This window comes from Barbus barbus (genome assembly GCF_936440315.1).
Source record: "Barbus barbus genome assembly, chromosome: 9".
Lineage (NCBI taxonomy): Eukaryota > Metazoa > Chordata > Actinopteri > Cypriniformes > Cyprinidae > Barbus > Barbus barbus.
The window spans coordinates 26499100-26571188 of NC_136737.1; the positions used below are offsets into that span (position 1 = coordinate 26499100).

The 72089-nt window shown below is 37.5% G+C and overlaps 2 protein-coding genes across 2 annotated transcripts; one reads left to right on the top strand and one right to left on the bottom strand.

Annotated features, from left to right (window-relative positions):
- Nucleotides 1-3859: 3859 nt before the first annotated feature.
- LOC306875287 (neuromedin-U receptor 1-like) lies at nucleotides 3860-5863 on the bottom strand (the record flags this gene model as incomplete). Its single annotated transcript, XM_079425758.1, has 2 exons — nucleotides 3860-4212; nucleotides 4966-5863. The coding sequence occupies 2 exons, from the start codon at nucleotides 5861-5863 to the stop codon at nucleotides 3860-3862; spliced, it is 1251 nt and encodes a 416-aa protein (XP_079281884.1).
- A 29123-nt stretch (nucleotides 5864-34986) lies between these two features.
- On the top strand, nucleotides 34987-40168 carry LOC306874744 (hydroxylysine kinase-like). The gene is made up of 5 exons (XM_079424977.1): nucleotides 34987-35058; nucleotides 35712-36017; nucleotides 36195-36337; nucleotides 37533-37713; nucleotides 37793-40168. Exons 2-5 carry the CDS (start codon nucleotides 35714-35716, stop codon nucleotides 38230-38232), a joined length of 1068 nt encoding a protein of 355 aa, XP_079281103.1. The 5' UTR covers nucleotides 34987-35058; nucleotides 35712-35713; the 3' UTR covers nucleotides 38233-40168.
- Nucleotides 40169-72089: the final 31921 nt, after the last annotated feature.

The window sequence follows — 72089 nt, forward strand, 5'->3', positions numbered from 1 at the left end:
CTCAGATACTGTAACGTGTTTCATCAGGAAGTGTGTAGAGGATGTAGTACCGACAAAAACAATCCGCATCTACCCCAACCAAAAACCGTGGATTAACAGCGATGTTCGAGCAGCCTTGTCAGCGCGGACATCTGCCTTTAAATCCGGAAACTCTGATGATCACAAACAAGCCAGTTACGATCTCAGGAAATCAATCAAAGCTGCCAAACGACAATATAAAAACAAAGTTGAAGAACAATTCAAAACCAACAACGCAAGAAGCATGTGGCAGGGTATCAATAACATCACAGATTTCAGAGGGAATAAACCAGCTACTGTGAACATTGCCGCCTCTGTACCGGACGAACTTAATCACTTTTATGCTCGTTTCGAGGCTCACAACACCGCCCACACAGAGCGCGCTCCCGCGGCTGTAGCGGAAGAGGCGAGCGCACTTTCCTTTTCTGTCGCAGATGTAACCCGATCCTTCCAACGGGTGAACATCCGCAAGGCTGTGGGTCCCGATGGCATCCCAGGCCGTGTGCTCCGAGCATGCGCATTCCAACTGGCCGGGGTTTTCACAGACATTTTTAACCTTTCCCTCTCTCTGTCTGTGGTTCCCTCATGCTTCAAAAAATCCACCATTGTGCCCATACCAAAGAAAAATAAAATCACATGCTTGAATGACTGGAGGCCCATTGCTCTGACACCCATCTTCAGCAAGTGCTTTGAGAAACTCATCAGAGACTACATCTGCTCTGTGCTGCCTGACTCACTGGATCCCCTACAATTTGCATATCGCAGAAACCGTTCCACAGACGATGCTATTGCCTTCACCCTGCACACTGCTCTCTCCAACCTGGAAAATAAGATCACCTATGTGAGAATGCTGTTTGTGGACTACAGCTCAGCATTCAATACCATAGTGCCTGCCACACTGGTTGAGAAGCTCCAGACTCTGGGACTAAACGGATCTCTGTGCAGCTGGATCCTGGACTTCCTGACAGGCAGATGTCAGGTGGTCAGAATGGGCAACAACACTTCATCCCCGCTGACCCTCAACACTGGTGCTCCTCAGGGCTGCGTCCTCAGCCCACTCCTGTACTCCCTGTACACACATGACTGTACAGCAACACACAGCTCCAACGTCATCGTCAAATTTGCTGACGACACAACGGTGATAGGCCTGATCACTGACAACGATGAGACGGCCTACAGAGAGGAGGTGAGAACCCTGACTAAATGGTGTCAAGAGAACCACCTCTCACTCAACATCGACAAGACCAAGGAGCTGGTGGTGGATTTCAGGAGACAGAGCAGAGAACACACACCCATCACCATCGACATGACACCTGTGGAGCGAGTAAACAGCTTCAAATTCCTCGGTGTTCACATCACTGAGGATCTCACATGGTCCGCTCACACAGATGCAGTGCTGAAGAAGACACACCAACGCCTCTTCTTCCTGAGACGGCTGAGGACGTTTGGAATGAGCCCCAGCATCCTCAGATCATTCTACACCTGCACTGTGGAGAGCATCCTGACCGGCTGCATCACCGCCTGGTTTGGAAACAACACTGCTGGCAACCGCAAAGCTCTGCAAAGGGTCGTGCGAACTGCCCGTCACATTGTTGGAGGTGAGCTTCCCTCCCTCCAGGACATCTACACCAGGCGGTGTATAAAGAAAGCCCGGAGGATCATCAATGACTCCAGCCAGCCGTCCCACAGACTGCTCTCTCTGCTGCCCTCAGGAAGACGTCTACCAGTACACTACTGCACAAATACAACAATCTTTTTCCCAGCACTGGATACCATCCAATGCACATCCATGACATTTGCACATCCGGTTTATATAAAATCTGCTGCATCTTCGCATATTACTGTGTGTATATAACGTAGAATGTGTGCTACTTACTGTGTATAATGTGTATCGGTAACTGTATGTCTGTCTAATAGTACACTGTGTGTACTGAGTATATGTATGTGTATATTACACATTGTCATCTGTATAAGTCTGTACGTATGTATGGTAATGTCTATATGTAAATTGTTTCTGCACTGTCTGGAGCACGCTCTCAAGAATTTCACTCACGAAGGCACATGTGCTGTGGTGATGTGACAATAAAAGTGATTTGATTTGATTTGATTTTTGATTTGATTAACTGATTCATTCAATGCACCGATTAATTCTGGAACAAAACAAGTGTTTTTTTTATCATGACAAGAGTTAGGCATGGTAATATACATGGCAATGTTCATGTGTCTTGGCAGAATAGACCTGCTACGCTGCTGCGACGGCAGAGCAAGTACTGCAACTTGCTACTGCCAATACATCCACAACATGCTGCTTTGAGCATGTAAGAAATACTGCTGCTGCACATATAACATACATGCAATAACCCCCCATAAATAGCATACTTGAAATCACCCCATAGCAGATCTACACAGGTGGAGCTGGGGAGGTGGAGGGTTTCCGAAGTGTGCTGCAACTGCTACAGCAAGCACTAGCCATGTATTTCAATGTTGAGCAGCAAGCTCATTGGCTGCTGATACAAAAAGTAACCAATCAGCTGTGCGGTTTGAATAATTATGTTTGAGTTATAAATGATTCACTGAATTATTCACTCAACTGCTTAATTCAAAAACACATATGCATCCAGTAATGGCGTAACAGTTCTGGTGTTTTGTTTGGAACTATTTGTATAAGACAAGTAGCTGCCTATACAGGCTGCTGAACATTAACTTCTAGCTTATTAGCCTGTTTTATGAAAGCAATATCATACTGTATATCACAAGCAAAACTTTGATACTGTACATGCGATCACAGTTATTCAGAAATAGGTTACAGAACCTTTGCTCATATAATAGCCTATTGCTTAAATCTATCAGGCTATATTCATAATTAATTTCTTGCCAGTATTTTTAAACAGCATTTGTTAATGCAGGATTTTATGTAAATGTCTGTAGTGTCATGACACCAATTTGAGAAATACATATTTTTGAATATATAAATACAAAACTGAATATAATTGGGGGCTCTGCCTTTGACAGCACTGTAAGTGAAGAACATTGTCTTTAAATTAATTTTAGTAGCTACTGGCAGCCAGTGCAAGAAACCTGAATGGTTTTATAATGAGACAATTTCCAGTGGGTAAAAACATGCCGATCTGCATCACTTGTTATGCACTAATTGGGAAATATGCTGATAAACCAACAAAGAAAGAGTTATAGTTGGGAATAAATGGGAGAGTCCTAGATTCTTTATGCTTTTCATCTCAGAAAATCACCAAACCATATATGTGACCTTGGAGCACAAAAACAGTCATAAGGGAAATAGAGATTTATACATCATCTGGAAGCTGAATAAATAAGCTTTCCATTGATGCATGTTAGGATTGGACAATATTTGGTTGAGATACAACTATTTGAAAATCTGGAATCTGAGGGTGCAAAAAAATCTAAATATTGAGAAAATCACCTTTAAAGTTGTCTAAATGAAGTTCTTAGCAATGCATATTACTAATCAAAAATTCAGTTTTGATATTTACAGTAGGAAATTTACAAAATATCTTCATGGAACATGATCTTTACTTAATATCCTAATGATTTTTGGCATAAAAGAAAAATCAATAATTTTGACCCATACAATGTATTTTTTGCGATTGCTACAAATATACCCCAGCGACTTAAGACTGGTTTTGTGGTCCAGGGTCACATATTTTACCCAAGTGTTTGTATACAAAAATCATTTAAGTTTAAATTTATGATTTTGGATTTATTCACTCAGCTTTTATAAAGCTGCAGAGTTAATTTCAAGCAAAGACAATCAATGACACGTTCATTTCTTAGGAGAAGCTGGTGTTATTTTCCTGGTATTCATCTATTCATCTTCTCCTTCGGTAGTTACAGTGCCGTTGCAGGGTGGGACATCACTCAGGGTACTGCGTACAGTAACTCTCGTCATGCTCAGAGAGCATTTCCTTGGGACGGGACGCCATTTGTGGTGACACATCACCTCTTTAAACATCTCCCTGAAACGGGTGGACATGAGGTTGTAGAGAATCGGATTAATTGCTGAGCTCATATAGAAGAAGACCCCAGAGATGACATGGACGTATTCATAGATTTGGAAAATCTTCATGTGTTCACTGCTCTTCTGGTCCATGAAACTCCACATGAGTCGATCGGTGTGGAACGGAGCCCAACAGATGCCAAACATGACCACTAGTACAACTGAAAAGAAAATACTGTGTTACACAAAATTTAGGCTTAAATTATGTCTAACCCAAAATATTAAGTCAAACTTCCTGTTATTTCATTTTTTCTAGCATGCTCTCTGAACATTACCCTATTGAATATTATTCTGCATTTCACTGCCTCAGAAATGTGAATGTTTTGCCTTGTCACTGATTATTTATATAAAATATAAATTTTCACTCACTTCGAAGAGTGGTGCTGAGTGCTGACACATCTAATTTAATTTTAATAACAGCCAAAATTGGATGTGACTAAGAGGTATTGCTGGAAGGTTTTCTATGCAGTGGGAAAACCTTATTAAAACAGCTTTTGAAAAACCTTACATGACCTCAGAAAATTCATTCAATGCCTATGGCTCTTTAGTTAGCTAGAAAAAAAGACTTTTTACAGTGAGAATCATACATTGTATATATGCACTATATTAAAAATATTAATAATATTTTTACATAGTTATTTAATGTGTTAGAATAAATCGTTAAAATAATTTTTTTTATGACAACCTTACTATATGTCAACAATAGTTTGGAGTATAAACCTAATAATTATATCATTAGAATGAAGAGACTGCGGTCTATTCAGTGCATAAAACTCAAGATGTGTTTCAAAATGACTCGAAGGGATGGAGCAGGTCACATAAGTTAAGAATATGCTTGCAGTGTAATATGATCTAAAACAGCCAAGGCACTGTTATACATGAGAATTCAGTTATTGGCCAGCTGGCCTACTTACACAACATTTTAGTGACCTGCTGGCGACGTGTTTTCTGCTGCTGACTGCGCACATTATAGGAGCTGTCTTGTCCCAGACTGTTTTTTGCCTCCAGGACCTGCAACATCTTTTCCTGTTTTAGCTGTATGCCAATGAGCAAATACAGCACGCTGATGGTCAGCATAGGCAGGAGGAAAAACAGCAGAGTGGTGATTTGGATGATCAGGTTGTACATCCAACGTGGCTTAACCAGCATGCAGGTGGCGGAGGTAGACATGGCACCTAATCCTTTCCCTTTTGGAAGAGGGAGGGTGAAAATGCCGTGGAGGCTGGTGTTGGGAATGGCGCACAAAATAGACATGCTCCACACGCTCAAGATCACCCGTTTGGCGTGAGTGCGCGTCACTACGTATTTGGCCCTGAGCGGATGGACCACAGCTATGTAGCGCTCCACGCTCAGCGCTGTTACATTCAGGATGGAGGCAAAGCAAACGGTCTCAAAGAGGAAGGTCTTGAAGTAGCAGCCACCTTTGCCGAAAAGGAATGGATAGTTACTCCACATTTCGTAGAGCTCCAAAGGCATTCCCAGAAGAAGCACCAGCAGGTCTGAAACCGCCAAACTGAACAGGTAGAAGTTGGTGGGCGTCCTCATGACCTTGTTGCGAGCAATAACGATGCACGTAAGAATGTTCCCCACCGCTCCCACCAAAAAGATGAGCAGGTAGGTGATGCACACAGGCAGAAACACGGGGGAACGTCTAGTCCCCAGATATTTTTCCAGATACTCATCTTGGTTGAGGCAAAACTCTTCCATTTCCACCTTACTGAGGTTCAACACAACAGTTGTGTTGCACAACAGATCTTGGATGCATCTTGATGTTGAGGAATCCATTGAAGAACAGTTGGGCTTGGCAATCATTCTTGACCTAGTGAGGGAACATGAAAGGGTTGGAGACATCAGATAACGCACATATTTACTTGATCTTGGCAAATGGGGAAATGAGAACCTGAAAGTTTTTAAATAGTTAAAGGTTAGGCAGAAGGAACTTTGGAGAAATAATAAGGGACTGTGTGAGACTTTTTTTTATTTCCATTTAAAATGTTATTTATTTTCATTCAAATATTGGGAGGAAAATAATAAGTTGACTTATACACAAAGCACATGAGCTGTAGGCACCAGTTGGTCACTGTTATTATTGCAGAATACTGCAGAATTATTGCAGTTATTATTATTGCAAAACATTCTTTGGGAAAGAAAAGAGGAGATATTAAATATCCTTAACAGCATATGGTATGATATATGGTTTAGTGTGTTGCGGCATTTCAATACAAGTACAATCTGTCCTCAGTAATATACAAGATTGGTGCATCCCAAATCCTAATACACTGAAAATAGTTTAGCAAAGCTCATGGTAGGTGTGTTTCTCTCTGGTTTTCTGGCTAATAATCCCTGGAATTTGATACTGTTCTACTTGTAAAATAATATATCAGAGTGTCTATTTACACTAAGTGCAAATAGCCCACCTTGTTGGCTGAGCCTTACTACACTTACTCTGTCCACTGACGTGTGGTAGGGTTAGACAACACATCAAAAGACGTCTGTTAGGCAGGAGCTCCAGTGGCTTGGTAGTAAAACACACTATGGCAAGCCGTTTTGACTTTTATTCCTTCTCAGGATATGAATTCTTGATATCAACAATTCAGTTTTTACTAGTTAAAATGTTAATTCTTGATATCAGCAATTAGATTTCTACTAGTAACAATGGCTATTTTTGATATCAGCAATTGTATTTCCAATAGTAACAATGTTAATTCTTGATATCAACAATTCAATTTTCACTAGTTTCACTATCGCAAGGTGGGCTATCGCTGCCATTCAAGATCAGTTGTTGATATCAAGAATTCATTTCTTAATAGTTGAAATCAGAAATACAAATCATACTAGTAAAAATGTCTATTCTTGATATCAAGAACTAAATTGTTGATATCAGAAATTACCCTCCCAATTGTTGATATCAGAAATACATTTTCAGATATCAGAAATTAACATTGTCACTAGTGACAATTAAATTGTTGATATCAAGAATAGACATTTTTACTAGTAAGATTTGTATTTCTGATGTGAAATTGGAATTTCAACTAGTAAGAAATTAATTATTGATATCAACAACTGATCTTGAATGGCAGCCTATGGTGACATTTAACTAGTAACAATTTTACCATTGTTACTAGTAGAAAACTAATTCCTGATATCAAGAATTAGCATTTTAACTGAATTGTAAAAACTGTATTGTTGATATCAAGAATTCATATCCTGAGAAGGAATAAAAGTCAAAACGGCTTGCCATAAACACACAGCAGATTTTGTTTTGACAGGATCAACCGGAGTTCAAATTCGCCTTTTGCCAAACTCGTTCTTCTCCCTTTTCACATCACATATCACATTGGAAAGGCATTGATTTTTAATAAAAAGGAAGGACATTGTTGAAAAATGGAAAATAACTTGCCTCACGGGTATTTATCGGTTAAGGTGAAGGTTTGGTGTAGGGAAGGCTTTATTGTACCAAAGCGGCATCCATTTAATAATTTTAATAAAAATGATAATTTACACTCAATACTTTAGTATTGCATACTATAGTTATAATGTACTACTATAGTGAGGTGCAGATAATATTTGCACTAAGTAGTATAAACAGCATGTAACTACTATTATTTGCAAAGAAAATACTCCTATTTTTACATAGTGTAAATAGAATATATCAGTATTTGCACTTAGTGTAAATAGTATATCGCTAAAAATACTGTTATTTTCACTTAGTGTAAATAGAATCCAATGTCATGTAGTGTAAATAACATCTATAGCTAATAAAATATACTGTATAGCTAAAATATATAACCCATAACATATATATATATATATATATATATATATATATATATATATATTTGGGGTGTGACGGTACATGTATTCGTATTGAAAATGATCAGTATGTGTCTTTCAGTTTGGTACGCATGTGTACCGAACGAATACAGCATTGTTTTAACCACTGCACGCAGCAGATCGCTGTATACTCGCCTCAGTTCAAATAGCAGCACGGAGTGCAAGTGATTGCAATCATCCCTTCTGTAAGGGAACTGTTGTGTGTCTGTCATATGTTCCTGCCACTTGTGCCCATATTTGGTTTGTTTCCTGTTCTCGTTTCATGTAATTAGTAGTTTATTTGTGTCCAGCCGTGTTCCTTAAATTACCTGTGTATTTATAGTCCTGTCTGTGTTGTGCCATTTTGTCTGGTCTACTGGTTACTTCCCGGTGTCTGTGTCTGTGTCTGTGTCTGTGTCTGTGTCTGTGTCTGTGTCTGTGTCTGTGTCTGTGTCTGTGTCTGTGTCTGTGTCGCCTTGTCCTGCCCTTAAGTAAAGTATTATTTGAGTTTACATCCTCGTATGCGTGTTCCTTGTTCCTCCCTCGTGTGTACACCGTGACCGAAGACCAGACCAGTACAGTAAGCGCCGTCCCTTCACGCGTTTTGTTTTGTCCAGTTTTTCTAGTGTTTTCTTGGTTCCTGTGATTTTGTGTTTTGCCCGCCGTTCGCGGGTCTCACGCCGCGGTCCGTGGGGAAAGCGCACCCACTGTCCGCGGCTCCCCCAAGTCATGCCGGTCGCTGGAGAGGAGGCTGCCGTTCACGGGAGTCAAGCCCGCCGGATCGCCGCTGACTCAATACCCGCCGGATCGCCGCTGACTCCGACCCTGCAGTTCGCGGAGATCACGCCGCCGTCCGCGGCTCACGGACCCCGCCGCTCGCGAAATATATTTCAACAACAAATAGAAATTTTATAATTTAGAAGTTAAGGCATTATGCATAATGCAATGTTTGCATCCATTTTTTTTTCAAGTTGAGTGTTGATGACTATATTTAGAAATAAATAGAAATGAAATTTAAGTTTGGGCTCAGGTGGATGGTGACGTGTGGAATTGGAGGAGAAAGAGTGAACGGCTACAGGTGCACAGAAATCGCTATAATGAAGGGCAGAAAATTTGAGAAGGACTGCTGATTTCCCAGCAGGATCTGACCTCATGGTTGAGCAGCGATGCTATTAGTGGAAGTAGAAGAGGTGGTTACTGTCTTTGGCGAGTTGGAGGAATGAAACAGAATGAGATACGTTTAGTTTAAGCTTGCGTAATTATACTAGCATGCTCATTTCCAAGCCAAAGTGGCTGGTATAAAGCCACTTTAATACATAATTTTTCAAAGAAAGATGATGTTGGGATTAGCGCATATAATACTCTTATTTATTGTGCTTGTGAAAATTAAGTACACTGTAGAATACTTTTAAAAACTGTTTTTACTTTAACTTTTAAATGTAATATAAAATAACACAGAACAGTTAAAATAAGTTATTTCTTTAATAATTTATTTAACGTGCTTTAGTATGGTAGTTAGCATACAGTCAAACAGTCAAAATAGGTGTGCTTATATATATATATATATACACACAAGAACTAGATTCATGCATTCATAAATTCAATCATGGCAACAGGCTGTATATGCAAGTACAGACAATAAAATAGTATTTATTAATGTTCTGTCTTGTTTTTTCCCCAAACACTTGCATTAATCAAGAGAAAATAATGTATAGCCTACTTTGTATTTTTTTTGCATGATCATGAGAGACATGACACCACATATAATCAGAAAGAGCCCTTATTTTACACAGTCACTTTGAACAGATCATTCAGTCTGAAGCCTAATTTACACTCTCATTTCATTAAGGAAACCTCCTAAATCAATTTCCATTCCAGTCATGCCACTAATATCTGACAAGACAGCTATAAAGCGGTAAAAAAAGTCTTTGAATGGATTGTCACATACATCAAATACACAAGAATCTTACCTTTTAGTTTGATACAATTCACAATCCACTGTTAAAACATCAGTGACATGAAAATTAAAGCTGAAGCTTCAGATGGTTCTCCTCAGAAGCCCTAAGCTGATGCAAAAATGCTATTCGAGTTTAAAAGACTGATAATAAGCCCATCACACGTTATAATGGGTGTTTCCTTGGCTATACAGAGAAACACAGTTGCGCTCTCTCTCTCTCTCTCTCTCTCTCTCTCTGCCCCTATTCTGTATGTCATGGCAAGTGTTGTTTAACCAGATATAAGCTTGAGCATTCTGTTTTGTCCCTTTTTATATTTCATCATACTCTTATCAGTGATTTAGCACATGGTAATCTAATTTAATTTGTGCTATTGTACTGTCAGCAGATCTATGTTTTAATTGCGCTAGATTGCTGAATTGAATTTAGCTAGCTAATTAAATTGAGGACCTTTTACACAATGCATCACACCTCTGGTTTCCATGATGATAATGATTCTCAAAGATAATGCGCATCTGAGTGTTTCCTTCATTCTTGTCCATCTGTGACGTTATCAGTTTCAATGGCATTTAGAAAATTAATAAGAAAAAAAATATGTACTAGAAATCAGATCCTCAGACAATAAAATAGTATTTATTACTATTATTTACCTCCTTAATTATCTCAATCTTCTGACTGAGCCGAGCTTATTCAAATCAAATGCTCAAATCTAGCTTGTGCGTAAAGAGGTACGTTCAAACAGAAATATAAATTCTGTCATCATTTACTCACCCGAATGTCATTCCAAACATTTTTTCCATTCTTTGTTCCATTCACATTACAAATGATGTCCCTTCCTGACTCATTTACAGTGTAACAATGGGACATTCACACAGAATGCATCTTGAAGTGACATACTGCCAAGTATGGTGACCCACACTCGGAATTCGTGCTCTGCATTTAACCCAACACACACACACACACACACACACACACACACACACACACAGCAGTGGGCAGCCATTTATGCTGTCAAGGGCACCTCAGTCGTGGTATTGAGGGTGGAGAGAGCGCTGTACATTCACTCCCCCCACCTACAATACCTGCCGGCCCGAGACTCAAACCCACAACCTTTGGATTTACGAGTCTCTAACCATAGGCCATGACTTTTATGTAAATATATGCAAGGCAGACATTTTACATTTTCACGTTTTTTTTTTGTCTTGTCCGTGACACATCTTTCTAAAAACACGGTGCTCAAGTTAAAAGTTGTTCAACTTAAAAAAAATAATAATAATAATGTTTTTGCTTCCACTGCATTGGTTCTTGCATTTTTAAAATGCAAAAACTGGCCATGGACTCAGAATGAATTTTTGAGTTTCACTGCGCTGCGGCACTCAAATTTAAAAGAACTTAAAAAAAAGAAAAAAAAGCATCTCGAGGCCTTGTGGTTTTTTCATTCCACTGCTCTGCATCTGCACATGCTCTGCCACTTAAGTACCATTTTTGCATTTCACTGTACTACTTTTTCGTTGTTTTTCTATGTGCAAGCTTTCATTATCTGATTGTTGCGCTTGCGTATTGCATCTTTTGCAATGTCCTGCACATGACACGTTCTAAAAACTCAATTAGTTAAAAAAAAATTGCATCTTGTCTTTTTCCATCCCTGTGTATCACATTGTTAAACTCAAAAACACATTCTGTATAAATGTTCTCACATGTTATTCAGATATTTGTTATCATCTATTTATACACTCTTAAAAATAAAGTTTCTTTATTGGCATTGATGGTTCCATGAAGAACATTGAACATCCATGGAAACTTTCAAATGCAGAAAAGGTTATTTATAGTCAAAAAAGTTTCCACAAGGTTAATTTTTTAAAGGTTCTTTTGTATCTTAAAATGTTCTTCAAAATGGTTTATTTAAGAACTGTTCACTGAAAGGTTGTTTGGGGAACCAAAAATGGTTTTTCAATGGCATCACTGCAAAACACACTTTTGGAGCCTTTATTTTTAAGAGTGTATAGCAAGAAGCAAGAATAAATAAAAACTGGTACCAACATAAAGAGACAAGTAGAAGTGTACGTCATGGATATGTGGTTGTAGAGGTAGGCGCAAGACAAAGGAGTAGACGAAAAGGAGTTTTTAAATAAACATCAACACACTATTTCCATTACAAACAAACTCAGACAAAGACAAGGGCAAGTGACTTGGGAAGATCAAGAAACTTTGGAGGCCATGGTGGATCAGGGAGCTTGGACGGCCATGGCGGGACAAGAGGCTCCGTGGCCTTGGCCCTTGGAGTATCACAACGCATACACATGTAACTCGGGGGAAAAGAATTGTTAAATCAAAAATAACAATTTATTTAACAATTCTTTTCACCCGAGTTATGTCTTCCGCCATTTTGAAGAGTACTCCAGAACATAATCGGCATAACGTTTAGGGTAAAGTGTGCATATGCGTTGGGATACTCTCCAAAATGGCAGAAGACAGTAACTCTGGGGAGAAGAGTTGTTGATTAAAGTCTTTATTTTTGTTTTCTTTGCGCACAAAAAGTATTCTTGTAGCAAAATTGAAGTTGAGCCTCTGATGTCACATGGACTGTTTCATCGATTTTCTTACCACATTTCTGGACCTGGGACAATTTCAGTTAAGTTGCTGTCTATGGAGTGTGAGAGAGCTCTCAAATTCCATCAAAAATATTGTAATTTGTGTTCTGAAGATGAACGAAGGTGTTACGGGTTTGGAATGACATGAGGGTGAGTAGTTATTTTTGTTTTCTTTGCGCACAAAAAGTATTCTTGTAGCTTCGCAAAATTTAAGTTGAGTCACTGATGTCACATGCACTGTTTTACTGATGCTCTTACTACGTTTCTGAACCTCGAAACATTACAATTGCATTCCTGTCTACAGAGGGTCAGAGAGCTCTCAGATTTCATCAAAAATATCTTAATTTGTGTTCTGAAGATGAACGATGGACTTACAGTTTGGAACGATATGAGGGTGAGTAATTAATGACAGAATTTTCATTTAGGAGTGAACTAACCGTTTTAAACTGTCTAATAACAAGTTCACATTATTTTAGCAACCCTTTTTGTTTTCAAAAACACATATTTGGGGAGAACTGGCTGTGGCTGAACAGAACACCCTCTGCAATTAATTGTTAATGTTTAAAATTCCAATATCTTGTACAATGAAATTATTTTTTCTGAAGCGACACACCAGTGACAAATAAGAGAGATGTGACCTCCTCAATCCAATACTGATATATATTATATGGCTGTAATATTTCATGCCTGTGATTATGCTCTTATTAATTATTATTAATTGTAATGGCAGTTACAAGCAAAGAACTATCACAGAAAATTTACACAAGTGCACAAGTCAAAAAGGCCACTTTGGTCATTTTTTTTTTTTTTGAAAACAGTAGACATGCAGATATTTTGCTGGGAACAGTGATATAAATTAATCAAACTGATTTGACCCAGGAAAATTGTAACCCTACAGAGTTTCTATTCTGCTGTTTTCAGGGTTTCAAATAGTGTCTCATGCTGTTTGCCATTGTCTTTAATTCTGTCTAGAAGAGTGCAGCATACATAAGCAGCAGTAGAAAGTATTGCATGCATTAATCTAATGTATCAGTACAATATATTTCATTTCATTCGACATATTTAATTCTCTGGAAACATCAGTGAGTCATTGCTCATCCTCAAGTCAGTCACATCCAAAAAAGTGATAAGAATAATGAAAACTGTGAGTTGTCTGCATGTTAGTGGAAATAGTAGGGGAAATCCAAATGCCTGGATGATATAAAGAAGACAAGGGGGCCAAATAGGGTACAAAATACCAAACCTTGAGGTACACCTTTGGTTGGTTCAAGTTACAGAAATGTCTCTTCCAAGATTTAGTGTGTATTAGGAGGACGAGGGGGCTGATTAGCAAACCTTGAGGTACACCATTGGTTGTTCCATGTGACAGAAGGGTGTCCTCTGTGATATTGTATATATTAAGACTGGGGGGCCAAATACTGAAATTTGCAATACACCATTGATTGGTTCATGTGAAGTGTCTGCTCCAAGATGTTGGATATACAGTATTAATATCCAAATACTGAACCTTGAAATGCATGATTATTTGTTTCATGTGATGGAAGGTTCTCCTCAATGATGTATATATTAAAAGGAAGAGGGGGCCAAATACAGAACCTTGAGGTACACCATTGGTTGGTTCATGTGACAGAAGGGTTCTCTACCAAGATGTTGTGTATATTAAGAAGACGGTGGGGCCATATAATTGTGAAATAATATCTTATTCTGTGATTGAAGTTCTTAGGTAGTGACATATATTGTAATTTGCCCTAACACATTTGCCCTTATAGATAAATAACATTTAGGTTATGTTCTGTAGCTTAGCTAATATGCAGAAGATGAACTATTATTACTATTAAGATGAGAAGTTATTTACATTATGTATAATAAAACTATAATACACATGATCTAATCCTAATGAAGTCTTGATCATGAGAACACCTGATTCTGCAAACTAACATATAAGTGGCTATTCAGAATTACTGTATAAGAATATATCTGAATGCCATGGCATTAGGTATAATGTCTGCTGGAGTTAAGGGGTAAATACAAACCTGTTAATTAAAAGATGGTGTACATATTTGGGCCATGTAGTGTCCATTTTTTTAATTTATTTATTTACTTTTAAGAAAAGGCTATTGTTTGTTTAGATTCTCTAATAAATATACAACGTTTGTGCTATGCTACTGATAATGAAGCAAAGTTAAAGGTCATTTATTAACAAAAGGCTGCATACCAGTGAAGGTTAAGTTATTAATATGAGGCATAAATGTTATGTATGCTGGACTCTGAAAGCTATTTGCTGTTAATTACCATATATTAGAATATGCAAACAGCTCCTTTGGTTTGAAGGGTTGTATAATGTCTACAAAGCGATCCTTCAAAAAGCATGTGGCAATTGATTTAGTGTTACAGGATTTAGTGGTTGTAATAAAAATAAATAAAGGATCACGAGAACGAAGTAACCTCAACACACTCTTTCCTTTAATGAACGTTAAATAACATTGAACTCAGGCCAAGACAAAGGCAGAACTGAGGACTTATAAAGGAACAAGAACAAAAGAGCAAACAAGATGATTAATACAAAACAGGTGAATGGAATAAACAATGATTAACTAAACTAGGACAGGAAAAACCATATAAGGGCAAACAGGAACTAAACGGAAACCAACACGTGACATTTAGCAGTTTAGCATCAATTAAAATTAAGCTTTGTTTATGGGATTTTCAGCAGTGAAGTATACATGTTTGTAAAAAGTTTGTCCCCAGATAGTGGGATTGTAATGATTTTATTGTTCACTGGCGAGTCACTGAGGTTTTAACAGATTGAAATACATAATTAATAGGCATTGGCTTTATGCATAAATGAATCGGTGTTGGTTTTCCTGTCATGACACCTATAGAGATTTTCACAATCCAATGAATTATGAATGAAAGAAAAAAAATGAAAATGAATGAAAAAAAAAAAAGTCAAAATTAATCCATCAACCTAAACTGCAACCAAAAGGTGAGTCAGAAGCATGCATATTAGTAAACATACTGTTATTTGCTATTTAACACAGGGTTTCTGAACAGTAATTCTAGCAAGAAAGACATGCATAAATGCTAATAAAAAATGCTAACTATATTATTGTAAATAGTTTATGGTATATACTAAATTTCGCCATGAAGGCTATAGGAAAGCATTTTGTAAGATCTTAACACATTCTGTAATGGGAAAAGAAAACGTTGGCAGTCACCAGTCTTGAAAAGCATACACCCCCGACTACACTATTTATTTATTTATTTATTTTTGTTGGTGAAGCTCGAGAGCTGCTTTTGTGGAAACAAAACATTTAAATGTGGATTTTCCATTCCTTGCAGAAAGGGTTTTTCTAGGAAAAGGGCATTGTGCACATACCAATTCATAGTAACATTAATGGGGAACATTGTGGGGAAGTCGTGGCCAAATGGTTAGAGAGTCGGACTCGTAATCCAAAGGTTGCGGGTTCAAGTCTCGGGCCGGAAGGGATTGTAGGTGGGGGGAGTGAATGTCCAGCGCTCTCTCCACCCTCAATACCACGACTGAGGTGCCCTTGAGCAAGGCAATGAACCCCCAACTGCTCCCCGGGCGCCGCAGCATAAATGGCTGCCCACTGCTCCGGGTGTATGTTCACGGTGTGTGTGTGTTCACTGCTGTGTGTGTGCACTTTGGATGGGATAAATGCAGAGCACGAATTCCGAGTATGGGTCTCCATACTTGGCTGTATGTCACGTCACTTTTAACATCAATTTCAGCATGTTGAAAGCCCTCAGGCAGACTAAAAAGCTTCTACTTTTAGATACTCAAGCTACTAATACTGATTCAATATGAATAGAGAATTCCACGAAAAGGAGAAAAAGTCTAAAATTATTTTTTTCTATTTGCCTATGTTGAGAGCTCTTTGAGTTCTACAGATCGATGCTTTAAAAAACATCAAGAGGAATGCCATTTATTTAGTTAGCAAACGCAAGTGACTTATATAAGGAACACAACAAGCAATTTTATGATAATAATAGCACATGTAATGGCCTCAAATAATTGTTATCTCTTTTTTTTTTCCTTGTGCAAATGGTTATTGTGGTTAATTTGCAGTAATACAACCTAAAGAGAATAACATGTAGAAAACAATATGTACACAGCTAGGGGCGCTGTGGGAGGAGAGACGAAGGAGACGAAAAAGAAGAAGTGTTACGACTGTGTGTAGTGATTGTTGAAGTTCGACCCCGAATCTGTCACAGAAAAAAAAGAAAAAAAACTGGGGCAAACAAATCTACAGAAAAATCAAGTGGTAGTCCTGATCTTTGTCCAAGGGGGCAACACGCACAATAAGTAACACACAATGCCTAGTTTAAAATAGGAGCAATTAGTATACACAAGCTAAAGCGCAGGTGAATGCAAAAAAGAAGAGAAAGAATAATATGTTTTCAAATGTATGTATGTACACTGCCCTCCAAAAAGTGTGGTTTTGGACGATATCAACATAAATCCGTATAATGTTTTGGTGCAAATACATTAAAGTAACTTGACATTATCATTGAAGACCAGCAAAGAAACAGAATAATGGCAATATATATATGTCATTGTAGCAAGGCTCACGAGAGAGGAAGGAAGAAGTCGGAGTCAGCGTGACTGAGGCTCGGACCGTTTATTCAAATGTACCACAAAATAACACTTGTGCTCGAGGCACTTCCAAAATAAACATAAGTTCACAGTCCTTTTCCGTTTCACTGGGTTAGAGCAGCAATTCCTTGGTCCCGAGTCCTCAGTCTGTCCCTCTCCCCAGCCGTTTGCCTCTCTGTGGCTTTTGTACTCTCTCCACGCCAATCACTGGAAACGAGAAACAGGTGAATGTCATCTTGCACTTGACCCACTTACTCACCGCTCGTCTCTAGGCTCTCTCTCCCGCTGCAGACTCCGCTAACCACCCCCCCCCCCCCCCCCCTCACCACATACCCCCACCGCCCGACTCAGGCCGGGGAGCCATCTGGCCTGCGACCTCCCCCCCCCATTCCTGGAGAGGAAGTCTGTCACAAGCCATCCGGCCTGCGACCCCCCCCCCCCCATTCCTGGAGAGGAAGTCTGTCACAACCATCTGCGCCCCCGGCCTGTGGATCACCTTGAACTTAAAGGGCTGGAGAGCCAGATACCAACGGGTTATCCGCGCGTTGGTATCTTTCATGCGGTGGAGCCACTGCAGGGGCGCGTGGTCCGAACAGAGAGTGAATTCCCGTCCCAGGAGATAATAGCGGAGGGTGAGAACGGCCCACCGGATCGCTAGACATTCCTTTTCAATGGTGCTGTACATCGTCTCCCTCTTTGAGAGCTTGCGACTGATGTACAGCACCGGCCGCTCTTCACCCTCTACCTCCTGGGCCAGGACGGCTCCAAGCCCCCTGTCCGACGCATCTGTCTGCAGCAAGAAGGGGAGAGAAAAGTCAGGAGAGTGTAACAGCGGTCCGCCACACAGAGCAGCCTTTACCTGGGTTAAAGCCTGCTGACACAGCTCCGTCCACTGGATCGGATCTGGTGCCTCCTTTTTAGTGAGGTCAGTCAGCGGGCTGGTGAGGTCCGAATAATTAGGTACAAACCTTCTATAATATCTCGCCAGCCCCAGGAACTGCCTCACCTCCTTTTTGGTCTTGGGTCTTGGGCAGGTCGCAACCGCTGCGGTCTTATCAATTTGGGGACGCACCTGCCCGTGGCCCAAGTGGAAGCCCAGATACCTGACCTCCACCCGCCCAATCGCACACTTCCTCGGGTTAGCCGTCAGTCCGGCCCCTCTCAGCGCTCTCAACACCGCCCGCACATGCTGCACATGCCGCTGCCAGTCGTTACTATAGATGATGATGTCATCTAGATATGCAGCGGCATATGCTGCATGCGGCCGTAGAATTTTGTCCATGAGACGCTGAAAGGTGGCCGGCACCCCGAATAACCCGAACGGAAGCGTAACAAATTGGTGTAATCCGAACGGCGTTGTGAAGGCTGTTTTTTCTTTGGACAACGGAGATAAGGGGATCTGCCAATATCCTTTAGTTAAATCCAGTGTCGAATAAAAACGAGCTGTACCCAGCCGATCAAGCAGTTTGTCAACGCGCGGCATTGGACATGCGTCAAATTTCGACACAGCATTCACCTTGCGATAGTCCACACAGAATCGTATAGAGCCGTCTGTTTTAGGTACTAAAACTATCGGGCTCGCCCAATCACTGTGGGACTCCTATATTACTCCCATCTCTAGCATCGCCTCTAATTCTGTCTGAACCACCTTTTTTTTGTGTTCAGGTAATCGATACGGCCGGCTGCGACTCACCACCCCCGGCTCGGTCTCTATGTGGTGCTGTATGAGGTCCGTTCGCCCGGGTAGGGGCGAGAACACATCCGCAAACGTGGCTTGTAGCTTAGCTACATCAGCGAGCTGCGAGGGCGAGAGGTGGTCTCCCCCAGGGGCCAGAGCCAGAGATTGTGGCTTGTTATTTACCTCCGGCCCGAGATCCTCCTCCCTACTCACTGCCGTCGCTAGCATCACTGACTCCGCCTCGCTCCACTTTTTGAGGAGGTTGAGGTGATAAATTTGATGTGCCCCATTCCTGTCCGTACGAACCACCTCATAATTAAGATCCCCAATTCGCCGTGTGACCTCAAAGGGTCCTTGCCACTTGGCGAGTAATTTTGAGCTAGACGTAGGGAGCAATACCAGTACTTTCTCTCCCGGTGCAAATTTACGCAGCCTGGTCCCCTGATTGTACAGCCGGCTCTGCCGGTCCTGGGCCTGCAACAAATTCTCCATCGACAGCCGCCCCAAAGTGTGGAGTTTTGTTCTCAGGTCCAGCACGTATTGAATTTCATTTCGGCTGTCTGAAGGTCCGTCCTCCCAAGTTTCTCTTAGGACGTCCAGCACCCCGCGGGGCTGACGCCCAAAAAGAAGCTCAAAGGGGAAAAACCCCGTGGAGGCTTGCGGGACCTCCCGCACAGCGAACAAGAGGGGTTCCAGCCACCTGTCCCAATTTTTGGCGTCTTCGTGGACGAACTTCCGAATCATGGTTTTTAATGTGCGATTAAATCGTTCGACCAGACCGTCCGTTTGTGGGTGATAGACGCTGGTGCGGACCGATTTAATGCCCAACAATTCGTAAAGTTCCCTTAAAGTTCGTGACATAAACGCCGTGCCTTGATCAGTGAGAATCTCCTTCGGGATTCCCACTCGGGAGATTAACGAAAACAGTGCGTTCGCTACACTCTATGCTGAAATGTTGCGAAGCGCCACCGCTTCAGGGTATCGGGTTGCATAGTCTACCAGCACTAATGCAAAGCGATGCCCCCGTGACGATCGTTCTAATGGCCCGATGAGGTCGATACCAATTCGTTCGAAGGGGACCTGCATTAGCGGAAGAGGGCGCAACGGCGCTTTTGGGGAGGCCGGTGGATTTACCAACTGACATTCACGACAAGCCGCGCACCACCTGCGCACATTCTTGTGGATGCCCGGCCAAAAGAATCGGGCCATGAGACGATTTAGTGTCGCCGCCTGCCCTAAATGTCCCGCCATTGGATTACAGTGAGCCGCCTGGAATAGCATTTCCCGACGGCTCTTTGGTACTAATAACTGGGTTGTATCCTGTTTTGTCTGAGCGTCTTGTGTCACTCGGTACAACCTATCTTTCAAAATAGCAAAATAGGGATAGGAGAGCGGCCGGGCAGGTTGGAGTCGCTGACCGTCGATGGTCTGGACCTGTTCAAACGCCCATTTTAGCGACTCGTCGTGGGACTTTTCCAGGGGAAAGTCATCGCGTTCAGGGAGGATTAGACTCCTTTTCACGCTCTGTTCCCCCTGCCCAGTATCCCATGGTCCCGGTTCGGCCACTCCCACCTGCGCGTCCGCTCCGTTCTCCAGCTTTCTTTCTCCACAAGAGACATCCGCACATAAACACCCCAGTAATTGACTAAATGCCGGCCAATTTGTCCCCAAGATCAGCGGATGTCGGAGGTGTGGGTTAACTGCCACCTCCACCTTATGTTTTTGCTCCCGGAATTGGATAAGCACGGACATTAACGGGTACTTCACCACATCCCCGTGCACGCACCGAACCGAAACCACGCGGCTCGTATCCAATGTCCCGAGCTGAATCAGGCTTTGGTGGATCGAGGTCTGGTTACAACCGGAATCCACCAAAGCGAGATGAGTACCCCCCTTTATACTCACAGGTATCTGGTACAGGCCAGCTTGATCGGGGGCAGCCTGTGGGGCGTCCGGGACCTGGATCAAAGCCCCCACCTCCATCACTGGGCACCGGTCTATGAAATGTCCTGGGTCCCCACACCGCCAACAGGCCGGCCCAGGCCTCCCCGCCGCCCTAGTGGCAGGAAATGGGTCAAGGGATTGACGTGGAGAGAGTAGAGACAAGGGCACCGCTGCCGTCCCTGCGCTGGCTAGCCCCGCCCCCCTGGGTGGAACTCGTGGGGGAATTCCCAGACGGGACCTGGGAAGTGGGACAGGACGGGGGGAAGAAGGGACAGTAGGGGAAGAGAGAGAGAGACACAGCTGGCAGGGATTCGCCGACTCCGGGGCACGCTACCATCTGGTCCTCCACCAACTGGATGGCCAGGTCTAGCGACGTCGGGCGATGGCACTGGACCCACTCTGCCGTCTTTTTCGGGAGACGGCCAATGAATTGCTCCAGCACCACTCGGTCGAGGATCTGCTCGACGTCACCTTCCCCGGCCAACAGCCATTTGCGGCAGGCGTCCCGGAGCTGCTGAGCAAGCACGAAGGGCCGGCCACGATCGCCCAGCTCCAGCGACCGAAACCGCTGGCGATGTTGTTCTGGGCTCAGGCCGACCCGCTGGAGGATGGCTCGCTTTAGATCGGTGAAGACCAGGAGGTTTTGGACAGGCAATTGTTGGGCCGCCATCTGCGCCTCCCCTGAGAGCCGAGGTATGAGACGCACTGGCCAGTGGTCTCGTGGCCACCCACAGGCCTCAGCCGTCTTCTCGAACTGCTCGAGGAAAGCTACTGGATCATCTTGCGGCCCCATCTTATTCAGGGGAAGATGGGGGGGGGGCGTCTGGACTCCTGACTGACGGCCCACCTGCCCGTACCCCCTGGTCCATCCAGCTCCGGAACAGCTCACGGTCCTCCTGCTGGGCCTGCACGAGAGCGCGGAAACGACGTTCCTGGTCGTCTCTCATCTCCAGCAGCGCCTGGTGTTGTTCCTGGTGGAGGCCCGCGAGCGATTGAATGACTTCCGCAAACGGCGAACTTGGAGGGGTCTGCATGATAGCGGCGGCCGGGCTTCTTCCTTCCCGGGTTTCGGCACCAGTGTAGCAAGGCTCACGAGAGAGGAAGGAAGAAGTCGGAGTCAGCGTGACTGAGGCTCGGACCGTTTATTCAAATGTACCACAAAATAACACTTGTGCTCGAGGCACTTCCAAAATAAACATAAGTTCACAGTCCTTTTCCGTTTCACTGGGTTAGAGCAGCAATTCCTTGGTCCCGAGTCCTCAGTCTGTCCCTCTCCCCAGCCGTTTGCCTCTCTGTGGCTTTTGTACTCTCTCCACGCCAATCACTGGAAATGAGAAACAGGTGAATGTCATCTTGCACTTGACCCACTTACTCACCGCTCGTCTCCAGGCTCTCTCTCCCGCTGCAGACTCCGCTAACCACGCCCCCCCCCTCACCACAGTCATATACATATATATATATGTCAAAGTCAGACATGCCCCTTTGCCAGCTGTGATGCCTGGTTACTGGTTTAAATTTGGCCCAGGTTTTTAAAAGATTTTTGGGTCAGCACACCTTAATACTGTAGCTTCAACAATTGATTGCCAATTCAAAGTCAATGTTTGAATAAACTGACAGCTCGGATGCCCAGATTATGCAGAGCTGTAATAGCTGCTAATGGTCGATATTTTGATGAATCCAAAATTTAAGTTTTAAAAAAAAACTGTTTATGCAATAAAATATGTTTTCGTAGTTTGTGTTGTCCCTTATCAGTGCAAAATTATCACAAATTAAAAAGGATTCATGCCAATATTGTTCAAAAGCCCCAAGTGGTGTTTCTAGGTTTCTAGGGTGTTTCCAAACTTTTGGAGGGCAGTGTATCTGTATGTATGAATAAATAAATAAAGTGTTAAAAAAATACAAACATGGTAGCTATGTGAGACCAATGGACAGATAAATAATATCTAACCTGATGAAAAAAAATATTTGTTATCTGAGTGATATTTCATCTGTAACAACACTGTGAACTTTTATAAAGATACATTTGGTCATTACCTTTCAAATGCCTCATTGCAGGGCTGCTAATTCTCATACATTCAGCATGAGATTAACACATTTCTTAGTCTACACATCCAATTTTTCACACACACCAAGTTGAAAAGGTAACAATGGGATATTGGCAAAACAGATTTTGGTCAACTCTCCGGTGTGTATTTGTGTTTGCACTCTGGAGAATATCAAACATTTCTATTAAAAATGTGCTTTGTGGCATTGAGGAATGTAGCCAATCACAGATAAATCTGTTGATTCTTGAACATCTGTGATTGGCCATTCCGTTCAAATGAGTCAGAATTTGCTCACGGCTAAATGACAGATTTTGTTCTGCATGCTTGCAAATCCACTGCAACAGTTATTTGTTTTCATAATTTTATGATAGAAACGTGGTACCATCATGACGAAAACTACAAGGCATGTCCAAATTTCAGACAAACCTTTGCTGACAAGCTATCTATCTATCTATCTATCTATCTATCTATCTATCTATCTATCTATCTATCTATCTATCTATCTATCTATCTATCTATCTATCTGTATGTATGTATGTATGCATGTATAATGGGAGAAATGGGAGTAAACCCCCCACTCTGTGGGAATTGTCACTCAAATTAAATGAAATGTGGATGATGTTTACTGTGACAAGATATTTGACCGGGCAGTTTAAATGATTACAGAATGCACGTACCTGAGCAACAGAGCGGTTCATTAAAGACACAGTTATTATGAAGTAGTATGTTCCAAAGTTTGCATAATATTTCTTCAAGCTATTATCAAAACTTGTTTCTCAAAAAAGAGCCTGACATTCTTTTTTGCTATTTGGCTATTTTCTGTTATTTCCATTATTGCATCACAAAAAGTCATCAAGTCTTAAAATCATGTGTAATAGTTACATACCATTTCTGTGTAGTGGATTTGAATGTAGGCCTATCCATATCTGAAATATTCTTCCACAGCTCATTGCAAATTATTTCTGCTCCGCTGCCATTTTTGGACAAGAAGAAAAGTCATTTAATTTGATTGTGAAGCTACCATCCACAGTTTTTGTTTTTACTTAACATCTAGAGCTGGAGTAATCTGAAATGCATAATATAATTAGTATTATAGATTAGTGCAGAACAAGATGCATCCAAATAATTCTGTGAAATATCCCACTTCTGACCAGTAACACATCATGGTAAAGAAATCTGTGTGCACTCTTGCGAAACACTTCCTGTAAAGACAAATTGATTGTAGCCAGCTCTTTCCAGTTCTGTATGCAATATACATGAAAAAGTCAGAGGATGGACTGAGACTAGGTGGAATGAAGACAAACACTTTGGGATCTGCAGTGACATTTCTCAGATAGGCTTGTCAATGTCCATCAGGATGATGGTGAGAGAATGTTTTTGTTGAATAGGACAGCAAGTCCTGAAGCACAGCTTTATGGCCAAGTACCTGGAATTCTAGACCTTGTGTGCACATGGACAATCATACATGTGTCTCAAACAACGCAGAGTGGATTAAACAGAGAGTTAAATGAGACAAGAAATGTTGCCTTTTCTTTAAAAAGGAACTTTATGTCCCAACTTAATGTGATCCAACAAGATTCCAGCAACAAGCAATTTATCTGTCCACAACAAATGCAGCAAAATCAACTGGACATAACAATATAGCAGTTACTGATGCAGTATTTACAGGCAGCGGCTATTTGCACTAAGTGTAAATAGCGATAGAGACTATTTATACTAAGTGTAAATAGCAATAGATTCTATTTACACTGTTAAAATAGCAGGATTTTCTGCAATTTATATTACTTATTGCAAATAGTGCCAATTATCAGTATCGTAGTGCATTATAAAACAGTATGAAATAATAACGTATTTTAATACGTAATAACGTACATTTTAATTTTAATTCAAATTATTAAATGGATGCCACCTTATTGGGACAATAAATCCCTCCCTACACCTACCCTAACCCTACCCGATACTTTTTTTCGAAGTTTTTGATTATTTCCATTTTTATTGAAAATAAATGCTTTCCTTATGTGATTTGAAATTTGAAAAGGGAGAAAAAAAGTTTGCCAAAAGGCTGATTCGAACCCGGGTTGATTGCATCAATAGGAATACAGCTTACGCTTTACCATCTGCACCACTGGAGCTGATGAAAGTCAGTCGTCTTTTGTAATGTTGACTAGCTCAATCACACGTTCGTAGGCGGAGTTAGTGTAAATAGCCTCTGCCAACAAGGTGGGCTATTTGCACTTAGTGTATAGACTCCGTTTTTATATTGAAATGCACTTGTTTTGTTACGCAGACTTGACAATTTGAATGTTCTGGTTTACTTTTAGTTATTTTCAAGATCTGAGGTAAATTATCCATTCTCGCTTTCATTATGGCTGTTAAAGTTACCAACACTTAATATACAAACTCGACTGAAGCCATTTTATTATTACACAATACTCAGTCGTTACCTAAACCTCTATGTAAAAAAAAGGTAATTGCAACTTTTTGTCTTACAATTCAGACTTTTTTCTCACAATCGTGATTTTACATCTTTCAATTCTGACTTGCGTGATATAAACTCCCAGTTGCGAGTTATATAGTAAGAACTGTAGGATGTAAAATCGCAATTGTGAGAAATTAAGTCAGAATGGCTAGATTTAAACTAGCAATTGTGACTTTTTTCTCTACCTCCATTGTTCAAATCGTTCGGCACGATTGTCTGTGAGTGAAGTCACGTCCCAATACAAACACACCCCATACCATAGCCCCCCCCCCCCCCCCCCCCCCCCCCCCCCCCCGACATTGATTGACAGCTTTCCATGTAGACATTGAAATTCAAATGCTAAAGGAATTGCAATTCCATTTGAATTTTGGCACCTTACATGCACGACGCAGAGAGAGTGAAATACCAGGTAATTAATATTGCTATTTAAATATGACAGGCTCATAGGTAATGCATGGGAAATACAGTTACAAATGGACTTTGCTTTGCAGTCACTGTGCGTAACGAAAGCGCAAACGGCAAGCTAATTTGCAATTGCATTGGAGATTTATGTGTCCACATATGGAGGACACAACTGAAAATACAGCTTCCCTTTGAAAATTGTCTGGAATATCCTTCATACTAAATGAAGTACTGCGTTCATCTGATATTTAATTATGATTTTAATTAAAGTTTAATTAAAACATTATTTCTCTGATGCTTGAATTCTTAAATTTAAAATTGTCCAGATGATTAAAATCACCAGGGATTATGGTCCATCATTTGAAATCTTCCAATAACGGCTGAAGAGCATTATGCAATATATCGTCTCTGTGGAGAAATATTTCAAATGAACAAGAAAAATGAATTACAGCTAGGAATAAATTAAATCATTAATCAAATACATTTAATTAATCATATGTATACTTATTTTATTAGAGTAAAGCTTTTGACACTTTAATTGCTTTGCAGATATACACCCCCCCCACCCCCCACCCCACCAAATTCCCCATTTCCCCCATGCATCATGTGTGTTGGGTTGATCATTTGTTTTACACAACACATCTAAATGATGACAGTAGTTGTTTCACCCATAGATTTTTAGTTTGGGGTCTTGCACACAGGAAATTACATAAACCAGGCCGTGATAGTATATCTCTGTGTAGACTATATAGTGAAAAGATAAACTTGTGATTATCTTTTATCTTTTTGTTGTGTATATTCTTTTGTATATCAGTGTAGTGTAAGTTGTGTTTAGCAGTGTTTAGTGTAAGCTAAACTTGTCAGGCATCTAAAAAGGACAAATCATAGAAAACAGGAACTGTCAAACACAACACAGAACTACCGCAGCAAAGTGACAGTAAATCTCAATATTCACCCAGAAGAGCCTTTTTCCACAAAAACTAACCACAGAGATCTTCACAAAGCCAACATCCATGAAAGAGCTTTATTCGGTAAAAGTTTAATCATACACACCAATGTTAAAATGCAAAAATAAATGGTCATGATCATGAAACCTGGACAGTCGGAGCATCAAAATGAACTTCATGGAAGCTGTTTTAAAAGCAAGGGATGGTAAAACATGCAGTATTCATTGCACCATATAGGTAAGATTTGAGCATGTTAGCCTTGCAGGCTGTGTCTTCACAATCACAGGATGCTGAGCCTCATGAGCGCTTCTGAAGGCTATAACGTTTCCCTTTTGACATACAGAGCTGCTGTTTTGCTTGTGGCGCTGCTTGCACGCCACTGGCATCTCTTCCTCTGTATATTCAGAAGTCGTGCGTGCCAACTCATTTCCCTTCATGAACCTATAAGACCCGCTTTGGCCTACTCAACTGAGCATGCTGGAGAGTTAAAAAACAAACAAACATAGTATCTAGCTAGGCACATACAGCCCACATACACATAGAAGTCACTTTAAAAATCATTTAAATAAATAAAATCTGTATTTAAAAAATTCGTAAAAAGTAAAAAACAAGCATATATAAAAAGATATAAACCAAAATATAAAATACAACAGTGTAAAAATAATAAATAAATCCCATACAAATGATAGTAATAATTTCTACTTATATATATATATATTTTTTTTTTCTTTCTTTCTTTTTTTTTTTTTTTTCTATTACCAAGATGCTTACTACATTGTTAAGGCTTGCACTTTTTGACTTTAAATTCTTAGCTACTAGACATGTCAAGAATTCACTTATTAACACTTTGCTACAGATCATGTTGCCTCCTCTGTGTTTTTCCTGCATAAATGGCAAACAACCCTCTCATGTTTAGACTAAGCGGAACAAAAAAAACCCTGTTCTCATTGTGGTATAAAACCATAACCTTGTACCCTCAATACTGTGCCTCAAAACCACAACAATATGCACAGTCAGTGGATATAAGAAAGCTAAAGAAAATGGTTTAATCAGCATTGCTGTCACTGCCTTTTAGATTATATCTTGTTTTTTTTTGCATTAAATATAAAATGTATGGCTGAGAGAATCTTACTAAAATGACCACACATTTACAAAATAATGCCACCAAATGACACTGTTGCTGACAGCTTAGGCCTACGGAGAAATCTATCTATAGTAGTTTTCCTCACGAAAATGAATCGTGGTTTTACTATAAATAAAACCAACAAACCATGGCTAACCACAAATGGTTTTACTATACTAATCATAGTTTAACCATGGTATTTGTAGTATAACTGTGGTTATACAAATGGTAATCAATAAGCCAAAAAACATGTTTACTACGCTTTTACTGTATGAAACTATTCATTTGTTCATGGCACCCAAGAGATCAAGGTTTGGCTGGTTAGCATGACCATGTTAGCCCCTGCTGGTAGATTCTGTAACTACGCCAAAAACTGTCACAGAAAGCATCTTTCAGACATGTAATATGTATCTTAGCAGGCTATTAATAAGTTTAAGAGATTACAAAATTACATTTGTATTAGTATTCTCTTTGATTGTGGGAAATTTGAAATGTGTGCGTCTTTCCACTCCGGCAAAAGGTGAGATTTTCATTTCACCATGTCCCTTCCACAATGAATAGCTTATTCTTCTTTTATGATTGTTAAACTTCGTGGGACTTCGTGGGACCATAGACTTACATTCATGGGGAAGTCGTGGCCTAATGGTTAGAGAGTCGGACTTGTAATCCAAAGGTTGTGGGTTCGAGTCTCCGACCGGCAGGAATTGTAGGTGGGGGGAGTGAATGTCCAGCGCTCTCTCCACCCTCAATACCACGACTGAGGTGCCCTTGAGCAAGGCACCGAACCCCCAACTGCTCCCCAGGCGCTGCAGCATAAAATGGCTGCCCACTGCTCCGGGTGTGTGTTCACTGTGTGTGTGTGTTCACTGCTGTGTGTGTGTGTGTTCACTTCTGTGTGTGTGCACGTTGGATGGGTTAAATGCAGAGCACGAATTCAGAGTATGGGTCACCATACTTGGCTGAATGTCACTTCACTTCACTTCACTTAACATATATCATTGCAAATGTTACTCTGTGCTCTAAAAATAGACATATTTTATGGCATTGTGCCATGCAAGGTCTTTTCATATAATCTAGAGTGAGTATGTCAGTGGGGTACGGTTGAAACACAGTGTATCAACTGTACCTGGATTGGTCATTGGTGTCATATTGCGTCACATGATGTTTAGTTGTGCAGTGTTATGATAATAGGATAAAAGTCACATTTACAAATATACTACGCAAACTCTGTTAAAAAAATGTGATATTTCAAATGTTTGTTATTAATGGACATATTTTGAGTGATGTATAGGTTTAGGGGTAGGGTTATAGAATATATGGGTATTGTTATTAGGTTGGCTTGAGAAAGCCAACCTACTGATCTTCTACTTAAGCTTATTATTATTCTTCTTAGCCAAATTTCTGAACGCATCTCCTCCTAGAGCTTTCAAGCTAGTTATCTTTTCTAACTGATCCGACTTATAGTTTTCATAAAAATGAATATTAAAAATCATAAAAATCCCATAGATTTAGGCTGCGTCCGAAATCGCATACTTCCCTACTATATAGTATGCGAAAAACAGTATGCGAGGCGAGTAGTATGTCCGAATTCATAGTATTCTAAAAACAGTAGGCGAGAATTACCCGGATGACCTACTACTTCCGCCCGAATTCTGTAGTAGGCATACGATGGACACTTTACTATCCCATGAGGCCACGGGAGAGGCGTCATATTCGAAAAATGGCGGAAAGCGGCGACGCGGCTGTTTTCAAGTACAAGTACCTCAAGGGAAATCGTTGTCATTGTGGTTAAATTGCACTTGTTTAAAATAATCAAAGTAAACGGCTGACTTATGAAAGTTTAACCGTTGTAAATCGATGAGATGACTTCATGAACATGGCGGATGTAGTATGTCCGAATTCTATTCATACTACCCTCATTCATACTATATAGAACGTACTTTTTTAACGGTCGAGAAGTACGTTTGAATTCAAATGTAGTACCTACACAAGTAGTATGCGATTTCGGACGCAGCCTTACATTCATGGAATGTTCAGATGAGCCAAGACTATTCAAACTCCAACTGTCAAAATTCAAACTGAAGCCCATTAGACTCAATCAGACTTCCCTTCTATGTACTATTTCTAGTCCATTCAAACTCATTCAAACTCATCTAATATTTCTAATTAATCTATCTATCCTAGCGACATGCTAATCATGCTAGAAACATACTAACAATATGCTAGAAGCTTGCAAATCATGCTAGCAACATGCTAATCATGCTAGCAACCTGCTAGTGACTTGCTAATCATGCTAGAAACATGTTAGTGACTTGCTAATCATGGTAGAAACATGCTAGCAACATGCTAGTGACTTGGTAATCATGCTAGAAACATGCTAGTGACTTGCTAATCATGTTAGAAACATGCCAGCGACATGCTAGTCACTTGCTAGTCATGCTAACAACATGCTAGTCACTTGTTAATCATGCTAGAAACATGCTAGCAACATGCTAGTCACTTGCTAATCATGCTACCAACCTGCATATGCATATAACATGCTTATTTCTAATCTATCTATCTATCTATTTATCTATCTATCTATCTATCTATCTATTCTAGCGACATGTTAATCATGCTAGAAACATACTAACAATATGCTAGAAGCTTGCAAATCATGCTAGCAACATGCTAATCATGCTAGCAACCTGCTAGTCACTTGCTAATCATGCTAGAAACATGCTAGTGACATGCTAGTAACTTGCTAATCATGCAAGAAACATGCTAGTGACATGCTAGTAACTTGCTAATCATGCTAGACACATGCTAGCAACATGCTAGTGACTTGCTAATCATGCTAGAAACACGCTAGTGACTTGCTAATCATGCTAGAAACATGCCAGCGACATGCTAGTCACTTGCTAGTCATGCTAACAACATGCTAGTCACTTGTTAATCATGCTCGAAACATGCTAGCAACATGCTAGTCACTTGCTAATCATGCTACCAACCTGCATATGCATATAACATGCTTATTTCTAATTAATCTATATATCTATCTATCTATCTAGCTATCTATCTAGCTATCTATCTATCTATCCTAGCGACATGCTAATCATGCTAGAAACATACTAACAATATGCTAGAAGCTTGCAAATCATTCTAGCAACATGCTAATCATGCTAGCAACCTGCTAGTCACTTGCTAATCATGCTAGAAACATGCTAGCAACATGCTAGTCATTTGCTAGTCATGCTAACAACATGTTAGTCACTTGCTTATCATGCTAGCAACATGCTAATCATGCTAGTGACATGCTAGTATCTTGCCATAGATATATATACTGACTAGATGTCGCCTTGGGCCTCTAAGCATACGTCAACATCGCCGCCATCTTGGGTCGGGGATCTGAAGAAAGCGCCAAAGGTTCCCGGCATTCAGATCAACTCTGAAGATGCCGGACTTTTGTGCTGTAGTAGATATTTTCATGAACTGGATGTTTTCAAAGAATGGTTAACCTGTTATATACTGTAGCCTAATCATTTAATAAGCTGTTGTAAATACTGGAAGATGTTTTCACACTACGTACGCACGTTATGTTTGTTTTTGTGTTATATAACCATTTTACGCTGGGTCATTGTATTGCAGGCTTGCTGATGTACAAAATAAACCAGTACAATTCAAATGTTTTAATTAACATGTATTTTTAAGTATGGATATCACACCATTGTAGCCATTTGTGTGCAGTAGACTAGGCTAAGGTAATAGTTCATTTTAAGTTCACTGAAGTGGAAGAATAATAAACTTAAGTTACACCTAGTTTTGAAGTAGATTAATATCAAAAGCTTCAATTTTCTCTGGACTCGATCATAAATACATGTCTGTCAGTTGGAACAAACCAAAAAACTAAGAAAAATCATTTGAGATTTGGACGATTTATGATGATTTAATTTCTGCCTAGATGCAGATGTTAGGTTCCCCATCCTAACATTCTGAGGTCTGTTGGTCAGGAAGTCCATAATTGTTTTTTTTCCCGCTTTGTTTAACTCGTGCCTTTATTAATTTAAATTTTGCTCTATTATTTATTTATTTATATATACTTTATATTATTCATGTTTTTTTCATATCACTATCAGCATCCTTGTAATTGTTTTGTGCATTGTAGAACAAATTAATTAGTTATGTAGGTGTGTCTAAGTATTGTTTTGTATATGATATATCATATTTATGATAGAACATATATGATATAAGTAAAATAATTAATCTATGTTCTATCATAAATATATGTCTGACATTTATAATAAACCAAACGGCTTGAAAATCGGTTGAAAATTAAGGTGATTTTAATCGTTAATAGTTCTCTGCCAATGTTAACTAATGCAGAGTAGACGCGGCTTCCCCCGACCCAAGATGGCGGCCGCGCTGACGCATCGTTGCTATGGACAGCAGCGTCAGAGGCGACATCTAGTCAGTATATTTATCTATGGTATCTTGCTAGTGACTTGCTAATCATGCTAAAAACATGCTAGCAACAATATCTATGTAATCCATCCATCTACATTTTCAAACTTCAAGCTTTTACAACTGCTTTTAAACTTTTAAACTTTAAGGCTAGGCTTTCTCAAGCCAACCTAAAGTTTGTCTTGACGAACTTTTTTATCTAGTTTTTACTGTTATGTTTACATTTGTACTGTTTTCCATATATTTGTGTAGTGTTAAATATTTGGTTTTGTTTAACTGAATCTGAATTAAAAAAGCAAATAAATGAATACATTTATTTTTAAACTGTAATTATTTAAAACTGTAATTTTTAAATTTATTACATTTGCTATAAATGGTTAGCCAGCTTTAGAATGTCTCAACTGTACCATGCTACTGTTTCAACTGTACACCATATGGGTACAGTTGAGACAAAAAAGCAACTCGTGTTTATGAGCTAATTGTGGAAAATATGAACTACTTGTGGCTATTATCAATTTATGATATTTTAGTACACAAGCAAACAAAATATCCTGTGAAAAATCACTTCTAGCATCTAGTTTTTGTGCAGTGATGAAAAAAGCAGAAAGTGTCTCTGCTGTACTTTAAACGGTCCAGATTGGTATATCCTTTAAAGATGCTGGACTTGTTAGTTTTGACTGTGCAAAATTCTATATTATGTTGAATATGAACTTAGTTCTGTGTGAAATTATAGAGCGACACGTAAGAGCATTATTGTTGTTAATTTTTTTTTATTGTCGGATTATCATACAGAATAACACAGTTTTGACCGTCATGGTGTGTGCATGAACGAGTGTGAAATATGTTGCTTATCTGATCACTTATATTGGGCACTTTTTTGCATTTAGTGTTGACATTAAAAATGATGCATGTGTTTTTCGAGGGTATCGGTTCATTTCTTGATGGCTGTTTTGACAGTGTCTGCTTGCATATTTTAATCATAGTTTGTAGTTCTCTTTAATGAATGTTTGCCCCGATTCGATTCATGGGAAATTTATCTAGCATTAAATTTATATTATTTTGTCGTCATTATTTCGTTATAAGGAGTTAAAATGGCTCTTATCAACCTTGATTTACATTCTATCACTAGGGTTGCGAGGCAAAATAAGGGACACCCATTCACAACGAACACCACCCCCCTCCAAAAAAAAAAAAAAAATTATTAATTATTGTTAGTCTTTTTGCAGCTGTTACCTGGATGGGCCATTTTTATTTATTTATTTATTCATTTTTTTTTTTTTAGTAATTTGCTTAAATTAGGGCTACATTTATTTGTCCCATTTTTATCTAAACATTTTTTTTTTTTTTTACTTTTTAAAATGCCAAATTGTATATGACAGTTTTGATTATTTACTATGTATAAATTTATGATTAATATAAATGATAAATTAATAAGGGTCTAACATTAATCATAATCTATTAATTCGTCTGTCTAATAATGTCTAGAAATATAATAATTATGTCTACCAAGCTCTGATAACTTATGGAATATTATATTGACAGACTATCCAAATTTTAATAAAACAATAGGCCTATACCTGGAAGTACAGATGAGTCTGTCACTTTAAAAATATGACAATTCTGTCATAATTTACCCAGGTTGTTCTAAATCTGCATAAAGTTATTTTTTCTTCTGAACACAAAAGTAGATACTTATGTGGTTAACTTAAAAAAACTATCAGAGTCATTGGGGACCAGAAACTCTTTGGTTACCCACATTCTTCAAAGTATTTTCTTTTATGTTCAACAAAAGAAAGAAATGATCACAGGTTTGGAACATCTCGTGGGTGTGTAAACGATGATTCAACTATGTGTTGGCATTTGTAAAATACAGGAAGCATCAGTTAAAATTTTGGGCGGGTTTTTGTGAGGGTTTTTTGTGTCCATCCAATCAGGCCTGGAGGCCCAACTGCACACTCAGACCAGCACTCCCAGAACTATCGTTCCAGAACCAGCTGAGGAAGTTCAACCTGCCACAGGTGCTGTTGAAACAGTTCTACTCCGCCATCATCGAATCCATCCTCTGCACTTCAATAACTGTCTGGTTCAGCTCAGCTACCAAGTCTGACCTCAGAAGACTACAGAGGGTAGTCCGGACTGCAGAGCGAATCATTGGTACAACCCTCCCCACTCTCCAAGAACTTATCCAGAGTGAGCAAAAGGGGTGGTAAAATCACTCTGGACCCCTCTGTTTCACTGTGGAGCTTCTGTCACTAAAACAAATTCCTCGTATGTGTAAACATACTTGGCCAATAAAGCTCATTCTGATTCTGATGTTATTTAATATATACATTATTAACCCAATTATTTTTTCACCATTTTTCTCTGCATTGTTTACAGGTCGATGACTTGTAGGACCTTGTGAAAAAGAATACAAAAATAAAGTTTGGTGTGAGAAAATGACTCTGAGCACTATAATTTATTGTATGTAAATATAGAATTAATGTTCACCCCATAACTCAATACTAAAGAATGTGATAAATCCTTAATAATTAGGAAAATAATAAATGACTATGAAAATATTTAACTGAACAATTTCTATTTACAAATACAATTAATAAAAATAAACCAGACTTAATGCATTAAATCATAACCTAGTATGTGTAATATTTTATATAATAATGCATTCAGTCATAGCGTAATATTTTATAGTAGAAAAATTGTGTAAGTTGCAATCTATCAGCAATTGACAGCGGGTGGCACTGTCTGAAAAAAACGATAGTTCTGGCAGTGCTGGTCTGAGCATGCAGGTCTGAGCGTGCAGTTGAGCCTCCTGGCCTGCAGCTTCATAATGTTGATCCAATCTGGCAACACTGGAGCTAAATGACCGCAGCCTCGTTGCTGTTTTGTGACGTAATGACGTCCAGTCCGCTACAGCAGAAGCTTCGTATCTCCATTACACTGAGCAGTCCGGCAACAATACTCAGCAGGTACTATTGTATTTCAGCTTTATTCTCATTTCTACGGAGCCCCTTAGAGCTCATGGTGGTGGAAAGATTTCGGGGTGGGTGAAAAAAATTCGGGGTGGGAGGAAAAAATATTTTTAAAATCTTTTGCGTTCCCTCGCAAAACTTTGTGTTCTCTCGCAAAACTGCCTTCTCTCGCAAAGCAAACATCTTTGCGAGAGAACGCAAAAGATTTAAAAAATATTTTTTCCTCCCACCCCGAATTTTTTTCACCCACCCCGAAATCTTTCCACCACCATGAGCTCTAAGGGGCTCCGTAGAAATGTGATCATTTAGACGACATGGATTTCAATTGAATTCAGTTTTAAAACTTGTTAAATCGTAATTCATCTTAGCTCATTGGTTCAGAAGTGAATATAACAGACAGTTCTGATAAAAAGTGTTAATTTTTTGATAATTTTGTCATTTGTTAAAGGAATAGTTCACCTAGAAATAACAATTTTGACATTTTACGTAATCCCTCATGTTGGAAATATCCATATCTGTATTATTATTATTATTATTATTATTCAGTAGGTGTACTGTTCATTTAAGCTCTTTTAGTAAAGTGATATCTGATCAGTGTATTTCCCCTGTTATGAATTGATACACAAATAACCATTGTTTTCCATCCTCAGCCATGCCAACAAAAGAATCAAAGCCAAATCTCAGCCTTTCCCAGGCTACAGAGATTATCAATCGAGTCTATGGCTTGACCGTGTCCGTCATCCGACCGTTGCCCAGTTATGATGATCAGAACGTTTATGTAGCTCCCAGTGAGGGTGGAGAATACGTGTTGAAGATTATGAACTCTGAAGACAGTCTCAACTTCACTCTTATTGAGCTGCAGACTCACGCCATGAACTTCTTACACCAAAGAGGCCTTCCTGCCCAGACCGCTTTGCCCACTTTGACTGGCCAACTAATGAGCTTGGAAGAATTTGGTATGGAAAATGGTCAATTATTAATTTATTTAAATATTAAATCCTAAAATGCAGCATGGCTTGATGGTTAGAAATGCCTGTTAAAGGTGAGTAAACAATGTTTTCTCAGAAGGGTGTATGGAGAACACTGAATGTATTTATATTGTAACTCTAACTTTTTTTTTTATGCTATGACAGATTGTGGTTTTGGTCTGCAGAAATATTTAGTGCGTTTACTTACCTACCTTCCTGGCACTACCGTAGCCAAAATTACCTGCAGTCCTTCGATCTTGTATGATGTTGGGAAAATGGCCGCCACATTGGATACAGTTTTACTGCAAGTAAAATCTCTGATTCCATCTATAAAGAAAAATGTAAACCCTGAAACACACCGAGAATAAAAAAAACTTTGACAATAATTACTATATTAACATCCATACCAATGGACAGTAATGTCTGGGCTGTTTTTCCCCAAATCACTCTCGGCCAAAGTAGATCATAGAAACAGCCAAGTTCAATCAGTGTGAATTATCTTAGAAATACATGTTTTTTTTATATTAGTGTACTGATAATTGAATGTTCTTGAAGCATGCGCTTTAAAGCCAGATGTATTTTTATTGACTTTTTTTGTTCATCTTCTGAAAAAAAGTAGTTGTGTAAAGGATTGTAACTATTGTTTCTACTACACGTCTTTATTAGTTGCGATGTGGACTGTTTTAAAAGCTTTTTTTATAGTTAAGGTTGTGCAGTATTGACAAATTATATCCCAACATTTATTGGAATTTTTCCAATAATGATAATTAATATTTTGCTGAGTGTTTTTGTGCTGGTGTCTTGGCTTGGTCATGGATAATAAATACATGTAACACTAAAACTGCCAGTAGGTGGCAGCAAGTCCCTGTCTAAACTAAGTTTTGGTCTGAATCATTCATTCAAAGGGCTAATTCAAAACGGCCGATTACAAAGTAAGTGATTTATGAATCGATCGCTGAATCATTGACTCAAATGATTTGTTAAAAAACAGATTCATTCAGGAACAAAAGACCTCTGAGATGCACATATGTCCTGCTCTGCCTTTGTTTGGAACAATTTTCGTTGGCCAAACAGATGATATGTCTAAAATGTAACATGCTTTATATTAACTTATTATTTGTTGAACTGTTGTATAAAGGTAATTTCACAATCACGCTCACATGCTAATTAAATATATACTATCTTACAAAAACAAAGACTCACACAGTGATACATTTTTCTTTTATTACTTTACTTGAATTATAAGGGCATTGTAACTGCATTCTACTAGGCTTCATTACGCTGGAAATGCTTTTGGACTGTCAAGATGTTTCTTTGATATTGTCAGCTCGCATATTGTTAAAACAACAATTACGATATTATCGCAGACGACAAATATCGCCCAGCCCTAGTTACAGTTATAGTTCTTGGTGTGAACAGGCCTTAAATATTTTTTTCCCCAAATGTTTCCCATTTTATTGATTGTATTTAGGCATTTGTTTGTTTTTGTTTTTTCTCATAAAGATGGAGCATCCAAACATCAGCGTCTTTCAGAGAGAAGATTTTATATGGAATCTCGCCAGCGTTCCTCTCTTAAACCAGTATATTCACGTGATGGATGGGGATCCTGTACAAAAGGTTGTTAAAGCCGTTCTGGAGCAGTACCAGATCCAAGTCGTGCCAAAACTACCATTGTTTCGCAAGTGTAAGATGTTATTTTCATTTAGCTGTCAACACTTCTATGTCAGCGTGTTCTTTTTTTAAACATTTTTATTGCTTTGCAGGCATTAACCATGGAGACTTTAATGACCACAATCTCTTGGTGAAACCCGATGGACCCTCACAGTACAAGATCTCTGGGATCCTTGATTTTGGAGACATGAGCTGTGGGTATTTTATTTTTGAGCTGGCCATCACCATCATGTACATGATGATTGAGAATCCCAATCCGGTAGACGTCGGAGGGCCAGTGGTGGCGGGATGGGAAAGCGTTTTTCCTCTCAATGAGGCAGAAAGAGACTCGCTCTATTTGCTGGTTCTCTGTCGGTTTTGCCAGTCCTTGGTTATGGCCCGACACGCAGTGATCCAGCAGCCAGAGAATGAGGAGTACTTGATGATTACTGCTAGGACAGGGGTGCGCCATCTCTGTCATCTTTGGGAACTGGGTAAAGAGAAAGTGGAAAGAATATGGTTCCAGAGTGCTGCACAGTTTGGCCAACCTTGACTTGAGCCACTGCATGCTCAAAAAGTATATGTAATAAACTGGGATGCATTGAAGTTAACCCAAAAATTAAAATTTTAACAACAACTTGAAATAATGAAAATCAATGGCGACTGGGACTGTCAAGCCCCAAAATGGCAAAAGAGCTTAATAAAAGTATGTTAATTTTAAAATCATATGACAATGTCAAATGGTGTTGCCATGTCTGAAACCATACAACTTTTGACATTAGTTTTGGAACTTTGGTTAATAATAAGTTAATAATTGCACTAAATTTTGTTTTGTTCCTCAATCTCAGAAGACTGACTATACGAATACGATTGGCTTCAGAAGACTCTGACTATACGAATACTTTTGTTGTCATTTGTCCAGCAGTCCAAAATGAAAATTATTTTAGTCTCATTCCAAAAAATGTGCACACACCCACTTACATTCAAAAATTGCACAATAGTGCTCATGTGATATGGATCGCTTTTATGATATTTTCATAGTGCTTTCGGATCTTGAAAGTCCTAGTAAACCAATGCATAATTTAAAAATTATCCTATTTTGTTGCACAGTAAAATTAACACTAATATGGTTGCAACATCTACTTTCATGTCAAAAATAAGTATTAAGAACAAGTATTAATGTGTAAATGTGCATGAGATGCAATGGCTACCATACAGTATATCCCAAGAATTAATGTAGGATTATACTTGATCTAAAGTTGCAGAAAAGTAGATGCTAACACTAATACCAAGAATGCCATAATTTCCTTAAAGCAGCAGAGGGGGTTTTATTAGTGGAAATTTCATTCAAATTTCAAAAACCAATTTTTGTTATTAAAAGTGATTTTGTTTCTTTAATGTATTTTGCGTCTTCAATCTTAATTGGTGCTTTTATTTCATCCAAGAGTAAAGAACCCACATAAACATTTTCTACAGAACAGGACATTTTTAAACTTGCACAGTTCATAGACTATGACACATTACTATGTATTGCATATCACAGAGATGGAAAGTGACGAAAGGTACCATAAACGTTTATGGGCTGATTTTACAGCACACGTCATGAATAAACTGCAGCGTTTTATCTCGTTTGCCAAAGGTCTTTTTTATATTTTTTATTGCATGGATCAGGTATTATTGAGAGGTCATAGTTTAGTTCATACTGAACATTTTCAAGCAGAACATTAAGCAAAAAGAGCAGCAACAACAAAATGTTTGGAATCTGGTTGACCAATGAAATTACAAAAACCTAAACTAATTGCGATCATGAACAATATTCTTCCTTGTTGATGACTCTTAAATACAGAACTTATGAAAATAAAGGTCTTAAAGCCTTCAAAGCCATTTTAATGGGTTACCAGGGAACACATACACTGAAAAATGTTTATCATACTAAAAGTCACTTTGGATCAAAAGTGTCTGCCTGCCAAATTGATGTAAATTAAATTAAATACACCGACCAATCGAGCGTACTAATGAAATTTATTATACCAAACATCACAGATGTTTTTGTCCAGATGTCAGTCTGTTTTAAAAACCACTCGTGTCTGCGTAGGTCTAATGTGGAGGGGTCAAGTAATTTTGTTTAATATCATGTAACTAAATATTGAACCAATTACCTTAGAAACTTTCAAGTGCTTAAAAGCCATTTCATGTTGATCGGATGCCAAGAACGTCACAAGCAAAAATCCTTTAGTAAAAGCAAACATATGGGTTAGAGTATACAGTATTCTTTCAACAATTTTTACATTCTATTGCCTCTATTTGTGATAAAGTGCACTTATTGTCACTTTATATTGTGCCAAAGAACCTGGTGCTTCGATGTTCTCCTGTTGTTTGCTTACCTTTGAACTGAAAAGTGAGCAGATGGCATGGAGGAAACGTACTGCCATATCACATAACGGATCATATACATGTGAATGGATGAATAAAAAATGGACAGAACTGGGCTTAAATTTCACAGATGGTGTTTCTTTTCACGTACAGACCTGATGTTATTTATATTAGCCAGTTTACGTCAATAAAATGTGAGATATATTATTATATATATCATTGAGATATATTTGATATGCAGTCTTGGGAATGTTACTTTGGAAATGTAAAAGGTTACAGATTACAACCCTGTTTAACATTTAATTTATAAATTAAATTTTTTTTTTTTTATTAAAGTAATGCAACTGATTGCATTTGTTTACTTTTTGTTTGCTTTTCTAAATTTACATTTCAAATTTTTTTTTGAATTTTTTCTAAACTGTTAATCATTTTCAAACATTTAAACCAGGCAGGGTTAACCTTACATAACACTGATTACTGTCAGACTTTCAAAATCCTTCATTAATGAATTAAGATTATAATAATTTAATTTTAAAACACAGCCACCACAAAATCAGACTTTAGCACCTCTTTTACAGATGTTAAATACAGATTTAAAATCATAAGAAGAAATAGTTTGATAGCTATTATACTGTTTTTGAAATCTAACAATGCTTTGGGGAAAAAAAAGCATTATATACAAACCCAAATAGGAAATAAAACAGTTATCAAATAAGCATGTGTGCTAAACTCCAATTTGGGAAAGAAATCAATCAAACATTTTCATAAGTAAATGTACTTAAATTACACTTTTTTTTTTCTCAGTAACTATAACTGATTACAGTAACATTTATTTTGTAATTAAATTACGTAATTATCTTACATGTAACTGCACTAGTCAACATTTGAAGTGGATCAAAACCTCTCATCAAAGCTGTCTTAAAACCTAAAACCAAAATGCGTTCTTGTCTTAGGACAACCTTGCTGAACTTTTTTTTGAGCCATTTCAAATTTTGAATAGTTACACCCCAACACTGTTGATATGTAAATCAGGGATCAATGAATGAAAATCTCACCTGGACCTTTCTTAATCGCTCCATTGAAAATATACATTTTTAACGTTTTCTATCTTCTATCTGAACCATGGGTGAAATACTGTATGCATATGATAAACATATATTAAAGTTTAGACAAGGGTTGCATCAGAAGGTACAACTGACACTGGACAGTTTCTTTTTTGTTATACAAGCACTGCAAAAAAAATATCAAGACGATCTTAAGTGATGACACCAGTTTTGGTAAGTATGATACATTTCAGTTAAGATACAGTAAGTGTAATGCTCACACCAAAGAAAATAAAAAATATATGAATAAAAGCTTCAGAATGCATGCAGTATGTATGTCCTACCACTAGATAGAGCAGCCACCACACAGAAAACAAAATTGATCCAACACAGTTTCTCAAACATTAGGAAGGATCATCTCTACTCTTATTATCAGTTTGGCTTGCTGTGATTTTCATGTGGTTAACAGAAACTGTAGTTAACAGTGTATTTATCTATCCTGGTAATTTGGTCAGTTATGTGATGTATATAATTCTGAGTATTAAAACCGTTTCTATTGCTGCTTATCAATCAGTTTCTTGGAAAAACACATATGCCAGACAGCTGGTTCAAAATATTCATACCGTACGGCAAAATTAAAGCATACAGATATTCACACACAATGGTTTTATAAAACGGTTAAACAGTTTGATTTTTAATAGATTTAGATTTTAGACACAATAGATAGGCATACTTTGTCTGTTTCTGCTCCGCCAGCCAAATTAGTTCCAAACAACGTGCAACAACAGCAGTGCTTTGTTCTGCAATAAATCTGTATTTTTGAACAAATTTGAGTAATACTTCTAAACTATACAATTTTAACAAATTTAACGGTGATATCCGACAAAAGCCCAAAATTCAGTGCGTGAAACTTCCAAGACGCGATCTGAGAGAAGCAGATGCAGACATTTAATAGTTTAAATACCTATTCTAGTTAATACCGAGACCTGTGTGCAAAATAGATTATTGGACGGCAATATAATATGTATTAGTGTGAAATGTGTTGGGTGTAAATGACCTGGGCTGCGTTTCCCAAAAGCAACTATGGTTCATAGCTTTCCAGTTAAACTGGTCGTTGTTACAGAGTTCAATTGAATTAACGACTAGTTAGCTAACAGTGGTTTTGGGAAACGCACCCATGTGCAACAACAGACAGTTGTATTAGTGTAGTGTGAAAATAACTTTTACAAACCTCTTCTGAAAAGAGAAATATTCTCGAATTTGATTCGCTGAGCGCTGTTCCAACGGTCTTGGTATAGCCTAACTACTTTTTCCCGCCCTCTCATCTGTTTTTTGGGCGTTCCAGGAAAACTGTCAGTTTGTCCGTTAATAGAAGGGATTTTAGTGAACCTTTCTGCAATTTTTACCCCTGAACGAAGAACCAAAATCTGCCGTGAGCAAACTGTAGAATTGAGTCTTTCAATTGTCTTTCACGTTCAAGTTATTGCTGTTCTTTTCATCACTTATACATATGTGGGTATATCTCAAGACCGGAAGGTCTCCGGGGCTCGAGACTCTGGGTATCTGGAGGGCCTAGAGGGCCCCTACTTTTGGCGGAGTCTCGAGGTGCAGGGACCTATATTTTCTGAGACGGCCACTTCTGGTCTAGTGTTAAACATGTATAACTCAGAGAGGAAGTGGATTTAAGGGTTCATACTTTGTGTCGTGATTTTGGTGTCTAATATGTCCTACATAAAAGCTGAACTACACTACCTTTTTGTGGGGAAACTGGATGGATCAAAGGTGTCCAATCACTGGCACCTTTTAAAGAAACACCTGAATCTGCGACAGTACTCAGCGGATGGGGTCAGCGTGCTTCGTAAGTCAATGGACACGTGTTGGTGTTGGTAGACAGAGGGTATTTCTTAAACCTGACTTTTTAAGCATTCCTGCAATCCCAGATCTTGCTCATCCGATGTTCAAGAACGAACGCTCAATGCAGTGTCCAAGAGTTTTGGTGATCATCTGAAGACCCTGTCTGTGGAAGACATGGAGAGGCCTACCATCCAAAAGAACAACCTGGGGAGGATGAACATTCTCCCAAAGGATCAGACGTTCATCCTGGAGCTCTTCAACCAGGCCATCCTGTCTGTGAACAATGACCTTGACATGGCCATCATTGTGACCATGACCGAGTTTGGTCAGAAAGATGAGCGGGATTTGATTTTGGCTGCCTCATCGACACAAAAGGGGTCTACAATGTGTCCTATCATGCAGCGTGCACCGTGTGTCCAGTGGACCCATCTGTGGAGCTTTTGTGGTTCAGATGTGGCTTGCTGGAGGTGGTGGGTATACAGGGCACATTGTTCCCTGTTTATTCGATGAGTGAGACGGCAAATTTTCAGAGCAACCTCGATCAGAGGGGTATGGAAATGGATGCTCTTTTGAGGCAGGTGTTCAGGGATGTTGGGGCAACTGTAAACTTTGTTCAGCTGTATTCAACGATGCCGCATTGCCACAGCTCCCATGCTCTGAAACATCCCGTCAGTTGGGTCATAAGCATGTGTGACCTACCTGCACATTGAGAAACATAGAAAGATACTGGCCAGCAACACATCGAAGTATGTGGATCACATGCAGGGTCTCGCCCAGAAGACGGTCGCCAGGGTCCGTTTGAGGCTGGAGGCAGTTTTCCTGGTCACTCCTGAGTTCCCTAAGGTAATCACTCCCGGCCATTTTTTCGTCCCATCGATGGTGGATTACCTTTTGGAGACTTTGCCGATGGTCATCCCGAGGAGCTGGCCAGAGTCCTGCTGTGTGACCTCTCTGATCGCAATAATTGGGTCTCCGTGGAACATCTGAAAGGGCCAGAGCAGCCTTTTGGCAATCTGGTCGATTGTCGTACCATGTCAGAGTTCACACGTGAGTTGTGTGAGCATAAGAGAAACACCCTATAATTTGTAAAAGTAGACATCCTGATAACTGTCTTAATTTAAAGTCAGGAAACAAAACTTTGTACTACCTGCATTGTAAATCCATTTTCGTCTTCTGAGAATACAGAAAGGTTCTAATCATGCTGGTGGTTGAATTAATAATTCAGAATCATAAAGTCTTTGATCCACAACAGCTCAGTAATCGTCTCTGGAACACTCAGAAGTGAGAATGCTAAAAAGAAATCGGAAGCCTTGATACATAAACCCTCTCCTGTCTAATAAATCAGCAATCATGCTGTGGAATATGCATTTGCTGTTAGTTTTGTGAGCTAGAAATCCAACATGCATCCTTTTTTTTTGGTGAAATTTTGAAAGTTTTATAAAATCAAAAACTACTTTCTTTTATAACAAAAATCCTTGATCTTATTGTGAATAATTGCTTACTTACAAAACATAATCTGTTACTGATTCCAAATGACAGTAACGTAAAACTATATTACACATTTTAGGTAATATAACCTTTTTTATATTACTTTTTGATTTTTATCATATTGATTTAAATAGGATAATCTTGCACCATAATGATGCAAAAATACAAAGAAAATATATTAAATTTGTTGTAATTACAACATGAAGTGCATTAAACATTACATTATATAAAGGTTTCCCATGTGGTTCGTGAAGGAACTGCCGGGGCTTTGTGAGTTTATAACCACTTTAAAATAGCAACAGTTATAACAAAACACTTACTATAAAGTTTGGGAATCCCTTCATTAAATGCAAATACAAAATAATGTGAATTTGTACATTTTAATATGTTTGAAGGACAAAAATATATACATGGGTAAATAACCAACTGAGTGATCATTCAAATAAACATGAATTAATAATAATAATAATAATAATACTACAAGTACTTCATTTTTGGAATCTGATTACGTAATCCAGATTACATGTAATCAATTATTACCTAGCGCTGATTCTTTCATCAATAATCCAATCAAATCCCAATCCAAAGCAAATCAAATCCAGTCCTGGCCTATATTTTATTTTCTAGTTGAATATCCTGTTTCATTTGGAATTACATCACATTGGGTTGTGAATTGCATTTCAGGTTTTTAATACAAGTACTGCCTCATTTGTTCATTTGTTATGTAATGCTGTGGCATTCATATATTTCATGTGCTTAGGTGTCCAGATACTGTAGCAGGGCATTATCAGAAGCAATTGACTAGAAGGCATGATTGTATATTGAAAATAATTGTGGGAAATACTGTGAAGGACTCAAAGACACTGCTAAAAACGGATGCACTTACCCTCCATTTACTGGGGCACAGAGAGTCTTATATAATTCCCAGGTCTTTGCATCTAACATTGACGTGGCACAAATTATCCCAGTACCAGATCACAAATGCCTCTGTTTTGATATATCGAAACTATTATTGACTGTACAATCTGGGACGTCCTGCTTAGAGCCAGATTGCAGCTGGCAGGCCAGAGTTATTATGAACTCCCAAATGAGTCCCAGACGAGGCTCAGAGGAAGCTGAAGACTTGAGTTAAAACATGATGAGGACAGATATTGGACGTTTGGACTATTGCCTGTTCCTTGTACACTCTGGAGCCAAAGGGCCGTTCCTGTCAGGATGGGAATGACCAATCATTAAACGGACAAAGTGCAGAGACCTAATAGCGCTTATCCACAGGGTTCACTCATTTTGGTGAGACAAAAACTTGGAGCTTCGCTGTGAGTGTTACTAGAAAAAAATATGTTGAAAAATTCGCTGTAAGATAATGGCCAAATTCCAAATCAAAAGAGAAGGAAAAGGCTAATTAAATGACTGAATTTAATTTCAAGTGTGTTCAGTCATTTAATTAGCCTTTTCCTTCTCTTTTGATTTGGAATTTGGCCATTATCTTACAGCGAATTTTTCAACATATTTTTTTCTAGTAACACTTCCTTTCTGCACTCTGAGGATAATTTTATTAGAAATTTCATCAGTTACACAAAACTTTTCTTCAGTTTCATTGCTTAAAGTGACTCACAAGAGAAAAAATTGAGAGTTCAGATGAAAAGCCTCTAAGTGCCGTATGAAATGTTCTTCTAAAATTTGCATTTTTCCCATTTTTCCCATGTGCAGATTCAGTAATTTCACTTTAATGGCAATGAATAGGTTCTTTTCATTGCCATTAATGTGAAATAACTTAAATATAGGAGCCTGAGAGAAATTCTAATTCTAGAAGAAAATTTCAGATGGCTTTTTAATCTGAACTCTTCAAATACAAAGAGTCAAATATAAAGAGAGAAATGTTTTTCTTGAAAAGTGTAAAAAAAATTTATTAGTATTTTTTTTTTTTTTACAACAGAAAATCATTGGAAGAAGCAGAAACCAAGCTCCAACAAAGTTTGACTTTAGTGTTTTTATGCAGGTTTGACGATTTACAATGAAACTTGGCCTTGTGCTAAGCAATGTAAAAGTAGAAAATCATAATATCGGAACTGGACGATTCTGGTTGTGTGTTTTGTGGCACCCATAATTATAGGAAACCGCTGAAAGCTGAACTGACATGTATCCAGTACAGAAGATTGGACACATTATTTCCAGGTGTCTCGGTGTGAGCTGTGAAATACATTAGAGCTGTAAGACAAGAGAAATGACATTTATTGGGGTGTATGAAGTGAACTATGACTGGAAAGCATCACGCTTCACAACACAGCTCCTGCCCTCCTCTGTTTTATATCATGTCAATCATGCAAATTATCCTAATAAAATCACATTCCACGTGAAAAATGATGTTTCTGAACGGTCAGTCCAGCTGACGCTTTTACAATCTTCATATCAAGCGTTCAACACAGTTTAATATTCAATATAAATCTTATTAAAATAATCAGATTTGATTTGGGTCGACCAATAGCTTTCATAAAGCTTTCATTTCGATTTTCAGGGTGCAAAAGTTATATTTGCTTTCACATTATAAAAGCTAACAAAGTCAGTTCAAATCAAGCTTTTTATATTAGGAAGGAACTCAATAACGTCACTGAGCACATTGTTTGTGTAAAGTAGTAAACCAAGGATAAAGGAATTCACTGTACAAATGCATTTGTTGCTGCCGTAAAGCAGTCCGCCCTTTTCGCGGTGTTTCGTTCCCGCTCTTCAAAATGTACATAATCCCGTAACAGACGTTTGGAAAGAAACAGGCTAGGTTATTATTAGGCGTACTTATACGTTTCATCAGAGTTGCATGTATGGAAATGATTAGATTTCGTGTCTTTGGGGCTCCTGCTCGAGCAGTTTGCGGGGTTCACAAAGTGAGACTACTAAAACAGGGCGGTTAGTCATTGTGTCAGTTATTTGTAATGCATTTGAGTGAGCTGTAAAGCCGGTTCAGACAATAGCTCGTTTCTGTGAGCCCTTCACACTCCCTGAGCGTCCAGAGGCGCTAACAGACTTATGGGCATCTATTGTTCTAGCGCTGAATTGGAGGAAGAATCACAATCCTCATGTTTTATTTTTTCCTCCACTGAACATCCGTTCCTCCCTTTTTGCCTGATTTTATTAGTCTGCACAGGTTCATATCTCCTAGACTCATTGCTTTAGTAAAACATTTGAAAATTTTTCCTTGTGTCACTTCCAACTTGCTGTCTCCAGTTGGTTTTCAACCAAAACATTTTGGGTTGCACGCTTTGTTCATACCAGCACTTTTAAAATGTCAATTTTCTGAAAAAAAAAAAAAACTTTTACAAAAAAATTGTATATTTAAGAAAATAAACAACACACACACAAACACAAATATGTCTTCATTATTTTTTTACATTTTTATTTTTAAAATGCCTTTTATGGATACGCTTTACTATTTTACCTTGTCTCAAACCCAAAATGTGAATATTAAAGTATGTAAATTCATAATTTAAATATCTTATTTGAAAAAAAAAACTATAATATCTAAACAAATCATTTCAATATTTATCAATAAAAATATATATTGTTTTTTTTTTTAAACTTGTGCCCCAATGACATTTTTTTTTAATTTGACCAAAAGGTAGTGTACTTTTTATTTTATTTTTTTTATTTTTACCAAGGACAGAACAGTGTCAGTGAAAAATATGAGATAAAATCATCTTAAAGGAACACTCTTTCTAGGCCGATATGGCATTTTCCGTCGGTCTTAGTGCATGATGTAACTACAGGAGAGTCGAGCTTTAAATAGGAAAATTATCGAAACTCTTTGCTCATTTTTGAGCGAGATGCTAATTGTCTAATCCGACTCAATGATCTATGCTAAGCTAAGCTAAAAGTGCTACCACCAGACACGGAGATCGGCTGAATAGATTCAAAAACGGTAAAACTCAACTGTTTATCTTAACTGTTTTTAAGTGGATTGTTCCTTAAGTGTGAAAAAAGAAAATATCAGATTTTAATTTTTTTTATTGTATGTCATTTCCAATCGAGCAGTAAAGTTTTGGGGGGAGAAAACTATGAAAATATACAATTGTGTGTATTTTAGGACACACAAGATGCTAGTTATGAACCACAAATGCTATCTTAGAAAGGCAAAGGAGTGTCGTTTTAGTCCAGAAATGCTTCAAATTGCCACCTAAATCATTTGCACAACTGAATGCTACATGACAAAACACAGTCTAGGATTTAAAATTGGAAAATGTTGTTGTTCACAACTTTCAGAAAATTATGATCTCTCTGATTTTTCATAGTTGTAAATAAAGCAAAGATTTTTAGATTAGATTTTTTTTCCAACAACCATTGTTTTAAATGTAACCTATTATGTAGGTTTCTTTTGCCAGAGCAATACAACATGTCTATTGTTTCAGACTCAGTCCACTAAGTGGCAGTGTCACAACGACTGACGTGTTAAAGCAGCATGGCACCTAAGGACACCTTGGAGAGGATCCTTCATTTTTGCCAGCACATACCACAGGCAGTTAAGAACAATTTGTAATAACATTCATGTCTGACTGAAAGGAAGTGAACCTAATGAAGTGTCTGAAATCTGTTCATTTTGGGATGGAATATGGACATGTTCTTTACAGGTTTCTTGACATTTACTCTACAATGCAGGAGACTGAGAATTCATCCAAGAATTTACTACTGATTAAACCTTACTCTGTTATCACAAAAATACAGAGCCCTGCAAATGACATGCACGAAATGTGTTCTCTCATTTACATTTTGTTAAATTAAATTTAACTACAGTGAAGGATGATTTACCTAAATTAAGGGAACAAATTAATAAGATGAAAGAATAAATCCTTAATTTGGGGGCACAATATCTTGTTTACAGGCTTATCTTGCACTTAAATGCTAGCTTGCAGGAGAATTATTCGTTAGAAATTGTTTGATTAGGGTTAAGATGGTAAGAAAAGCTGATGCAGATGACTTGAAGGAGATAGCATGTAGATATCTAGCGTGTGTCTGTGAGTTTTTGTGCGTGTACATTGGGGTGAGAAGAAAACTTCCAGATGTGGTGTGGGCAAATTGCCTGTTGGGACCGAAACACAGGAACTTCATCTGACAGCAGAGATTAATCAAAAATCTAATCTTTTCACGAAACACATAGAAAGACAGTGAGAAAGCAGAATTTCCCCTCCCTTCTAAAAAATGCAACGTATGGTAAAGCTCACACTTTGACCATTGAAATACACTTTAACTGCTTTTGTTGCTCATGCGATTTGTCATGGTTTGTCTTAGGCTGACGTATTCTAATCATTCTCCCAAATGATTTCTTTGATTTCCACATTTTCTTCTCTTGAACTTTATCTCCAGGTTCCCATTGATAAGCCATCAACCAAATATTATATTGCTATGGGAACATTTTAAGTAACAAGGCCACTTTCTTTTCTATGAATGCCAGAGTTTGTTTTTTAGAATTTGAACATGTGACATGTGTGTGGGTTACTTGGATTACTTGGAAAAAGAAAGATTATATAATTTTACTGCTGTTTTAGTTTCGGAAACATTGGTCTACCTATTCATATATATATATATATAAACTAGCTTTCCAAATTCTAACATTAAGAGACTCATATGTTTCTAGTTTGATGAATTTATTTATTTTAATTATTTTTATTTTTTTCTGTATTTAAACATTAATAAATTGTACAATTTCATGCTAAATAATCCATACTTAAGATGTAGTAAGATAATTTTAAAAAAATTAAAATAAATTCCTTATTTATAAAGCTCTTTCTGATTCTGATTCTGATTATGCCTTCAGAAAGGTGACAGTGTGGACATTAACAGGGTCGACAGTTTTACAGTTAGATTAAACTGTCATCTCTAACTAAAATAACCTGCTCAGTTTCACTGGAAAACTATCAGCTCTTTCCACCCTGTTACCTTTCTGAAGTTATGATTACAACAAATATATATTCAGTTTAAAATTGTATAATTATGTTTTGTTGTGAGATATGACAAGAAAAGTAATTTAGATTTTTGGTTTGATAGTTTTACAGTGAAATTGCACCGGCTATTTTAGTTTGAGTTTGCATAATTCAATTTAAAACAGTCAACCCTGTTACAACCAACCTGTTATTTTATAACAAGTAGTTACAAAAAATACTCAATTCAATTTATGTAGTTTCAAATTGCACAATTTGTTGTGGTATATGCCTACAGTGCGTAGAGTAACAGGGTTGAAAGTTTTACAGTTAAATTGATTTATGTAATCTTAAAAAAAAAAAAAAAAAAAATGCAGTTCAACTGGAAAACTATGAACTGTGTTACTTTTCACCCTTTTATCTTAATCTAAATTTCACCAGTTTCATCCATCCATTCAGTTCATTTAGTCTGAAATTGCACAATTTGTTGTGAAATATGCCTTCAGAAAGGTAACAGTGTGGACAGTAACAGGGTTGACACTTTTACAGTTCATTTCAACTATGCCATCTCAAACTAAATAATAATAATAATAATAATTCAGAGATTCAATGCTGGTATTTCTGCTTGTATCCACTTTAATTATCAGTTGTTTCTTTCTCACAAAAGTTGTCACAAAGGTTCTCATCAACTCACAAAAGTTGTCATCAGCTATTTATTCTGAACGTTTTTACACATGCACACGAGGGACACACATAGCATATGCTATGTAGAGGACCAAGAAGGCATTAAGTGTAATATTACGCTTCAAGGGTCAATATTCAATAGCAAGTTTCTCCAAGGTTTGCACTCAAATGCATCATTTTGCAGTGGAATGTCACTGATTGTTATGAAAGCAAGTTTCTGAATAACCAAAAAAAAAGAGAGAGAGAGAGAGAGAAAAAGATCAATTATCAGTTCTAAGATAAAAGGTATTTGTACTTACATTCAGGAAGCCACATGTGAGTTCATGCATGTAATAAGCTAACAGCCGTGAGTAATTTGCTTCATTTTGTGCTGCAATTAGGGGCCATGCAACACAACCGGTGCCAAAGACCAGTTTGCATTGTTTACTGGCGTTGCTCTGCAAATACAAACATCTGCACCTAAATACAACCAAACGCTTTCATCGAATCAGAGTTACAAACGAGATAATCGGAATCACATGAAAATGTAAAATATTATTGTAGAGTGCAAATCACTTAATGCCAAATACAATTACAATATACTGTAGGATTTAATTGATTAAATTGGTGGGCTTATAACAAGTTTTTTTTTGTGCCTTAACTCTTCAAGACTTTGTATATTAATATTCAGACTCCTGGGGTTATTTACTTAGCAACAAGGACATTCAGTATAGACCAACTAATAACTGATACAATTTTTTATAAGCTTAATAGGTTATTTTAATTATGGAGAGGAACCATCCTCCCTTTTTAAATCAAATTAATTTATGACCTACATCATAACAGCATGCTCATCACATATCAACTTATATTAAAATGTAAAAGTTGTTAATGATAAGAAATTCAAATGTGTTTTTAATTTTTTAATCAGTTAAATTTGCATTTGACCCCACAAGTGGAAAAATCTATACATTTGCATAAATGCAACAATAATTTGCATGATAAACTTGAATATTTTACATGCTGTATAGGAACGTCTTAATATGATAAACAACAATGAACTATGAAAGACAAGTTAAAAAGAAAATTGGCGCTGGTTTGTATAAAGTAGTCGTTAAAGATTGAGTAATTTCTGCTTGTTGTAGGGCCACACAACTCTAAACAAGAAAACTCGTTGTACATATCATGTCCATGTAATATGACCAAGCAGAGCTGAAACTGGACTGTTTTACTCCCAGAGGACATATCCTGGGCTTCACAGCGAAGAGGCCCAGGTCAGAGGTGATGGACGCAGGATTACTTTAGCACAACTCATTTGCTAACATCAGAGATCAGGCCCTTTCTGACAGAGCATGCTGCGCAACTTCTTGTCCAGGCCCTGGTTGTTTCTAGACTGGACTACTGCAATGCTCTTCTGGCTGGTCTGCCATCAAACGCAATCAAACCTCTACAAATGATTCAGAATGCAGCGGCACGACTGATCTTCAACGAGCCCAAAAGAGCGCATGTTACACCACTCTTCATCTCCTTGCACTGGCTACCAGTGGCAGCTCGCATCCAGTTCAAGTCACTGATGCTTGCGTACAGATCTACCACAGGCTCTGCACCCTCCTACTTCCACTCACTATTACGAACCTACATCCCCTCCAGAAGTTTGAGATCTGCTAGTGAGCGACGCCTTGTGGTACCATCACAGAGAGGCTCAAAATCACTCTCCAGAGCATTCTCGTTCACCATTCCTGGCTGGTGGAATAATCTTCCCACCCCTATCCGGAACGCCGGATCTCTGGCAACCTTCAAGCAACAACTGAAAACTCATCTCTTTCGGCAGTACTTGACTTCATCCTAAACTTAAAAAAAAAAAAAAAAAAAAAAACTTTCCCTCTATCTTTCTCTCCACCTACTAGTTTGTACTTATTTGAACAATGACTGAGACTTGGTGTTACGAGCACTTCCTCTGTCTGACTGCCTCTTCAAGATGAATCGCTTTTTGTATTCCCCAATTGTAAGTCGCTTTGGATAAAAGCGTCTGCCAAATGACTAAATGTAAATGTAAATGTAACATTTGTTTACTTGACTTTTTCAGTGACCACTAATGCTTTGTGGCACTATAAGGGATTTGCACATTTAATGAATTTAGACTGGCTGTTTTAATACAGCTTGAGCTCATTAGTATTCATAGGTATTTGTGCATAATGTTTACATTCACATTTTTGGACTTTAGATATATGGTGGAACACACTATGTAGACGTTTTCATAGCATTTCATAGCAAGTGTTTATGTATGCACAGCTTTTGAAACAACAACATTTATATTAAATTATATTTGTGAGTGGTTAAAAGCTGGTGGGAAGGACGTCTTCAGCTGTGATGGTTTCAGCAGTTAAGGTGGAGGTCAGGACGAAGCATACATTTGAACAACTGAATACACTTCTAAAGTTGATCATATGTAAAATGTTTTTAATGTAAGAAAGTTTTAAATGTACAAACATGTATGTATGCTAGATGGTTGTTGTTGATGTTTGGAAATGCCATGAATAAAGACATCGCTTTCGGTCACTTCGAATGCAACCAGGAAAATGGCCCGGGGGAGAAATTGTTCTTTAGAAACGACCCTGCTGGCTAGTTTCTAGAACTACACTACGGTTCCATGGGACATTTCGATTGCACAGCATGCTCTGCAAAGTGGAAAAGGGTTATTTAAATTATTCAAATGTTCCTTAGTCTAAAAAAATAAAAAGTTGTCTTTTGTGGCATCATAGAAAAACGACCCTTTTGGAACCTTCATTTTTAAGAGCTTAAAGGTTCATTATTGTAGTCTGTGATTCCATTGGAACCTTTCCATTGCACAAATGGTTCCTTATTTTAAAAAAAGTGGTTCTTCTAAGATCTGTTCACTGAAAGGTTCTTTGGAGAACCCAAAATAGTCAATGTATTGTATCACTGCAAAAACCTCCTTTTGCAACCTTTATTTTTTATGAGAATAAATGTTCTTTAAAAGATTATTTTGATTATTAAAATGTTAAGAACTGTTCTGTAAAAAGCTTTGGGCAACCACAATGGTTATGTCACTGCAAACTCCTGTTTCAGAATCTTTAGTCTGCATGAATCGGGCGTTGCTACTGACTTTTAGTTTTTTAGGGTTTTATTTTATCGCATCTCCTCTCCGTCTCTTGCTTGTAGGAAACTAGCTGTTGGAGGGGGCTGGTTGAGGATATTCTGCCCAACCTGTGAAACTGATGTGATCAGAGAAGGAATGTCATTCCAGAATGGAATCGAATGTTTCAATTTTGAGTAAAGTGCACCAAGACAAACCATTTTTCTTCACTGGATTAACCTGCACAGATAAATTGTGCACCTCAGGACTGACAATGTGCACTAACACAGTAAATATGTCAATTTTGAGCGTTGGAAATAGAAGTGACAAAGTTGCATTCGATCTCTGTTGAAAAGTATGGACTACCAAGAATGTCAAAGCCAACATCATTTGCATAGAGGCCAGTGAGGAATCCAAGGTCTAACATTTGAGCATGCAAGGCTAAACCAGGTATAAGTATCACTCAGTAAGACATGTACATGACGCTTTTGGAGACACTCTTGTCACTCTCACCACAGCCATTGAGGTGTTCAGATCCTTATCAGTTTAAACCATTTACTGTCTTCCCGGGTCTCTAGACACTTGTTTGTAAGGCTCTCCCCGGACTGTGGAGCTTTCCCAACACTGTTCCATTGTGCTTGCTGAGGGCAGGGGTTTAGATTACAGAGAAAGTGGAGCTGTGTTAGTGTGCAGCGTTCCTGAACTCACCAGAGGACTCCAGCTTCTTGTTATGATTTCCATCAGAACTTGCAGGATCTCTTCTCTCTGAACATACCCACCAGTGACCACTCTGATAACCCTCTGCTTCTTTTCTTTGCTCTTTTATAGCTCAATGCTTTCTGCACAGTTAGCCGCTCCGCAGTGCTGGTTGCTTTGAGATGCCACTAGACCAGCTCTTTTCATGTGTAAATTATACAGCTTTGAGGCTTTGTGATTTAACAGCCAACTCTACACTGAACAAAGTGCTTTGAATATACAAGATTTAATCAGCACATTGGTTACGCACCAATCAAGTAAGTAATATCAACATAACATTTTCCCCTCGGTTAAGTTCAGTAATTTCTTGTCAGAATGCATCATTTATTCATGTAAAATTTAACATAATGAATAAAAAGGATTTGAAAGTGACCCAATTAAGTAATCTCGGTGATGTGAGTCCTTGGCATTATTATTATTTTTTTGTTTTTTTTTCATATTCACATTCAAAAACCTTTCTGCATCACACTACTTTGTTATATTATTGAGACCTGCTAGCTAGATGCTAATTAACATCAGTAAAGCGACATTCTTTGTGTACAGAAACTGCATCTCAACACAGCCAGACATTAAAATAAAAAATATTTTCCCTTTTTTTCTCAAAAGAACACACATATATAACTCTTAATTTACACTGTATACTTCAATATTTACAGTACTCTCCCCACAACTTTTACAAAATTTAACAAATTAAGAGAATCATTGTATTACTTCATGTAAAATGCAGTTATTCATCTAAAAGAAACAAGGTGAATGCATGAATCAATAAAAAATTATGAAGAAAACAGTAAATGGGTCAAATACAGGAAACTCTTTTTTATTTTAAAAAGTGTGTCTGACATAATGTCACGTGGTGCAACCAACATGCAGAAACATAAACATAAAACAAGAAACAATATCATGAAGAGGGCCCCTGCAGACCATTGTGACGCCTTGACCTTTTTATGACATAAGGTTAGTTAGTTTAGGTTGTAAAATGTCATGTGGTGCAACTCTTAAAAATGTAAGTAAATTTGTGATGAACAATTTATGACATATGTAAAAATTATTTTTATTTTGAAAAACATTTTTGAAAATAAAAATAAAAATGAATGATGTCTAATTGTGTATTCAAAATATTGTCCTGGGAGATATGGTTATATACTACATGACATTTATTGAGCCATTACATTTAAAGTTTTCCTGAAAATGTTTTTTTTTTTTTTTTTTTTTTTATTAGATAAAATCAACATGAACACAGCATTTCTTTGTAGACTACATTTATTTACCAACATAAAAAAAAAAAAAAAAAGGGTTGAAGACCCAACTCCAATAAATATAACTTTACAAACTTATTGGATAAATGCTGTTCCATGACCATGATATTGATCCAGAAACACGTTTTACTTAAAAATCACCTTAGAGTCACCCTTAACCACCAGTGTACCAAGGTACCACCACAGCCCCTTATTTCTAAGAGGCAATAAAAAGGCAGATGCTAAAAAAAGTCCAGGAAAATCTACATTCAGAGTGATCTACGAGGGAAGAGGCTGACAAAGATTAACAGACCATTTGCAGACACTCCTCCAGGGAGTGATCTTAACTCAAGTGACAGCACGTCTACCTGCTGTATCATCATTACAACTATGCTGTTAGCTCATGTTAACCAGCCATTTTTTATGCTAACCAGAAGTGGTTTTGTGTCAGTGCCAAATGACTTGTCCACTTTGTTGTGGTCATCGCTGACAAATCGAAGTTTTCTCTTAAGCCGAGGTCTCGCTTGAGGGATCTGCATGAGATATTTTTTTCCCCTGATGTTTCTAGTAGGATTGCATTGACAGTTTTTATAAATGGACTGTTAATCCAAAACCTCAGAAACCCTTGACTGAAATCAATTAGTTATTTGAAATAACTAGCAGTTTTTAGGACCCAAACTGAATTTGCATTAAACACTAGGCCAGACAACCACGTAACTCTACCCAGAAATATAAATCGATAAATCAGAATCTGTTGTTTTGGATTTCAGGTTTGCATGCTAAATCTTGTTGCTTTCATTGAAACATCTCCTTCTTTGCGTGTAGAGATGAATTCGTTCTTAGTCATTGATGCCAACAAGCCAAACAGAATGGTTATAGTTAGCCCGGGGAAGTTGTTTAAAATTGCCATTCATTCATCCTTAGTAAAGTGTGACAGTAATTTGCACACTGTCTTCAGGGTCAAATTTGCAGCACCTCTCAGTTTCAGAGAACAAAATTAAGCTATTGGCTCATCATGAGGTTTTGGTGACTGTCATCTAATTGATACCAGATACACAACATACTGCAGACCTTTTTGAAGTAACAGAGTCCATATGCCCACGTAATTATTTCTGAGTAACTAAACATCTGTAGTCTGGATGTGCTATCCTTGATGTTCAGGCTCTTAGTAACAGAACATTTTGCATTCTCAAGGCAAGGTAGGGATGCTCAGTGAACATTAAAGTCTTGGGGTAACCTGCACTCTTAAAATAAAGGTTCTTAAAAGTCTTTGCTGTGATGCCATGGATTAACCATTTATTGTTCCCCAAAGAGCCTTTCAGTGAACAGATCTTAGGTAAACCATTTGTTCTTAGAGTGGAGATTAATCATTTTAATAAATTAAATAACACTTTTCCACTTTAAATAACCTTTTGTGGAGTGGAAAGATACCATGGATGTTCTTAATGGAACCATCGATGCCAAAAGGAACTTTTATTTTTTAAAAGAAAAATCAGTTTTATATTCATGAATCAGTTCTTTTGAATACATTCAAATGGTTTGTTTATTTAAGTCGAACACCGCTAATTACCATTGCACCATTGCGCATCTACACTTTGAGTAATATTGTTGGGTAAACAGTGTACGAAAAACACGAATAACGTATGTAAGATTGATGCAGACAGATTAAAAGTCAATGGAAACAAAAGACAAAACAAAATGAAAACTTTTAAACCAATGAATAATTACTGAACATGCAGACATACTAATATGTAGGATAAATTAACAATAACATTTCTGGCATGGCAACTCTCTGAGAGTTTAGCATGGTAATATACATGGCATTGTTAATGTGTTTGGTCTTGGCGAAATAGATCTGGTACTAAGTACTGAGAACCGAGACTTGCAGCTGCCAATACATCGACAGGCATGCTGTTGTGAGCATGTATAAAATACTGCTGCTGCACATATAACTTATGTGAAAAACAAACAAACGCGTATAACACACATGTATTCACCCCGTAGCAGATCTATACAGGTGGAGCTGGGGAGGTGGAGGGTTTCTGAAGCGCGTTGCAACTGCTACAGCAAGCACTAGCTGAGTATATGAATGTTGAGCAGCGAGCTAATTGGCTGCTGATGCAACTAAAACCAGTCAGCTGTGCCATGTGACTAATGATGTCATTATATCAGATTGTGTTTGAACCTATTGACCTATGCCATCTAAAGTTTCATGACAGAATTTTGCATTAATTTAACATTTAGGGAAGTTGGCATTAGTTATTCATTCATTTTTAATACTTTGCTAACAATGAATAACTGATACATTTTAATACTTTTGGGAATGAATGCAAAGTTTCTTCGGGAACAGAATACTTTTGTGAGAGAAAGCAGAAGCATTGTTGAATTTTTCATCCCATTTAACCCCCCCCCCCCCCCCCCATCTGCAAAATCATCAGCCGTGTTATTGTCAATCTTGTTACTGTAACAGGAACGAGGAAGAGCAGGATCCAACTGCAGATAAACTTTAATAATGATAAATATACAAATTAAAGAACACCACAAAACTCGAAATACCAGGAAACAAGAACCACAAGAAAACCGGACCTGAGCACAACAATACATCCATTTAAGGACAGGACCAGACAAAGAATGCTAGAAACCCAAGTGTGCAAAGACACAGGAGACAACAAGATTAACAAGACACAGGTGAGGACAGTCAGTAACAGGGGAACCAAAATAACTACAAAATGACCACAAACACAACACAGTAAACAGGAAACTAAACAACTTCAAAATAAAACTCCAAAACAAGACTCAAAACAGGTTGCATTTGACAGTTACCTTTCTGAAGACATAATTATATCCCAACTTGTATTAAAATGAAAAAGATAGATGAAGTTTGACAGCAAACTTTGGCTTGACAAAGCCTTAATTTAAAGTTTAATATACTGTTTTGAGCACATTTCTAGCATGTTTCTAACAATTTTACTAGCATGATTATCAATATGTTTTTTAGCATGTTTTAATATGCTGCTATGTTTATCATGTTTTGCCATGTTGTGTTGTTTTGGCACATTGCTAGCATGATTTTACATGTTGCTATTATGTTCTAAACCATAAACCTAAGACCAGCCAACCAGCAAAGACTGGTTTTAGCTGTTTTAGCCTTGTCTAAAAGTTGAATATACTTCAAGAAAAGTTTAGAGCATTTCTGCCTTGTTTATAACAAATTTTAGCATGCTGCTAATATGTCTCTAGCATGTTTTGGCATTTGTTGCTATTGCTTTAACGTTATTAGCATGTTGCTAGCATGATTTTACATAATGCTATCATGTTCTAAAACACTTATACCATTTTTTCTTTGTCAAGGCAACATTATTAACTTATTAACACATGAACCGAATGCTAACACATCTAACAGAATGGTTTCAATCTTACAGAAATGTACTACAAAAAACACATTATGAAACCGGAAAAGAACCTGTTTCAAAACGCTAATATGTTCAGAAAGATCCTTGAGGATGATTTGACCTCTCTAAACTCAAAAACAGGACATTCGGCAGTCACCTTTATCAGCTTCTCAGAGCAACTGCTTTAGCCAGAGTCCTTCACCACTTTCACTCATCACATGTTTCTCATTCACAGCACTTTAATTCCACTGTGAAATATTTCCGTAGGCCTTTGATTCAAACCAGATACTATGAAACTCTCCTTCAGAAATGATCTGCTCCAGCATTCACTGCCCATTCAGGACTGATCTGTTCTAACAGAGATTCAGGGCCTTCATTTTGACCATTACATCTTCCAAAAGCTTTAATAAAGGTTATTTTACACTTCATTATTACAAATTGACCTCAAAAGCATGAAATGAAGACAGAATTTAAAGCAGGAACGGGCAGGGGCATGGTTATTTGCAGCACTAGCTCGGTTCGCATGTTTAGTCCTTTTATAAAAAGCACTTGAATGGGTAAATAAGGATCTGGTTCCATGGGATGCAACAGTGAACCTTGACCAGGAAGCCATTCCATAGCAAAGCAGCAGAAATCAATTAAATGTGTTTGACCTGTTTCAGAACGCTTTCATGCACCGCTGCAGACGCAGGCCTTGGCATCAACAGTATTCATTTCATCCTCACAGTCAAAAATAATATTTCCTAACTATGCCCACTATTAGGGGTGTTCTGAATGGATGCAGTTTAAACAATGACATGTTTTTTATTTTTCTTTATTAATAATAAATAAATAATCTTATACTTACACCCCCCCCCCCCCACCCATTATTGTGTTCTATTGTTATTAGCTGGTTTGCGCAAATGTACAAATTGCTTTTATATACTGATTCTATAGTTGTACCCTTGTCACAAATTCAACATTCAGTCATAAAGCATGCAAATGAATCATAAAAATGTTGGTTTTACTATTTAAAGATTTCTATTGTGTACAAAAATGTAGTATAAAAAAGGACATCTTTTTTTTCTATTGGATTCTATCTATTACTCATTTAGAGAATACATACAAACAAACAAACAAACAAACAATAAATAAATATAAATCACACTTGATATCAAACTTTTTAACTGGCTTGCATAAGTAACATTTTTGCATTTTAATATTATTATTATTATCATTTGCTAATTAACATTGAAGTTTAAATGTTTTTTATATATAAATTTTATAGTTTTATCCTTGTCACAGACCTAGGATTTTGGTCGTAAAGTACAAACACTCATAACAGAAATGTTATTGCATTTTTACTTTTTAAACTATTTAAATATTTATATTATGCAAAAATATACTGCATTACACAATATTACATCTAATCTTTTTTTATCAGATTGTTACTCATTTTCAGGAATATAATAATAATAATAATAATAATAATAATACATATATAAAATCAAGCTTGCAATCTGATCATTTTAACATTTATTCTCATTTTTTTATTTAACAATTTATTTAATTATTATTATTAGCTATTTTACATTAAAGCTCAAATGGCTTTTATAGATTTTATAGTTTTACCCTTATCACAGACCCAGACTGTAAATCCTTTACGTTAATTTGTCATAATAGTTTTGTGCTTCCACGCCTTCAACTGTATGTGGTTGTAGTAAGGAGCACACGACGAGGAGTAGGAGAAAAGGCGATATTTAATGAGCATCAACACTATGAACCATTTACAAACTTAAGAAACTTATAAAGAACAGGGAACAAAGGAGCAAACAAGATAATTAATACAACACAGGTGATCAGGATGAACGATGATTAACTAATGACAGGAAACTAGAACAGGAAAAACCAAATAAGGGCAAAAGGGAAACTAAACAGAAACCAAACCGTGACATCAACATGTGTAGTGTTTGCACAACAATTTATAATGACTTGATGATATACCATTGAATGTGAAGAATATATGAAACAAATAATATAAATATATGTAAAGTCCCCTAAACGAGTTCTGGATCTGGGCCTGGTTGGTTCTGGAGAAGAAAACAAAAAGAGAAAGAATTCTTGTGTGTGGTATTTGCATATATTTGCACGGTTTGTAGACAAATTCATCTAGTGCTAGTGTGAAAAGTGCTTTTTAAGGGCTAAAAGTGTGTGCAGTTGAAGAAACGCCCATGCATTTACAGAACACACACTCCGTCTTGAAATATGCTAATGCATCCGCATTCATTTAAATGCATTCCAGCGCATGGAAATACAACCCAAACGTGAGCCAGCCGAAATGTGTGAAAATATGCCCATGTGCCTCTGCATTTAAATGAAGATTCCTTTGAGATCCCAATCTTCCTTCTGCCAGAATGAATTCATTCTGCATCTGAGTTTTGACAACTTGCACTTCAGATTTGTTTGTCTTATTAAGGAGTTGTTGCATCTGTCCATGTTTCTAAAGTGCTGACAATCACTTCAAATGCGTAAGAAGCAAACACAAACCTGATACATCAAACAAGCTTGAAATCAACCAACATTATATTTGCTTGTTGATGTAATTCATTGTTAATATGCCTTCCCCAATGAATCATGCATTATTAAACAGTATTGATTATTCAACAGGCAAGCACCGCTATTACTTGTACTTCAGGTTATGCATTTTTTTAAAACCCCTGCTGGACCAGGAATCTAATTTCAGTGATTTTTATTTATTTTTACATTTCAACACCTAAATAGCTCTCTCTCAATAGTTCTGTTTGATCATGATGTATTGCTCTGCATCAGACTGATATTTTCCTCTTGTTATGAGCACTCTGGTCTGTTTTTAATGAATTACTCAGTAATTTGAAGGGTTTTGTGTGTGTTAAATCCAATTGAATGACTCAGCGAACCCCTCAAGACATTAGTGCTTGTGTGACTGTTTCAGATCTGCTTCCCAGTTGAAATGGTGTGGAATGAATATTCTTAATAAAGGCCATATTAAAGCTAAATACACATCCTAATTGCTTCACCCTGATTTAATAAAAGGCGATTAAGAGGGAAATAATTTCCTCATGCAATGTACTCTTGAAATGAGAACATGTTTTGGTCTATCTGGGCAACATGGTTACAGTGTTGCTGTTGTTTTGTTGGCTATGTCTTTGGGACAGTAAATGCAATGTCATCATGGACTGAGAAATAAGCAGAACAAAATGAATTGGCAATTAATGGGAAAAGGCATTACAACACAAGGTAAGGGTTTTGGACAAATTAATAATTCAGTTATTTTGTAATCATTTTATTAAATAATTGATGTAATTACTATGTTGTTGTTGTTGTTAATAATAATAATAATAATAATAATAATAAACACTTGTTGTTATTAATAATATTTATTTTCTAGTATATTCATGTTTAAAATTATATAACATTATAAATAATATTTTATATGATTTAACTAGTTTTATAACAACAGCAACAATTACATGAATGCTACTACTACTACTAATATGATAGATTTTGTCATTTTGGTTTTACACATTTTAAGCTCACTGAAAATATGAGCAATATTTATAATAAAGTAAAATACTAATTCTCTAATTCTCTCTAATACTCTTTGAAACAAAAACAAAATAAATACATGTTTTTAATACTCATGATTGTGTAGTTTATAATAAAAATGTAGTCAACATTATGTAACATTATACTATATATTATATTATTTAACTAGTTTAATAATAACAACAACAATAATAATAATAATAATAATAATAATAATAATAATATGTTGATAGATTTTGTTATTTTGGTTTTTACCTCATTTTAAGATCAATGAAAATATGACCAATATTTATCATAATGTAATAAACAAACAAACAAACAAATGTTTTTAATAATACTTATAGTGTAGTTGATAGAATAAATATATTATTAACTATATTTATAATGTAAATATACTTAATAATATTTAACTATTTAAATTTGTTTTTACAATAATAATAATAATAATAATAATTAAAATAATGTACGCAAACCTATCCATTTTTAAAAAAGTACTTATAAATAATAAATACGTAAATATTTTTATTGATTTTGTCATATTGGTTTTCAAATATGTTAAACTCCATGACAATACAAGCAATATTTATCCATAAAGAATCCATAAAATAACTAATATTTGAAATGCTTTGATAGGCGTGTTTTCTGAAAGTGGTTTCACGTGATAGTACGATGAACTAATGCTGCTTATTTTATTTTTCATATAGAAGTATCCTACTGTCAAGAGTCAGTCCAAAATACCATTCAATAGATCTAGAAACAATTTATATTAATTTATATCAAGTTAGCTAGCATTCTGTCTCTGACAGAAAAGCTCAGTCCAGACCATGTTGTATCAACATATTCTGTATCATATATCAACAGTGGCTGAGGTCACTATTTGAATCTGCTCCTACCAATACTGAATTATGACTACATAATAAGAAGATAAGCTATTCAGTATTAAATGTTGAATTGTGGCCTTTTCCCAGTTTCCAAACTTGTGCGCAGTAAGACGCTTATGGTCAGTTTTCTCTTTCTATTTTTCATAGTGGATCAATAGTTTCATAAGAATCTTTTTTAGTAAGTTAAAGTTAGTATGTTAATAACCTTAAATAAATAAATAAATAAAAAATAATAGAACATTCATGAACATTCATTTCAGACTATTGAGGATCCATGTCAGTTTGCTAAGCATAAAAGTTCTGAGCAAGAAATGGCCTTTATTAGTGAAGTTTTGCAGACAAAAAAGCCCATTTGGTCTGCATTGTCAATAGTGTAGCGATTTATGAAGCTCACACAGAAGTTACTTACAAAGCAAGCAGTGGCAAATTCTCTTTCTTATTAGTGTTGGGGAGCTACTTGCTAAAGTACAAACTAATTAAAATGGAAAGTAGCTAAACAGTCAAATGCAAACTGCTTTTCAGAAAAAAATAAGTTAGCTATACAAATACAAATACTTCAATCTCAATCAGGCTATTAATTTACATAGACCATTCAAAATAACCAATAATGCTACCCGGCTACTTGTTAGAAAAACTGACTTTTTACTGAAAAAACTGTATGAAAAGCTGTATGAAAGCATAGTTTATATAATTGTGAGATATAAAAATTGTTAGAAAAAAATCCCGAATTATGAAATATAAACTAGCAATTATGAGAAAAATTCTGAATTGTGGAAATAAACATGCTATCGTGAGAAACAAAGTCTGAATTTTGAGATATAAACTCGCAATTGCAAGAAAGTCTGAATTGTGAGATATAAACTAGCGATTACAAGAAAAAGTCAGAATTGTTAGATATAAACTAGCGATTAAGAGAAAAAGTCAGAATTGTGACATATAAACTAGCGATTAAGAGAAAAAGTCAGAATTGTGAGATATAAACTAGCTATTACCAGAAAAGTCAGAATTGTGAGATATAAACTAGCGATTATGAGAAAAATTCACTATTAACTTGGTGTTTGCCCTCAATAAACATGATTACGAGAAAAAGTCAGAATTGTGAGATATAAACTAGCGATTAAGAGAAAAAGTCAGAATTGTGACATATAAACTAGCTATTACGAGAAAAAGTCAGAATTGTGAGATATAAACTAGCGATTAAGAGAAAAAGTCAGAATTGTGACATATAAACTAGCTATTACGAGAAAAAGTCAGAATTGTGAGATATAAACTAGCGATTAAGAGAAAAAGTCAGAATTGTGACATATAAACTAGCTATTACGAGAAAAAGTCAGAATTGTGAGATATAAACTAGCTATTACGAGAAAAAGTCAGAATTGTGACATAAACTAGCGATTACGAGAAAAAGTCAGAATTGTGAGATATAAACTAGCGATTACGAGAAAAGTCAGAATTGTGAGATATAAACTAGCGATTATGAGAAAAAGTCAGAATTGTGACATAAACTAGCGATTACGAGAAAAAGTCAGAATTGTGAGATATAAACTAGCGATTAAGAGAAAAAGTCAGAATTGTGACATATAAACTAGCGATTACGAGAAAAAGTCAGAATTGTGAGATATAAACTAGCGATTAAGAGAAAAAGTCAGAATTGTGACATATAAACTAGCTATTAAGAGAAAAAGTCAGAATTGTGAGATATAAACTAGCGATTAAGAGAAAAAGTCAGAATTGTGAGATATAAACTAGCGATTAAGAGAAAAAGTCAGAATTGTGACATATAAACTAGCTATTAAGAGAAAAAGTCAGAATTGTGAGATATAAACTAGCGATTATGAGAAAAAGTCAGAATTGTGACATATAAACTAGCGATTACGAGAAAAAGTCAGAATTGTGAGATATAAACTAGCGATTATGAGAAAAAGTCAGAATTGTGAGATATAAACTAGCGATTAAGAGAAAAAGTCAGAATTGTGACATATAAATTAGCGATTACGAGAAAAAGTCAGAATTGTGAGATATAAACTAGCGATTACGAGAAAAAGTCAGAATTGTGAGATATAAACTAGCGATTACGAGAAAAAGTCAGAATTGTGAGATATAAACTAGCGATTAAGAGAAAAAGTCAGAATTGTGACATATAAATTAGCGATTACGAGAAAAAGTCAGAATTGTGACATATAAATTAGCGATTACGAGAAAAAGTCAGAATTGTGAGATATAAACTAGCGATTACGAGAAAAAGTCAGAATTGTGAGATATAAACTAGCGATTATGAGAAAAAGCCAGAATTGTGAGATATAAACTAGCGATTATGAGAAAAAGTCGGAATTGTGAGATATAAACTTGCGATTATGAGAAAAAGCCAGAATTGTGACATATAAACTCACAATTACGAGAAAAAGTCTGAATTGTGAAATGTAAACATTTACATTTTACATTTTCTATATTTATATTCCATAGCAAAAAAAAAAAAATATATATATCTTCCGCGGTTTTAAAAAAAATGGCAACACTTAAGACTAGGGAACACATATTCACTATTAACTTGGTGTTTGCCCTCAATAAACATCTAATTTGCTGCTTAATAATAATTAGTAAGGTAAGGTATTTGATTAGGGATCTAAAATATGTTCACAGAATAAGGCATAAATGTGTGCTTTGTAAGTACAACAAACAGCCATTGTGCTAGTAGTATGCATGCAAACAAGCAATTAGTGAATAGTGTTTCCTAATCTACAATGTTACCTAAACACTTATTGTCACGTTAAATAAAATTATGTTAATTTAGCAATGTCACTACTTTCATTCATTAGCTTCTATCCAATACCTCCCTTCATCAGCCAGTATAAGAGATTTACTTGGTAATATGACAGCTATATATATGAAAAAAATCAGTTTCGGCTCAGCGTCTCTCATTCTAACCTTGTCTACCTCTCTGTCTCTCTCCCCTCAGCTCATTATTAGCCATCTGTCTGTTTGATGTGGTTAGCTGTGGGAGCTGGATTTGAAGTCTGTGTGGCCCGTCTATCATGAACATTCTAATCCAGCGGAAGACAAAGCTCCAGACACCTGTTCCACGCAACATCTGTCCCTGGCACAGCTGTCTTCCCGTGCCCTTCAGACAGAGATCCAGAGACTTGGAAGGACACCACGGGAAGTGCCTGGTTTAGCAGTGGCATTGTGCACCGATTTAGGAAGGGTGGATGTCTTCTCATTCAGAAATAGAGCTGAATGGATTTACACCACTGAATTCATCCAAAACTTCTAGATATTTCAGTCATTCCAGTCATTCTCAGTGGTTTAAAATGGGGCCTAGTTAACTTTATGATCAAATTCTTGACACCACTCTGACCGGTGTATTTTAAAACGGCTCAAGCTCTCGAAAGCACTTCTGGTAACGGTTACAATACATTAGTACCTCTCAATCAAGCCCAAAGAAAGGCCAACAGTGATTTATCTGCAGCCATTTCGCTTGTCAAAGATGTTTAACTTCCTCTCGTGAAATTGCTCTTACACACTGAGTAAATAGCCATTACCAGTGTGTTTATATGGAAGGACGAGGATGCATGGCTGAGACCCAGCCCTGAGTGGACACCATGCCAAAAAGATGAGGCCAGAGAGGAAGAGAAATAAGCGCAAAAGAGGAAGACCCAGTTTATTTTTGGTAATTGGCTCCACTTGAGCAAACAGCTTCTCTTGCCCAGTGGCCTCTCGGATTCAGCTTGATGCCAGTGATAAAAGCAATAAACCATTTCCCTTGTTCACCAAAGCAGGACAGGAGACACCAAATTAACATGGGCGCTATTTGAAGAGAGCTTCCTGTTGCGGCTTCTTTTTCTGAAGTGCTCTGTACCTGTTACACACATGTGGTCTAATATCCGTGACCTACTGAGAATGTGCGACTCCTGAGTAAATCATTCTTTTGACTTGGTTCTTGATTAACTGGTTGAAGCATTTCATATAACCAGTCTGAATGATCCACCCCCAAATTAATCAATTGGCCTAAAATTGCAGACATGTCTGACTTACAATAAGCTTGGAACCCATGTGTAAACTGATACCAGAAGAATTCAATTTAAGTTATAATTTCAGTTTTACTGGTTTAAGAAAGCTAAATTGACCTTTCCCAGGACCCACTGGTTGGGAATCACTGATGTTAAAGAACCCCAGAAGTGTTTTTGTTTTATTGAAATTGTTCAAAAGAACCTCTTTGTGGAAACAGGTTGGATTTCTGATCATGTGCAATGTTAATGTACGTTTAGTTGTTAGGTCAGTTAGGTAACGGTGCAATACATTTTCAGTGTTTTCAAGTTATCTAATCGTATTATCTTTTTTTCAAGTAACTAGTAAGTTAATGCATTACTTTTATAAATACCCGAGTTACTTTTTCAAGTAAGTAACGCAAGTTAGTTTGTTTTTCCATCACTGACACCTCTCCTGTCCCCATGTTGAAAGAAGTTAGGAGTGAGATGCAGAGGCACTTCCTTTAGCCCGAGGCTTATTAATTTCAATTTTTGTCTTCTTTTTCAAAACTTACAAGCAAATAAAACTTACAAACAGACCTAATTTAATGGGAAATCTGTGCCACAACATCGCAAGTGCAAAAGGTTGCAGCTTTTTCAACAACGCACACGTTAAACTGACTAGTCTAATACTTTATTTCTTTTCTCTTAAAAATACTACTTTATGTACTTTGATATAATTTATGTCAGCTGTTGTATTAAGTATTTAGGATTAAAACCATATGTTTGCAGTTGTGCTGGCCATGCTTTAGCATGGTAGTAGATTGTTGGTATGTGATCCTTATGAAAGCACACATTTGCATGAAGGGGAACTACAGACCTTTTGCTCACCCCTTCAAATGCAGAAGTCGGACATGGTTGTCATCACCTAATCCATGTTGTGTGGTGCCGGTATATATCTTGCCTTCCCAGCAGGACTGTCCTGTTCAGGAAAAAGGAAGCCCTATGAAACAATACGCTGGCTGGACTCCTGAGGCACGGCAGTGATAACAGACTCATCACCGGGTTCTTTGACAGATTGCGTTAGTACAACTGTGAGGACCACGGCCAGCCAATGTCCATAAACTATTCTGAGAGGAGCAGAGGCCACAATAAATTCCCTGAAGGAGTGTTTTAGGGCAGACCGTGACCCTGGCAGCAGAGGTTGTAGTGAGTGATGAGGCATCGTTGAATACTGGGGCTGTATCTTCTGGACATAGTTGACTAGTCATCTAGATGTACCTCCTTAGATGGCCCTTATTTTATGGTGACATTTATAGACACCACATATACCCACTTTCCATTGAGGATCAGTACTTGCCTGATGTTCAGTGAAGGAATCTACAAAACTCTTTCAAAAGGATATAGTCCTATTTTCTGTACTACATAATCCTGTGACCCTCAGTCCTGTGAAATGACTGGCAATAAAGCAGAAAGCAGAAATAAAGGTAATCTCGGTGAGATGGTTTTAATATTTAAAGCCAAAGATAAAGCATCCATACATTTTCCAAACTGATTGTCCTTCGCAGGGTCATAGGGATGCTGGAGACTATCCCAGAATCTTGGGCTGTAGGCAGGGGAACACCCTTGATAAACTGCCAGTCCATCACAGGGATTACACACACTTGCTCATTCATAAGATATATACTTTCCTACTAGCAGGTGAAAAGCAGTATGTTCGAATTCACCGTATTCATATAACCGAAGGCGAAAAGAACTCGGGTGACCTACTATTTCTGGCGAGATTCTGAATGCGCATTCGATGGACACTTTACGATCTCATGAGACCACGGGAGAAGATTTGTGAAAAGCAGTAAAGTGACACAAGGTAGGTCAATGACAGCATGAAGAATGTAGTATGCCCAGATTACAATTATACATACATCAGGGGTGTCCAGCCACTGTCCTGCAGAGTTAAGCTCCACCTCCAGTTAAACACACCTTAACCAGCTAATCAAGGTCTTACTAAGCATACTAGAAACTTCCAGACAGGCATGTTGAGCAAAGTTGGAGCTAAACTCAGCAGGACAGTGCTGCCGTGCAAAGGCAAAAGACTGTAACTTCGATTTTGGTCGAAAATGAGTTATTGATATTTTTGGGACATTCAAGACATACTTTATCATGTGGATAAGTATCCTGAGTCAATTTCATTGCTTTTCCGAGAAAATAATGGGTCGTCTTAACCGTAAAGGTCCTTGCACACTGAGACCGAAATTTTCGTATACGTTTTTTTGTGTTCGTCATATAAAAATTTGTAACGCACAGAAACCTTGCACACTGAGTTCAAGCAGTGAGGATGATTTTGTTGTCCTCCTCTCGCTTCTTAAAAAGAGAAATTAAAGGAAATATTGGGTCCATCCAATCCTGAGATATAGAGAAGGAGAGTTTCCCCTCCTTATTAAGGAGCAGCGGGATTATCTCAGGCGATTCAAAGTTTACTTCAGGATGTCAGTGGCTCAGTTTGATGCTTTGCTAGCGATACATATTAAAAAAGTAGACCACCAATTTCTGTGAACTCAGTGTGCAATGATCTTTATGGTGCTTTGTACTTTGACATGAAGTGGATGAACTTGAATATCGCCATTCTGGATTTTAGCGTTCGCTTGTACGGTGGCTCTGAATTGTCAAAACACCTTTCAAAATGCTTGCTACGGATGCGAAAAGCGCATAAAAACTAACCCGATTCGATTTTTTTATGACGGACGAAAGTTTTATGACGGACGAAAGAGGCAGTGTATAAATGTGATTGACACAACGTGAGGTCGTATTTATTTTTCAACGTGCAAAACTTTCGGAAGAAAATTTTGGATTCAGTGTGCAATGGCCTTAACGCCGAAAAGCCACAGAGAAACCAAGGCAGAGCACCATATAACATCAGTTGCCGCTCTTTCACTTTGTTTGGAACGCTTAAATTGAGTTACGGCAAAACTGGTTAAATTGAGTGACCCTAATTCACCTGTCCAACTGGAGGAAATCTATACCAACATGGGAAGAACATTAAACTTAATGCAGAAATTCCTAATTGACTCAAACCAGGGAACCTTTTGCTGTGAGATGACATTGCTACCCACTGAGCCACAATCCGTCCAAAGACAAACTATGTATGATTGTAAGCCAGAAACAACGAGCAATAAATACTGGCTCACAAATCAATGAGGGTGTTCCTGACTCAGTGTATATGTCATTGTGTGCCTGACTTTAGTTCTGAGGTTACAGATTCTTGACTTTACACAGCCAAATGGCGTCATTCCCAACTAGTCGACTTGGGGTGGAGATAAGGTGAAGATGGGAATATTAATATCTCAAATGGCTTGATACATGTTTAGAAAAGTGATTCAGTTCTGTCATATGACCTGTGGAATTAGTGTTAGAGCTAAAGCAACTTCAAGTGCATTTACTTCAAGCACAAACCTTACAGTGGTGACAGGATCCCAGTAACCCTTCAGTTAATGAATCAGTTACCTTCGACTGGGAAAAGAGCCACATGACAGCAAAGAATGCCATGTTTTTTCCTCTGTAGAAGCGAATCTACTGGGTATTCTGGTGAAGTTAAGAGTTTCGCGTGACTGGGGAGCAAATGTCAGGAGTTTAGTTTTGTGGTTTCATGTTTAGCTTCAGTGGCTCTTGTTTTTGCTTAGCTGTTCCCCAGGTGCCAAAGAGTCAGTCAACTGAGGCTGAAATGAAAAGAAGATGGAACAATGAAAGAAAATAGATACAAAACTTTCAAAACAGTCCCAAGCGTAACCAAAAATCTAGGTCAGATTTACCGTTATGCTTGGTAGGACTTCACGTGCAGAATGTTTGCTATATAGTTTCTTATTTCTTTCTTTCATTCAAAGTGACACAATGACACATAAGAGCATCTAAGTAAAAAAAAAGCATGTGTCATGTTCTTATAATATATAATCTTTGTAGTCACGCTGACTTCTTATGGTTTTAATATATTATTAGATTCAAACAAAAAGGTGACAGACAATTTACCCCCGAAAAACATTGACAAACAATATGAGAAACGTTTTCTCCTCCCTTTCAAAACCTGATAAGCCTATTTATTGTGCTATCATAACGATGTACGACTATATGGTTAGTTGCCTTTGGCATTGGTTTTCTTTCTGCCATAGAACAGACCTGAAACCCATTTCTGAGTCACAAAAGAC

Excerpts from the sequence above, each read along its gene's own strand:
- LOC306874744 (XM_079424977.1), top strand. The coding sequence starts at position 35,714 with ATGCCAACAAAAGAATCAAAGCCAAATCTCAGCCTTTCCCAGGCTACA. Across the intron at positions 36,018-36,194 it reads AATGAGCTTGGAAGAATTTG|ATTGTGGTTTTGGTCTGCAG; the intron begins GTATGGAAAATG and ends ATGCTATGACAG. Across the intron at positions 36,338-37,532 it reads TGGATACAGTTTTACTGCAA|ATGGAGCATCCAAACATCAG; the intron begins GTAAAATCTCTG and ends TTTCTCATAAAG.